At 41.3% G+C, this 69,962-nt stretch overlaps 7 protein-coding genes, 1 non-coding gene and 2 pseudogenes across 10 annotated transcripts; 9 read left to right on the top strand and 1 right to left on the bottom strand.

The window, feature by feature from the left end:
- Nucleotides 1-4,166: 4,166 nt before the first annotated feature.
- LOC147925584 (LEAF RUST 10 DISEASE-RESISTANCE LOCUS RECEPTOR-LIKE PROTEIN KINASE-like 2.4 pseudogene) lies at nt 4,167-4,582 on the top strand (annotated as a pseudogene).
- A 12,542-nt stretch (nt 4,583-17,124) lies between these two features.
- LOC147925583 (uncharacterized) lies at nt 17,125-17,565 on the top strand. The gene has a single exon (XM_087492681.1). It carries the CDS (start codon nt 17,125-17,127, stop codon nt 17,563-17,565), a length of 441 nt encoding a protein of 146 aa, XP_087348807.1.
- Nucleotides 17,566-28,969: 11,404 nt separating this feature from the next.
- Nucleotides 28,970-29,076, top strand: LOC147925582 (small nucleolar RNA R71). The gene has a single exon (XR_015585552.1). It is a non-coding gene; the product is annotated as a small nucleolar RNA R71 (small nucleolar RNA).
- Nucleotides 29,077-31,088: 2,012 nt separating this feature from the next.
- LOC147925581 (uncharacterized) lies at nt 31,089-31,988 on the top strand. Its single transcript, XM_087492680.1, has one exon. It carries the CDS (start codon nt 31,089-31,091, stop codon nt 31,986-31,988), a length of 900 nt encoding a protein of 299 aa, XP_087348806.1.
- A 4,197-nt stretch (nt 31,989-36,185) lies between these two features.
- Nucleotides 36,186-37,328, top strand: LOC147925580 (uncharacterized). The gene has a single exon (XM_087492679.1). The coding sequence runs from the start codon at nt 36,186-36,188 to the stop codon at nt 37,326-37,328; it is 1,143 nt and encodes a 380-aa protein (XP_087348805.1).
- A 9,737-nt stretch (nt 37,329-47,065) lies between these two features.
- LOC109129500 (LEAF RUST 10 DISEASE-RESISTANCE LOCUS RECEPTOR-LIKE PROTEIN KINASE-like 2.5 pseudogene) lies at nt 47,066-47,772 on the top strand (annotated as a pseudogene).
- A 662-nt stretch (nt 47,773-48,434) lies between these two features.
- On the top strand, nt 48,435-59,249 carry LOC104750476 (LEAF RUST 10 DISEASE-RESISTANCE LOCUS RECEPTOR-LIKE PROTEIN KINASE-like 2.5). 2 transcript variants are annotated; one of them, XM_010472272.3, is made up of 3 exons: nt 48,435-49,307; nt 57,871-57,894; nt 57,987-59,249. In XM_010472272.3, exons 1-3 carry the CDS (start codon nt 48,554-48,556, stop codon nt 59,105-59,107), a joined length of 1,899 nt encoding a protein of 632 aa, XP_010470574.2. In that variant the 5' UTR covers nt 48,435-48,553; the 3' UTR covers nt 59,108-59,249. The 2 variants fall into 2 exon arrangements, with proteins under 2 accessions (XP_010470574.2, XP_087348518.1); XM_087492392.1 differs by lacking the exon at nt 48,435-49,307 and adding an exon at nt 56,743-57,690.
- A 621-nt stretch (nt 59,250-59,870) lies between these two features.
- On the top strand, nt 59,871-63,752 carry LOC104750475 (LEAF RUST 10 DISEASE-RESISTANCE LOCUS RECEPTOR-LIKE PROTEIN KINASE-like 2.7). The gene is made up of 3 exons (XM_010472271.3): nt 59,871-62,244; nt 62,337-62,369; nt 62,462-63,752. Exons 1-3 carry the CDS (start codon nt 61,443-61,445, stop codon nt 63,607-63,609), a joined length of 1,983 nt encoding a protein of 660 aa, XP_010470573.2. The 5' UTR covers nt 59,871-61,442; the 3' UTR covers nt 63,610-63,752.
- A 1,086-nt stretch (nt 63,753-64,838) lies between these two features.
- Nucleotides 64,839-67,102, top strand: LOC104750474 (LEAF RUST 10 DISEASE-RESISTANCE LOCUS RECEPTOR-LIKE PROTEIN KINASE-like 2.4). Its single transcript, XM_010472269.3, has 2 exons — nt 64,839-65,730; nt 65,838-67,102. The coding sequence occupies exons 1-2, from the start codon at nt 65,052-65,054 to the stop codon at nt 66,944-66,946; spliced, it is 1,788 nt and encodes a 595-aa protein (XP_010470571.1). The 5' UTR covers nt 64,839-65,051; the 3' UTR covers nt 66,947-67,102.
- Nucleotides 67,103-67,771: 669 nt separating this feature from the next.
- Nucleotides 67,772-69,703, bottom strand: LOC104750473 (uncharacterized). 2 transcript variants are annotated; one of them, XM_010472268.3, is made up of 5 exons: nt 69,009-69,703; nt 68,796-68,832; nt 68,425-68,661; nt 68,287-68,334; nt 67,772-68,190 (listed from the first exon to the last, which is right to left on the bottom strand). In XM_010472268.3, the coding sequence occupies exons 1-5, from the start codon at nt 69,311-69,313 to the stop codon at nt 67,996-67,998; spliced, it is 822 nt and encodes a 273-aa protein (XP_010470570.1). In that variant the 5' UTR covers nt 69,314-69,703; the 3' UTR covers nt 67,772-67,995. The 2 variants fall into 2 exon arrangements, with proteins under 2 accessions (XP_010470570.1, XP_087348520.1); XM_087492394.1 differs by having other exon boundaries at nt 68,425-68,551; nt 69,009-69,636.
- Nucleotides 69,704-69,962: the final 259 nt, after the last annotated feature.

Raw genomic sequence — 69,962 nt, 5'->3', positions numbered from 1 at the left:
CTGATTAAAGGTCTGAAGCATATATGTTTCAAGTTACCTGCAAGTGAATCAACAACTTTACACACACAAAAAAAGGAATGATGGGGGTTGCAGATCCTATTGTGTTGTTTGTGTTACTCATCTTGAGACAGAATACTGTTATGAATCATGGTTTGATTAAAGAAGGTGTTTGTGATAGTAACAAGCCTTCTGACGAAGGTTGTATAAAGAGATAAATAGAGACCAATGAGGAAGAGATAGCTGCATCCATGGGGGAGAAGAAAGGGAAGAAGAGATATGAACTGCATCATCAATGTCAAACTATATAATTATCAGATTAGGAAAGAAAGGAGAAAACGTTTTCGAGATGAAACCTAATCTGATTAAGCCGAAACTTGGTGGAAATATTTTTGGTAATGTTGTCTTGAGTTTCAACGGTGGGATTGAGATTTTGACGGTCAGTTTGTGTTTTATCCGAGCTTCTTCAACCTGATCCGGGCACAGTTCATCATAAGTTTCATATTTGACCAGTTCCAGTGGAAACTTCAAACGGAAGTCCAAATGAACTCGGAATGGAATGAAGTTTTGCAGAGGCATTCTACACTCATAGATTTAGGCTATGGTTGAAGGAAATTGAAATCGGAGTTTTAGAATCAAGTTAAATGATGGTGTTTCAGAATAGTTATATGAGTCTTTTTATTAGAGACTATTGTAGAGATTGGATCAGAAATTAACACAGAATCAGATCAAGCTGAATTTTGAGTTGAGTGATGGTTGAAGCGGTTTAGTAATTATCTAAAGGAGAGACTAAAATGCTGGAACTTGTAGGAGATGTCAAGCTTGGGTCATGGTGGAGATAAAGTGTAAGGAAAATGGTTCATCTTGAAGAAAAACCAAGAGTGAAAACCATTGGAAAAGGAAATCCTACGTAATGATTCACTCTATATGAGAGGCTTGAGATCAATCTAAGAAATTGAAACTTGGTTAACATAAGCCTGGAAGAATGAAGGCAAGGAAGATCTGAACTGCAACATCAAAGAAGGGAACTTTAATTTTTCAGATCTAAAAGCAATACGATCGAGCTGAAACTTTATGATGTGCTTCATGCTGTTTTTGTCTGGAAATTTAACGTTCTGGTAGTGACATCAAAAGGAGGATCAATCAAACTCGAGATAAGGTGAGATTTTGCAGAGAAACTTTATATGTGTGAGCAAAATTTTGATAGATGTGCAAAGGATTCATAAGCCAGGAACATAGTTAAAAGAAGCTTTTTCGAGCAGTATTGGTAGTTAAATCATTTGATCAGTTGGTGAGAGATATCTACAAAGAAAGCTAGCAGTTTGAGTTGTTCAGAAACTGGGAATTCTAAACAAGAAGCATGTATGATTCAAGTTATCTGCAAGTAATTTAGGAAGAAGATTCTTCAAAGAGAAGGAGACTACTAAGGAGATTGTCAAGAAAAATCCTTGCAAGTTACTCAAGTTAAGTTACAGTTTTTCAACAGGATGTGCTGGTACTCTTGTGTCAAATTGAGATGTTGATATCAAAGTTTTGAAGAGTATTCAAGGTTGCGCATGAGAAAGGGATTTATCTTAAACTACTCAATGTCTCATGAATAAGTTATCGGATGGTTCATGCACATAAGTAGACTTAAGGCTGAGAAGTGATGGGCAATGAAGAAGAGTCTTAAGCAAATCTTGGTTTTGGTTAGAGGATTTTCTGGAAGTATTAACCATGGGTTTAAGAATGTTAAGCACTCAAGCTGGGGGAGAAGAGATTGTCAAGGCTGTCAAGTCTGGTGTGAGCTAAGAGCAAAAATTATGAGGGCATTCTACTATGTAAAGAATGCTTGAGTATCAAACTAAGTTAAAAAGGGGGAGAATAAAGATGTTCGATCTTTTGAGTCTAATATATGATGCAACATGAAGTGCTTAGGATTTAAAACGCAGCCATCAAGGGAGAGATTGAAGATGTTGTGCTGACTGGTTTTAAAAGATGCATGAATTATAGAACACAATCACCAAGGGAGACAGAGATTGAAGGTGTTGTGTTGACTGGTTTTAGTAGGTGCATGGATTATAAAACTCAATCACCAAGGGAGAGATTGAAGATGAATGTGTTGACTGAGTTTTATAAGCTGTCCGGAACATGTCATAGGATTGCTAATGAAACCAAGATCTCATACAACCAGGTGTATGTGAAGACAATGAGCAGAACTAACAAAGATGTTGAGGCACTACTTGACAATACTGGGTAAGAACATATGTGAAGTTCCGAAGTAGTATAGGAGGTAGTACGTCAAGTAGTACAGGAAGCCAAGTTGTGAGAATACTTTGAAGAGTTGGAGAACAAATGTTTGAGACAACTTGGACAAGCCAAGAAGGTTAGATATATCAGAGGATGTATCAAACGTCTGAAACCAGTTCTTGTATTCGTCCGACGTTAATACAGGAAGTAGTACAAGAAGCTGAATTAAAGAGTTTGAGTACATAAGCTTAAGACCGACTTGGACAAGCCAAGTGGCAGCTGCTGAGCTGGATGAACATCTTGAATGAAAGATTCAAGATGAGATCATGGAGATAAACTTTCCTTATCCAAAAAGAAAAAGGAAAGTTCTCAATTTCCTATTTGTTGTATAATAGGAAAGTTGTCAACTCTAGGGGTTTGACGATTGATATAAATACCAAGAGGGCGCTTCATGAAGACTTGCGCGCTTCAAGGTAGTTTTGAGAGATGCACACAAGATGTGTGGTGTCGCCCCATCAATAAGATAGAGAGATCTTTTGATGGTTTATTCATCTAGAAAAGAATTATAGGCATTGTAGTGCTTGTATCATATGCAGTTGTAATTGCTATCTTGTTCTAGTGAATTTGTTCTGGACTAGGTCCCGGGGATGTAGGAAAAACCGAACCCCGTTAACAAAGCTTGTGCGTTATTTACTTTATGCTCAAACAAACGTAAAGTCAATCATAACTACACTTAGCCACAAATATGCGTTTACAGTTTTGCCTTCTAGGGAGGAAATCGTTCTCAAGTTTGTGGTCATCCATTGCTGGAGCTTCGATTCCTAGACAATAAAAACATTACCTCTTTAACCATCTCAGACCATTTGTACCATGTTCTTAGTATAAAGTATAAACTATACATACAACACTCTTAAAATTGACAAAACATACTTTTTACAGTCGATTTGCCTCTCTCCATTCCCATTCGCCAACGCAACTTTGCCTTCCCAAATAATCGAGATTTTGCCAACCTACAAGAGCATTCTACCGTTGCTACCCTGTTCTTCCTGACCTTCCGAGGGATGGATGTCGTGCTACAGTTTTGGTCTCAGTGTCTGACAACCTTGAAAATCCTGTTAGTTGCGAAGCCCATTTTGCCGTGAACGTTCCCACGAGTTTCATTAAAAAGGAGAAAACGTTAAATATAACAAAGTGATGTAAGAAATGGATTTGATGTGAAGTTGAAAATCGATGAGTATTCTTGTCATAGATATTGTGGCTTTACCAAAACCTTTCCATAAGAAGTTAAATGTCGGCCACTTCATCCACCAACCGGTAAGTTTCTTAAGCATCACTAATTCGCTATCATCTAATCAATTTTTCTTTAATAACTTATACTGAAGTAAAACTGAAAAACCATTGTTACAGGCTTTTCTTCTGAAGCAAATATAGGTGTTCTACATTCTCCTATTCTTTTAAATTACTTAACTTGGTTATGAGTACTGTTTTTGATCTATTAACAAACCAAATTTGTGGTTTCAGGTATAATAGCAGGTGTTTCTCTGCTTCCATTCTTGGTCTTCATATTGGTTGTTCAACTTTTCCGAAAGAGAAAAATTTCACATGATTAGGAAGAAAAGGATCTCAAGGAACATATTCCACAACCAAGACTCAAGGCACTTATTCCACTTAAGCAGTATAGCTACGAACAAGTGAAGAGACATCAATCCCATATGGAAAATGGGTCTCTTGCTAAGTTCATCTCAAGCAAGACATCAAATATATGGGATTGTGCTAGGCGTTGCTAGTGGTCTAGAGTACTTACACCATGGATGTAGAACAAAGATTGTATATTTCAATATAAAACCGCAAAATGTACTCTTAGATGACAATCTTTCTCCGAAAGGGTTAGACTTTGCCTTGCAAAGCTCTTTGAGAGGATAGAAAGCATATTGTCACTTATGGACACAAGAGGAACGATAGGGTACATTGCACCTGAAATATTTTCAAGAGTGCACGGTAGAGTCTCCCATAAGTCAGATGTGTATAGCTATGGAATGTTGGTTCTTGAGATAATTGGAGCAAGGAATAGAACATCAAATGAAGACACTTCATCTAATGCCAGCTCAATGTACTTTACTGAATGGGTATATAAGGATCTTGAGAAGGGAGATGATTGAAGGTTTATCAAAGCAAGGAAGATGAGATAGCAAATAAGATGAGGTTGGTGGCTTTGTGGTGCATTCAGTCTTGGCCATCAGACCGCCCAACAATGAACAGAGTTGTAGAGATGATGGGAGGAAACTTGGATGCCCTTGAAGTTCTTCCTATACCTGTTTTGCAATGTTCAGTAGTGTATGATCTGGAATCTTTTTGAATATCAGAGGAAAATTCAAGGGAATTTAATTAGAAATGTCAATTTCAAAACAAAAGTTATGGGAAGTGCTATTTTCTAATTTTTCGAAACAGCCAATTTTCAATTATATGCTATATATATAAAAAACGAAAATACTCTTGATTTTTTTTTTTAAGAAACATGGCTAAATCAAAGCCATTTACTGGTCTAATTTGCTTACGTTTCTCTTTGTTTTCCATTTTGATAAAAAAAATTCAAAGTTATACTTTTGCTGGAAAAAATGGTTTCATGTCATCGATGGAAAACTATCAGACTACTTCACTGATTCAGTTGGGTGCTTGACTACTTCTACTGGATCCTTCATCTGAGCTTCATTTTGAACAAAATCCTCCTCATCTAATTTCTTACTGCCCTCAATGACATCTGGAACTCCTTACCTGGGAGGCAATGTTTTTCCACTTCTCCTTGCCTGGGAGACAAACGTGGTCCTGAACTGGGAGAAGTGTCACTTCATGGTTGAAGAAGAGATTGTCCTGAACACAAGATATCAGAGAAAGGAATCAAGGTTGACAAAGCCAAGATTGAAGTCATGGTTCAGCTTCAATCGCCTAAGACAGTGAAGTACATCAGAACTTTCCTAGGACATGCTAGGTTTTACAGAAGATTAATCAAAGGTTTCTCAAAAATTACAAGACCATTAACAAGGTTTTTGTGCAATGAGGTGGAGTTCGAATTTGATGCAGCATGTCTAGAAGCCTTCAGTAAGATCAAGGAGGCCTTGGTTTCAGCACCCATAGTACAAGCTCTGAATTGGGATCACCCATTTGAGATTCTGTGTGATGCTTCAGACTTTGCAGTTAGAGCAGTTCTGAGACAGCAAATTGACAAGAACCTTCATGTCATCTACTACGCAAGTCGCACGTTGGATGAGACTCAAGGAAGGTATGAACCTACAGATAAGGAACTTCTAGCAGTTGTCTTTGTGTTTGAGAATTTTTGGAGTTACCTTATGAGTTCCAAGGTTATAGTGTATACCGACCATGCTGCTCTGAGACACATCTACTCGAAGAAAGCCAAGACTGTTGAGATGGATTCTGCTACTTCAAGAGTTTGAAATGGAGATAGTTGACAAGAAGGGTATAGAAAACGGAGTTGCAGATCACTTATCAAGAATGAGGATTGAAGATGTTGTTCTAATAGATGATTCAATGCCTGAGGAACAACTTCTGCTCGCCCAGGTTTGTGAGAAGATGCATGACACAGAGGTTGACAACCTCAGACTGAAATGTATGGTGATCACTTCAGATACTGCACCATGGTATGCGGATTTTGTAAATTAAAAGATTTGTGGTGAGGTTCTTGAGGATATGGATCCTTACAGAATAAATAAGTTTTTCAGAGAAGTCAATCATTACTTCTGGGATGAGCCATACCTGTCCAGAAGAGGTTTTGATGATCTATTTAGAAGATGCATAGCAGGAGGGGAAGTGCAGGGAGTGTTTGAGCACTGCCATGGCTCAGAAGGTTATTCAAGCAGGTCTTTTGTGGCCAACTTTGTTCAACGACGCTCACAGTTTCATCACCAAATGTGATGCTTGTCAAAGGATGGGCAACATCACAAAGAGGAACGAGATGCCCCAGAATCCGATCTGGGAATTAGAAATATTTGATGTTTGGGGTATAGACTTCATGGGACCTTTCAACCCTCTATCAAATGGTAATGTCTATATTTTGGTAGTAGTTGATTACGTTTCCAAGTGGGTCAAGGCCATTGCCATACAACCGATCACAAGGTCGTTCTAAAATTGTTCAAGAGTATAATTTTTCCAAGGTATGGGATACCCAGAGCAATGATCAATGATGGTGGAAGTCATTTCATCAAGAAAGTTTTCAAGAGCACAAGGTGTCTACTGCATATCACCCTCAGAACAGCGGGCATGTTGAAGTCTCGAATAAGCATGTCAAGGGTATCTTGTCAAGGATAGTTGGAGTTTCGAAGAAAGATTGTTCTTCCAAGTTGGACGAAACTCTCTGGGCGTACAGAACAGCATTCAAGACGTCAATAGGAAGAACACCATTACAGTTGGTTTATGGTAAAGCATGTCACCTTCCTGTGGAGGTTGAGTACAAAGCACTGTGGGATATCAAACTTCTGAATTTGGATATTGATGCAGCTCAGGCTAAGATGAATCTTGACATCCATGAGTTGGAAGAGATAAGACTTGATCCCTATGAAAGCTCTAAAATTTTACAATGAAAGGACCAAGAATTTTCATTATAAGAAGATAGTTGTCAAAAAACTCAAGGCTGGAGATCAAATTTTGCTTTTCAACTCCAAACTTAAGTTATTTCCTGGAAATCTTAAGTCGAGGTGGTGCAGACCTTTTAAAGTCAAGGAAGTTATGTCATTCGGAGCTATTACTCTTATGAACAAGGATGGTAGCGAATTCACTGTAAATGGTTAGAGACTTTAAAAAAACTCACTTGGGAGGAAGTCCCAAAGGTATCACTGTAAATATTTTTTAGCATCCTTTTATTTTTGATTTTTGTTTTTAGTTTTCTGGTGTTCAGGAATCTACAGAAGGGAGTATGAGCAACAGAAAAAGAAAAGTGAAAGTAGCAGTCAAAAGAGTGAGTTCAGAGTCAAGCTGAGTATGATGGGTTCAATAGAAGAAATAGAGGATATAGAGAAAATAAAGGAAAAGTAGAGTCAGACAGAGTGTGTTGGTTTTATGCGGGAACAGAGTGAAACCTTACAAAATGGATAGTGAAGAGGAGTAAAATATAGAGAAGGAATCTTCACTGTTTGCGACCCCACTCCCTTTATTTTTCCCCCACCCATGAAATTACCCCCTCTCCTCTTACCCACGTGAAATCTCCCATCATTTCAACTCCCATCCTCTCTTGTTCCTTCTCACCAAACATATCACCTTCCCTTTTGTGTCCCATCATCCCACTACCACTCACCTACCACACTCTCTCTTTCTCCCCCATACTCGACACTTTTCACCCTTTCTTTATTTAATAAACTCCTTCACTCTCTACTCCCACCAACCAAACAAACTCATCATCTCACCTCACACTCTCTCTGCTCGACATCACCATCTCGCTCACTCTTTATTTTTTTTTCGTTTTTCTCCCTGTAACTTGAGTGATGCAGTTTGTCTTCGACCCGTTCAGTCCGACAAAGTCACCCGCTCGAGTCACGCTGACGCCACTCGACCGGAGAGCCCACCTAGCTGCAAGTCGAACCGCAGTTAGTTGAATCGACCGAATTCATCCACTCGTTCCCCAGAGACGCGCATCTCGACCGACACGTTCTCATTCACGTGACACCGCTTTCGACCGGAAAAGCTAAGCCTCGCTCGAGTCGAGATCCTTTGACTCAACCGGCGGATCCGATTCATCCGAGTCACCGACATTCCACTCGACCAGTTCCGACTCGACCGATGGAGTTGCATTTTGCTTGATTCATTTAAGTTACATCCAGCTCACTCAACCATCTCTCCCTCGATCAGAGAGCTCAACACAAGTCCCATCATTACTGCTGTTCGCCAACACTCGAGTCGGCACCGTGCGACTCGACCCATCTGGCGATCCCAACTCTGCTAACACTCAACCGGTGACTCGACCCTTCTGAAATATCCCACTCGGGTAACCTCTGCTTCCACTCGACCTCTGGCGCTGTGCTCACTCGACCGTTGTCACTTGAACCAACGTCCATCGACTTGACCTAGCCGACTCGATCCGCCGTCTCCCTCCCCACCGTTCCCCGCACTGCCCGACTTGACCGACGCTCCCTAACTTTTCCACAGTATCGTCGTGTCGTTACGGTTTGACTAACATCATATGATTCATCTCTTAGCACTCTAAATTTCAAATTTGATTATTGCTCTTGTCATTTATTCACTAACCTATTAAGTCTTAGCTTTGAGTTAAACATGTCTCAGAGAAGTAGAAAGAGCAATGAGTATTTAGGTGAGATGAGAGAGGCATATGGATGTGTGGGTGGAGAATGCTCATCGCCTAAGTCCATGGCAAAGTGTTTTTTGGAAATGAAGAATTTGGTAGAAGAAGTTGTTGAGGGTTCATGGCAGACAGCGGGTTCAAGCGGACCAGTCAAGCCGCTAACCTAGAGTAAGAGCCGTGGGAAGAGACCGAAGCAAGTTTATGAATCAAGAGATGAGGGCAGTGATTACGAGTTGGAGGAACCTCAGTTGCGTTCAGGACAAGTGCCCAGGAAATCAGTAAGAAGAAAAGCGGTTGAGGCAAGATTGACTCTCAAGGAGTACTATGAGGATTCTCAGCAGCTGGAGTTCATGGGAACGAGATATTCCCATGCTGAGACAATGGTGTAACTCGAGATAACTGAGGATGTGCAGTATCTGTTTAGGTGGTGCCACCTGGAGAGAATCATGAACTCAAACAACCGTTCCCTTTTTTTATTTATAATAATATTAATTCACTAGTGGTCCCATACCCACTAACAACCTAGCAACAATCTACAACAGTGGATAACAAAACAATTCTATTAAACCAATAATGCAATAACCAAGTTCCAACATCCTACAATGTTCTATCAACTCAACACTAGCAACCTAACAATAGCTAGACCACAACCATTCAAGCCTCTAGAACATCCTCCTCCTCATCGCCCTGATTCCATGATCACACTTTGCCTTTACCTGCACCACAAACACATATTGAGATGCATGAGTATTATTATAAACACTCAGTGAGGTCATCCTCCCATCTACTAGGTTATACACACAAGCAACTGAGATTCCAATGTTTAACAAACAACAAGAAAACACAACAAACCAGGAATCAAGAATCACACAAGTTGGTGTCGACCGACACCGACCCCGTAGACACGTTCTGCTCAAAGCCGATCGTCGAATCTCCGTTCCTAATCATCTCCAATCCATCCCAAACTCCCCCAAATGCTTTAGGAACCTAAGGAAACATGAAACCAACCAAACCACGCAAGCAAAACACCACAAATATACAAAGAACAGCCAAACAAAAGAGATCTCAGGCTTAGATCATCCATGGTCAAGCACTCACCTCTTTTACAGGAAGATTTGAATGAGAAACGGTGGAACCAACACCTTAGGAAGCTTCTCCTTCGTTCCCAACAACAACTCTCTCTTCTACAGCTACAGATCTCGCCAAAAACCACCAAGAACAAGCCAAAATCTCTCAATAACACTCTCAAACGTTTTCTCTCTTCTTTCTCTCTTTTCTCACTCAACGGCGACAAACAACTTCTAAAACCCTTAATTTGTCGCTTCTCCTCTTACATACTCGGTTTAGGTAACTAAACCAAACCAAACCAACCAAAATCGCGAATTAAAAACAAAGCTGACGAACCCAGGGTTAATGGTGTCGATTGACACACCCCTGGTGTTGGTCGACACTCACTCTAAAAATACAGAAACTGGTTCGCGGATGTTACATGAACACTCCCAAGCATCGATACAGGGTGGAAACCATCCATTTCCTCTCTACTCTGAATATCCACTTGTATGCAGATGAGTCGGGCACAATGTCGGATGGAGGTATAAGTTACATCACATCCGCATTCACGGCCAGTATTACACTCTCACCAGCAAGACCATCGAGGAAGTACTCGGCTTTCCAAGCGGAACTGGGAGTGCACCACAGATCGATCAGAATGAAGTAGCAGCACTCTGGGCGACGATTGGAAGCACAACTACGTTCTGTCTCGTCGAAAAGAAAGGCGACACACTTGTGAAGCCCTATGTTGTGATACTTCCAAAAGGCAGTAGCCGTTGCGTTTTACGCAAAGGAGATCAAGGGCTATATCACGAATGGTGAGCTTGAGAAGATTGATCTAGCGTTTAAGGGAGTCTCGTTCACTGCAATGGATGGAACGGAACTGCAAGGTGACACGACCAACATTTCTCCCTCGTTCTACCTTCTGAACTACATGATGATCTACAAGACTTGGGTTTAGCGATTCAACAGTAACCAAACTCCAGGAGTGATGTGCATGGACGGCGTGGTTACATGGTTTGTTAAGGCTGCTGGTGTTCCACTAGTCTTCGAGTCATCCCCACCATGCTAGATAGACGTGAACAACTTGCGAAAACTTAACACTTTGGATTGGGGTTTGAGGCATGGGCGACTGATCTACAAGTTTGTGCATCCTGAGGCTGTTCCCTCGAGAGTACTCCTTCCTTGTGTCGAGTTGACAACGATCTTAAGCGGTGAGAATATCGAGTTCATTCCTCCCACGGACACTATGTACGGTTTTGAGGTTGAGGAGCAACATGTAAAGGTTGCAGAAGCAATAACCGACCTGATGGAGAAAGACATAGATGAGTACCACCCATAGCAGTTTCACTTCGAGGAGTACTCATAACCTAGAATGGCCAAGGGAGTCAAGGCAGCTCAGGACCGTCTCAACAAGCTTCAGAGATGGGGCAAGGCAAGGGATAAGGCGTTCAACAGTTTCACGAACTTCATGCATAAGTTTAGATGTTCGACATCCACTAGCGTTATTCCTATGTCTATTCCCGAGGACACCAGACCAAAGAAGGGTCGCGCCTCCGCGAGCCTTGAGCCAACTCTCCAAAGAACACTCTCTTTGGTCCCTTCTCCAGCACGTCAATCCTCCTATGTGTCAAGAGAGCGTTAGCCTTCACCCGCTCCTTCACGACAATCATCTCATGAGTCTAGGGAGAGAAGGAGAAGAGGTTCGCGAGGTTCCATGGATAGAGCCTCCTCAAGTCATCGGTCGGCCCATCGTTCAGCAGCTCAAGGTGAGCAAGAGATTGAGCAGCAGAATGAAGCTCAGGGTGATTATCATGGCATGCACGCGGTTGAGTAGCAGATTGAGCATCAAGGTGATATCAGCCTACAAAGGTTATTGTGTTAGTATCGGACCATAGTGAGTCCAGAGTCGACAACATGCAGTGCGACGAGCAGCCGAACGTTTATCAGAAAACGCAAGCAGTTGAGCAACAAGTCGACCAAGCAGTTGAGGTCCCTCCTTCGGATCCTAAACAAGGTGAGGGACAAAGTCAGTATCACACTCCTCCTTGGACGAGCACCGACTCCTTTTTCTACTACTGAGGTACTCCTACCTTCCTTTTGTATATACCATTTCATTCATGCATTGTTTTTGTTGTGATTCTCAAATCCTTCTGCAAATTTTTCTTACACGAGAGACTGTGTAATTTAAGTTTGGAGGAGGGTTTGAGATGATGTATCTGATGTTATTTTTTGTGATTCTTATTTTTGCATCATATCATGTTTGAGTCTCCATTCATTTATTTGCATAGAAAAGCCAAACAAATTTGAAAAAAAAAATTGAAAATTTCCACAAAAACAGAGTGTTCATGTAGTTTGCACTTGCATATTAGGATTGAGTCTAGTGTCATTAATATAGGGCTGTTGCATTTAGGATAGGGGTTGATGATGATTGTAACCTTGTTAGCATGCTGAGTTAAATAGGATAGGATCAAGGCCATTGTTATTAGTTCTTTGATGCATGTTGATTAAACTTGAAATGTAAGACTGAACCAGGTTTTGAATTCTCGAAATTGCATTCTAGTCTTGATTGAAGCATGTTTTGAATTGACATCATTTCCTATCTATGTGAACCTAATCATGACTTTCAATTATCTTGTTATGCATTGAATTTGAACTCATGGATACCATATACATATTTGGATTATCGTTCTCCTTTTTACCACCCTTGTTAATCCAAGTAGCTGATTCCCATCTTTGGAACAGTTTCCTGCACCCTTAACCAACCGTTCTTTCAAGGCAATTGTATTCTTGAGTGTCATGCCTTTTCCGAGTTGAGTTTGTTAGAAAGTGGTAGGTTCTAGCCGACAAGAGTAGGATCTTGTGTAGTTCTAGTTTGCGTTTTCCGGACTAGTAGGACTAGATGAGAACTCGATTTGGGATATTGGGATTGGATTTGTGCAGAAAAGTGAAGAGTAAAACGGAAAGCAAAAAGGTAAAGAGTCTTTAGGAGGGGAATGTGTTTTCAAGGTTTATAAGTCTAGTAAAGGATTTGGGTTGAGAAAAATAAAAAGAGTTAATAGTTCTGGGTATAAAATGAAAAGATTAGATAAAGAGAAAGCAAAACGCTTAAGGTGACTAGAGTCTTAAGAAGAAAAGAAAGAAAACCATAGTGATAAAAAAGATTTCTCAATCCGCTAGAATGATAATAAATGACATCCTCCTAAGACTAAGTACAAAGAATAAGAGAATGGGTTTGAGATTATGTATTGGATGAAGGGTAGAGATAGGACCAACCTCTAGGTTAGAACGTTAGGGCTTAGTTTTCTTGGGGACCTTTGGGTAGAAGGGGTATTGCTCCTGTATGTATCAGTTGGTTTCAATCTTTAGTCTTCTCTTAAGATCAACTCCTTTTTAACGAGAGAATAAAACCACTTGAGAAGGAGACCATCTTTGTCTCTAACCTTTTACCCTAGCCAAATGAGTTTGATGACATTGCATAGCTTGATTAACGGTTCTCCGTTAATGAATGTTAAAGGGATTGATTGATAGGATCGCATGTGTAGATTAAAGATTGGAATCGGTTTAGGTTGTGAAGAACTTGTCTAAAGTTTTTAAATTAAGTTCTCTCACCATGCATCATAGAATTAAAAATAAGGACCTTCATTCTAACTACTTTATTCAACATGTTTTAGGTTCTGAGACCCCATCTTCACACCTCTCTGGCACACTTTGTTCTTGATTGTTTGTTTGGGGTAAGCAAAGAATAAGTTTGGGAGAATTGATATGTCTATATTTTATCTTTGCTTAACATATATTTATCATGCATTTAGCTAGGATAACTCATTGTTTTGCATCATTTTCTAGTCTCTTTTATACACTTTGCATGTTTAGGTATCATCTTTGCATGTTTAGGTATCATCTTTGCATGCATCATGGTCAAGAGAACCTCAAGACCCTAATTCCACAACCAAAACTCAAAGCACTTATTCCACTAAAGCAGTATAGTTACGCACAAGTGAATAAAATTACAAAGTCATTCGCGGAACAAGTTGGTCGAGGTGGATTTGGAACTGTATATAGAGGAACACATTCAGATGGCCGCGTGGTTGCAGTGAAGGTTTTGAAAGACTCAAAGGATAATGATGGTGCAGACTTCATCAATGAAGTTGCAAGCATGAGTCGAACTTCTCATGTCAACATTGTTACCCTCCTAGGATTCTGCTCTGAAGGTTCCAAGAGAGCAATTATTTACGAATTTCTGGAAAATGGGTCTCTTGATTAGTTCATCTCAGACAAGACCTCGATTGATATAGATTGGCCGGTACTTTCTAGAATTGCGCTTGGAGTTGCTCGTGGTTTAGAGTACTTGCACCATGGCTGCAAAACAAAGATGGTACATTTTGACATAAAACCTCAAAAAGCGACTCTATTCTTTTTTTTTTCTCTATTCTCTCTCTAAAAGAGACTCTTCAAAAACCACTTTTTGCCATTGTTACCAGCCGGCGCCGGCTTCTCTGGCGTCGATCGGATCTTTTCCCTTGTTCTTAAGTCTTTGCATAGATAACACTGGCCAATGGTTTCCCAAATCTTTTGGTTGATTCCTTACATCCGGTTTTTTGTCCTTCTCTCCATTTGCGAGAGTTTTATTCCGACCACAATCCGACGAGATCTTCGGAGTAGTGTCGGCGCCTTTCCGCTGAAGATCATTTCTGGCGGCTTCCTTAGGTTCACGATTGGAATCGTTCCTCATCAACATCGTCAATTAGCCAACTCCGTCGCGAGTTTTATCAAACTGAGAAACTGGGATTTCCAATCCCAGATCTGGGATCCAGGCATATCAAGTTTTGGATTAGAAGATTGGATGATAAAATTTCAGTCTGATTGCATCACTAAACTTTGGCATTATTTCTTCTTGGCGGGTTTGTCTAGCAGCGGAGGACATGGTGATCTGGATATGACGATGGCTGGGTTTGTCTCTGTGTTGGGTCTCCCCAGCGTTAGAGATTTATTTTCTCTCCACAAAGGCATACAACGTTTGTGAGATGATGTTGTGGTTCATTCACGGTGTTGGTATACACGGCCTTCTCGATATGACGCTTATAGTTATTGTGACGATCTCCAACGTTTTTTGGTCTCAGATGTATAATAAGATGGAGTTATATAGCAAGTCAATTTTTCTAATACGCACAAGGACACCGATACAGATTAATTGATATTGGATTGTCAGGATTTCAAAACTTTTTCCAGAAGCAACGGGCTTTGTTTATGTTGTGTGGAGTTTCAAACTAAGAATGCCAATAAGGCATACATATCACATTGAAGTAAGATGGCTTATGAAGAAGGAACATGATAGCGATTAAGGCTTACCGGAAGGAAGCATCCGTCAATTTCACTTCGTCATGTTTGATATCTTCGTTACATGGCACATATTTCTGCTTATGTAACAAATTGATTTATGAAGTTTTGTATTGATCTTATTTGGTGTAATATTCCATTGATTAATAAAAGATATTGAAAGGAAAAAAAAAATTTCGGTGGGAAACTCCTTGCTTTCAAAACTTTTAACGTCGGTTTACATTATGACGTTATTAAACCGACGTGTCCCATCGTTTTTCTTGTAATGAATAATGTGCTTCTAAACAAATGTAAATACACCAATATTATTGAATAGTACCAGATTTCAGATTTACAAACCAGGAATTATCATCAGTGATAACTATGTGAGTATTTTCAGGATCTAGAGCAATGGCATCTTCAACCTACGACATGCAAAATAAATAAATAAAAATCTTATGAGATTAAATAAATAAAACAAATCTGAAGACATAATTGCTAAACTCGAATGACAAATACACAAACTTGGATGACATAATTGCTAAACGCGAATGACAAATACACACATAAAAAGATGAAGAAGAAAAAGAGAGACTGTAAAAATGGAATGAGAAACCGAAATATGAATCGTAGAATTCTAAGAAAATAAACGATGGAGAGGAAGAGTGACTGAGTGAAAGAGGGATAAATTAGAGTAGATTTGAGTTAATTGGATGTTAAATAGGAGATGAAATTGTTTGAGACGGTGACATGGTTAATTTTAAATAGGTGGTGTTAGTGTGAGTAATTTTAGGGGTTAGAGTCGATGCAGTTTTAAAATATGGATTTTTTTTTTAGAAACTTCTTTTTTTTTTTTTTTTAAATCTCGTTAGAAAAATATAAATTGCCGGATTCTGATCTTTATTTTCTTTATTGTAATTTTTTTTTCTTTTGTTAAATCAATTTTGTTAGAATATTAAAGGTGGAAGATGACTGTGTATAGATCAGGATAAAACAAAATTTCCCTTTCTTCCACCTTCGTGGTAGGTTTTTTTTTTTCTTTTTTTTTTAAAACTAATTTTATTAATCATTAATATTCGTTTTTTATTTGTTTAAATTAAAAGAGAAAGAAAAAAAATCTCATGTGGCTTAATATTATTGGACAATGTGACTTGTACTTTATATGATAAGAATATATATTAGAACTTTATAAGAAGCCCTAATTCATAAGTTTCAACAATGAAGTTTTACTGTACAAAGAAAAAGAAAGTCTCCACAACAAAGAAACCAACAAAACAAAACAAAAAATCTGATGTGGCCGAAGAGAAAAGATACCCTTGTTTAACGACAATGTTGTGGGAACATTTGGAGAAAGAGAGATTCAAGGGTTTACGTGTATTCACTCGTGGGATTTGGCATACGTTGTTAACTCTCTCGATTTTTGGCTTGTTGAGATCCGGAAGTGAGGTTTTGTTTTCTCCGATAAGATTTGGCGTCATGATCTTGTTCGTAGTGATGTTTTTCAAGTGTTTACTCTTCGACGACTATCCGGATCCAACAGTAACGCCGGTACTAAAATATCTTAGATTTTTAATATCATTGATCATATTACCTGTCATGTTTTATATCCCTTTCTATTACCCTACCATGGATGTATTTGTTTCGACCTTTTCTTTGCTCGCCGGAGGAATCTCATCCTATCAACTCTATAGCACGATGGACATTGGACATGGTCTACTCTTTCTTTTCCTTGCCTTTACTAAATGGACTTTTAGCCATCGAATTTGCTGCTCAAGAATATTAATCTGTCTCTGGACTTTTATCGACTTATTTCTTCGAATACATTCTCTACGTTTATAATTTCGAATTTCTAGCTAATGTAGTTTAATTTTTTTTAATATTATATTTTATTGAATCATAACAATAAAACTAATTGATTTGTTCTATATAATGTGTTTTTTATATGTAGTTATTTATTTCTCTCCGTTTTTAATATATAACTTTTTAATTTGCATGCACATAAATTAAAAAATCATTTAATTCCTTCTCGTTTGATAATTGGAGCTCTTTAGGCTGTTTACATGAAAAACTTGGTGACAGGGGTTTTATTGATCTGGGTATCTCGAAGACAAGCACTATGGCCGACGTCATGACTATGCAGAGGAGGCAGAGACATCGGCTCCCTTTACTTAATACTGTGGAGGAGGAGATACAGAAGCAACAGCTTAATCGTTCTCGTGAGGCACAGGATGTACCTCTGTGGAGGGAAAAATGACTGCTACCGGAACAGTTTCTCAACCAAGGAAACATGGCACCATATTCACGTTGTTCGCCCGCAACTGGATGACTATAACGCGATCTGGTTCTCACAAGCCACTCTGAAATATGCCTTTCTCACCTGGTTGGTTGCTAAGAACAAAGTGGCAACAGGGGAAAAAATGCAGCAATGGAATCCTCAGGCTAACACAAGTTGTATCCTCTGCAATCACCCGCTGGAGACGAGAGAGCATCTCTTTTTTCATTGTCCCTATTCTAAGTTGGTGTGGGAAGGGTTAGTGGAAAAACTACTCGAAGACAAGTATACAAGTCACATGAAAGATATCCTCACTCTTTTTGCCGGGAATGTTCTTGACAAAACGCTAAAGTTAATCCTGGGTTATGCTTTCCAAACCACCATCTACTCACTTTGAAGAGAATGAAACGGGAGACGGCACGACGAACACTCTTCGACAGCGGAGTAACTGATTAAGCAGATAAGAACGTTCACAATCGTCTCAGTACAATAAAAAGATGCCAAACCACAACCATTCAAATTTGGTTTGCAGCTAGATTCTACTGATTTTATTTCAACCTGTTTAAAGTTTTTTTTCAACATAAACTTTGTAAAACGTTTATTTTTCTTTTGAATATAATTTAACATTAAATTCAAAAAAAAAAGAATCATTTCATTTTTGTTAAGTTTTAAACTAAAACATAATTAAATATCTACCTAAACATAATCTAATCAATAAGAAACAATCTCTATAATATTTCTTTTTTTTGCATTGAACTTTAGAAAAATCAGGAATTTCAAAACATTTTTTTCTCCTAAAAATCAAATAAGAAGAAACGGAGAGAATCCCGATTGTTTGTATAAAAAAAAAAGAAGAAGAAACGGAGAGAATAATAAGTATAACAGGTTTCTTAATATGGGATGAGTTATGACGTTCATAGTATGTCTCAATTTAAATTCATTTATATATGAATAAGATTATACAAATTTCTAATATAAGAGAATAAAAACGAAATAAAGATATTTTGACTGGCGTTTCGTGTTATAGGCCCAATGATTTATCTACAAATATTGAAATTGTGAAAAGAAAAAAAATTATACCGTGCGGTGGATGATGAAGTCTTCTTCTTGTTTCACGGAAAAAGCATTAAATTTGTTGATTTATGCGTACCATAAACAAAAATCAAAAATCAACTAGAATGACCCAACATTTAAGTATAAAAACCAAAAATCATTTTTGTACTATTTTAATTAAATATTAAATTTAAATAAACAGAAATAATTTTATTTAGTTTTTAGTTTTGATTTTTCAAAAAGATTATGAATTTGGCATTAGCAAGTGTGGTGAACGTGGCACCATAACACGTAAAGATACGGAAAAAAGTAATACAGTAAAAAGTAAAAAAGTTAGATTTATTCATGTGCCAAATCCCAAATGGACACCGTAGAGGCGAAGACTTTGTCAAAGGTAATATTGATGAAGTCAATATTTCATTTATTTATTTATGAGAATCCTACTTCTATGTGCCATGTCATCATCTCAAGTCTTCTCGATAAAAAAAAAAAAAAAAAATCTCGACTAACAAACAAGCACACCCAAAAAAAAGAAAAAAATCTCGCACACCAAAAAAAAAATGTCGCGCCCCACGGTAATGAGATGAGAGAGTTACATGCTCGATCCACGGCGATTACAACTGGAAGCCTATGGCTGGCGGGTTATGTTCATCTTCATCATCTCTTTTCTATCCTCCTAAGTAGCACTGAAACGGGTACGGAGACTAGAAACTCGGACGGCATGAGTACTTATAAGTTAATATATATAAAATCCTACCACCTAAAGTTTGCTTTTTTATTTTATGTATCAAATGTTTTTGTTAGTCAAAATAACACTTTTAACATTAGAAACTTCCATTTAGGACTTAAGTTAGTAATCATGTGTATAAAAAAAACAATTAACAAGACACGTCATCATCTTCTACATTTAGATTAGTATTTGTGTTGAGAAACGTTTCGATGGAGTTTCGTAGCCGTTTCCGTCCCTGAAACGTTTCCGAGACGGGGATGGTGTACCTTTGGGCGTCTCCGTGCTCTTTCTTTTGTGCTTTGATTCCTCCTCGGGTCGTTCCCAATGTTTGGCACTTTCCATACTTCGTGGGTACAACATCAACAAATTTGCTCATGATCAAGTGTTCTCGTATCAACAGGCGGCGGCAAAGGCTGAAGAACAGGCGGCGCGAAGGCTGATTGGTTATGGTAGGAGCAACAACGGGAAGATGGAGATTGAGAAGTTTCTCAAGACTATGAAACTGGATGTTTCTGAGGCCACTCAAAATAACAGTTGGTATAATGAGAAGGATACACAGCCGCCAAAAAGAGCAGCCCATAAGAAGCCGCCAAAAAGCCATCGGAAATGCCATAGTCCTCTGTCCTTCGTAAAACAGCTGACAGAACCAGAACATGAAATTAACTGCAGACGCATATCGATGGAACGTAGAAGCTCTTAATGGACTTGAGAGGATCGTCCACAGCGGTGAAGAACCCCAAAGCACTCACCGGATAGCCTGAAAACGACGATGTTTGGAATTTGTGACGGCGTCTGCGGCTGTACCTATTGTTGTGGCTGTGGTGGCGGTGGATTTGGCTGTTGATTCCTACGATACCTGACTATGAACCGATAAATTCCGACGTGGTACACGCCAAAGATTAAGCAACAATTATTTTCCACCGAAGGTATCTTCAGATCCATGAAGAACTTAACTTCGGCTGATCCAGTTAACACGGCGAGAAGAACCTGTTGGAACCTTGGTTGTGAAGTAACTTGGTCAACGTATCAATCCCGTGATATGAGCACAGTTAATGGTGGTTTCCATATATGTAAAGATTGTGATTTGTTAGGATCGTTTCTATGATGTATATATGTTTGTAAATCAAGGTTTAATAGATGCATCAAAAACTTCAGAACCTCTATTTCTTCATGGTATCAAAGCCTGAATCATTTCTGCAAAATTAAAAGTTTTTTTTTCCAATTGATCGATGGCTGCTGCGAACCCGACGAACTCAATGAACCCCACGAACCCGACAAACCCAACGAAACCGATGACTCCGACAAACCCGACAACCGAAGTGAGATGCACAATCTCACCCTATGATCTGACTACTGCTGATAATCCTGGTGCAGTGATCTCTCATTGATACACAGAGTTTTAAACCCTATTTTCCTACTGCAAGTGCACAACAAAGAAGTAGTACTTAGGGGTCGAATCCCACGAAGACCAAGTTTTACTCTATGGTTCTATTGGTTCAATTTCAAGCTAAGACAATTCAAAGTTGGGTTTGTTTGGTAACAGTAACGCGATTAAAACGGTATAAAAAGGCAATAAGCAAAACACTAGATCAGGGGTAATTCTCGGGAATTTCAGAGATAGCAACTAAACAACTATTCAGGGCATAGATTAAGTACCAGTCTAGAACTCAAACATAAATATAAACTGATCCACTGTCGTGGAATCAATAACTCTATCTGATCGATTATGTGCGGAAACGCGGAGCACATGCTCAGACATCCGGAGCACATGCTCGGCGGTCCATAAACCCTAAACTGTCGTTTGAGCCCAGAATCGCAGACAAGCATTAAAGAACAGGAATGATAAGTTCACAAATCACCTACACATCAACTTTCGCAGGTCTAGGATAATTTGCCCACTAATGTCTTTTCTAGCAACCTATTACACTTTTGATGAATATATAAACCTAGAATCATAGATTGGGTGATCAAATCAACCTAAGCATTAAGTCTAACAATAGTGAAGACAATCGATTATATAAAGCCCTATTTGTGTTCTGTTGCTAACCCATGAAACCCCTTTTGAAACCCCTAATCTAGCAAAGAAAACTACTCAGACATAAAGAAATGAATCATAGCAAAAGATGAGAAATTCAATGACATAAAAATAAAAAGGGTTCAGAGAATGCTTCACAAGGTAGCCGCTCTTCTTCCTCTCACAAAAACGTCGCTCAAAAACCAAAAAGAAAAAGTATAATCTCTCTTTCCTAAAACCCTAGGTTAAATAGCATACAAGTAGAGAAAAATAAGGAAAGAATCCAAATTCAAATCTCCCTGTTAAAAAGCGATCTCAGCCCTCTTTCTCTCACAAAGGATCGCCTAAAATAAGGGGAATTAGGCAGGAAATCGGCGCCTAGATGCTTGCCACGTGTCGTCATGAAACCGTAGAGTTGGGAGCATGTGCTCGGAAATCGGGAGCATGTGCTCCTGGGTCTAAAATCAGCTTTTCTGCTCCAATTCAACTCCTTTCTGCTCTGATTGCTCCTGCTGTTCCAATCCTTGCTTTTAGCTTCCTAGCCTCTTATTATAACCTGAAAAGGACTCAAACAACTACAAAACTATCAAATAAACGGGGTCAAAGTGAGTCAAAACCGTAACATATCAACTCCCCCGGACTTTGATCTTTGTTTGTCCTCAAACAAACTCAAACCAAGCGCCAAGAGAGCCAGGGTGGGAACTCGCAAAAATCTCAGAAACCGTGAGTAGACCATGACCTGCAGACCACATGTGTTAGCACAAGCTATACCAAAAACTTCTCCAGCAAACATCTCCAAAACCAGAACCATAATTGGCAATCAAACCCAGAAAAAGATCACTTTCCAGACAAAGACTCTTTACATTCAATTAAAATTGGCGTGAGCTTCTCATTAAGGGCATTAAGCTAGTGAAATCGAGGCTTGGTAGATAAAAGGCTGTTTTAATGGTGGAGCTATAGAGTGTTTAGGGGTTACCATTACTTCGAAAGAGATGCAGGATATCGCACAAAATGGTAAGGGAGAGTGGACTCATTGATGTCCACAACCTCTAATCACTCTTCTCTTCTTATCTTCTCAAACTCAGCCTCTCTTTTCTCCTCAGGGTACAACGCATGCTCGGGGGTGTGTAATACTAGCTCTGGTCCCTTTCCATCATCCTTAAACGTTTTTTTTTTTTTTTTTTTTTTTTTTTTGATGAGACATATGAAGGATGATGGGGGATCTTCTTCTGATATTGCCCCAGGGGCATGCGGACCGTATCCTAGGCTCTCTCTCTACTCAAAACAACTTGTGGACTCGGATTTATATAATTTCGGAGCAGGTGCTCGCTGGGTTGGAGCACGTGCTCTGTCCGTCCGGCTTTTTCCTCTTTGGTTCTCCAGCAAGAGCGAGTTAGAGATTGTGTCAGTCCTGCTCTCCCCGACCGTTTTGCACATAGCTGCACAGAATAAGAAAACAAAAATACAAGTGCAAGTGGTTTGAAAGGAGGTTAGGCTCGGGGTGGTACTAACTTAAAATGAGCTAGCTATTCAAGATCAGCAAGATTGGCAAAATGAATAAGAAGTCCTGAATATGTGACACGTTCCTTATCCTAATGCCCAAAACGAGAAGAATTTAAATCCGGTTAGGTTCCAATAAAGTAGAGTCTAAGTCTTTCCGGTGAAACCTTAATGGGATGAAGCTTTTCTGGCCAGGAGAAGTGTCCGAATGTGAAGAGGTATTAGCTCGTCTTTGTACTCTTAGTTCTGCAACAATGGTCACTAGGAAAAACGGTCAAACTCACAAATGGTTTAAAACATCACAGATTTCGGTCCTAATTCCCACAAGTTTTGGTTCGACTCACATGACAAACTGACTCAATAAAAAGAAAGATAAAGAAAACTAATGTCATAGGTGACCCTCCCCTGGACTTACTTCACACCGTCTCCGGTGGGAAAATAAGCCAAAGAGAGACCTAGACAAGAAGATAAATAAAGATAACAACAAAAATGAAAAGAAAATAAGGCGGATAGGACAATGATGGTGTGTGTAACCGCGATCAGGCGTCGGAATCGTCTGGGCTCTCGCTCTCCGAACGGGCAAGGCGGCGCCTCCGACGTGGTGGTCTCACTGGTGGGCTTGGGTCGGCGGCGGTGGTGGTGAGGTGGCAGCAACCGCGAGATAGTGTCGTCAGGATCCTTCGCATCAAGCTGTTGTTCTTCTGCTGCGACTCGACCATCCATCTCCTGTACTCAGCGGTATCGGGCTCATCAGAGATCGGTGGGAGATCAAACTCACCCTGAGGATCGGATGATGTGAATGGTGGAACGCTGTCCTCGCGGTGGTGGGATGACCTAGCAAAGTCTGCTGGTGGTGGATCAAACTGGGTAGGTGGAGGCGGAACATCTCCCAGAAGCAGTGGGGCACGGGAGAAACGCAGATCATCCACCGTGGCTAGCTGCGTAAGCTCAGGAGCTGGGAGGCGAATGCTCCCCTGATTACCGTCAGGGCCACCGTACCGGTATGTGTAGAAGGGGTTGGCTAACTGGATGACTCGGGAGTGGACCAGATGTTGTATGTCAATGCGCTCCCATAGACGGAATGAGAGCTTCGACGGCGACGAGGAGAAGAAGAGAAGAAAGAAGAAAGAAGAAAAGAGAGAAGGGTTTGTGATTTGGTGGGTTACCTGGGCCTGGGCCTGGTGGGCCTGGGCCTGAAATTCATTAAACTTACCTGGCCCAATCGCTCTTCTCTTTTTCTTCTTTTGTTCTCAGTTCGCCGAGCATGTGCATCGGGTTGTTCGCGTCCTGCGAGCATGTGCTCTGCATCTTCTTCCAACATTCCTGAAACCGAAAAGAGAAGAAACAAATCCTAAAAAGAAAAAGAAAAACTCAGCAATATATACCTGGTGGGTTGCCTCCCACCCAGCGCTTGTTTTAAGTCATTAGCTTGACTCGAAAGCTCCTTAGGCAATAGGAGGGTTGCCTAGGGCGAAGGTTTCACCCCTTTCGTGCTCAGAGGCGGCAAGATATGGCTTCAGCCTCTGTCCATTCACCACAAATTCTCCTCCTTTTGTGTCCAGCAACACAACAGCCCCATATGGTCTAATCTCCTTGATGGTGAAGGGTCCGGACCATCGTGATCTTAGCTTTCCGGGAAACAGTTTCAGCCTAGAGTTGAACAACAAGACTTGATCATTAGGAGCAAAGGTCCTAGTGAGGATCCGCTTGTCATGGTAGGCTTTGGTACGCTCCTTGTAGAGTTTTGAGTTTTCATAGGCGAGGTGCCTAATCTCCTCTAGCTCATGCAATTGCATCTTCCTCCTTTCATGGGCGCTCTTAGTGTCAAAGTTCAGCATTTTCACTGCCCAAGCAGCCTTGAACTCTAGCTCAATAAGAAGGTGACACGCCTTACCATACACCAAGTGAAACGGTGTAGTCCCCAGGGGTGTTTTGTAGGCGGTTCTATAAGCCCATAGAGCCTCATCTAGCTTCAGAGACCAATCCTTCCTTGTTGTGTTCACTGTTTTTTGCAAAATGCTCTTGATCTCCCGGTTAGAGATCTCAACTTGGCCGCTTGTTTGTGGGTGGTAGGGGGTGGCGACCTTGTGCCTCACTCCATTCTTCTTGAGAAGACTCTCAAAGACCTTGTTAATGAAATGCGATCCACCATCGCTAATGACTACCCGTGGGACACCAAACCGTGGGAAAATAACCGACTTGAACATCTTGAGCACGGTCTTTGCATCATTATTGGGGCTGGCCAAAGCTTCTACCCACTTGGACACGTAATCGACAGGCACCAATATGTACTCATTGTCGAATGAGTTCGGGAAAGGTCCCATGAAGTCAATTCCCCAAACATCAAATACCTCAACCTCCAAGATGAAATTCTGAGGCATTTCATTCCTCCTGCTGATGTTCCCTTGTCTCTGACATGTGTCGCAAGTAGACACGAACCGCTGCGCATCTCTGAACATGGTAGGCCACCAATAACCCGCTTGAAGAGCTTTGGACACGGTTTTGAAAGTAGCAAAGTGTCTAGCATAGGGTGAGCTATGGCAATGAAACAAGACTCCAGGAACCTCCTCCTCAGTCACACACCTCCTGAAAACACCATCCGAGCAATGCCTATAGAGGTAAGGCTCATCCCAAAAATTCCGCCTTATGTCTTTTAGGAACTTTTTCTTCTTGTTCCCCACAAACTCAATAGGTTCTTTTTCTGCTGCTAGGTAGTTTGCATACTCTCCAAACCAAGGAAAACTCGGCTGTTTGTTGGTATCGATTGCCTTGCACGGGGTTTTTGGAGCATGTGCTCCCAGGCGGAGCATGTGCTCGGCGGGATCAAAGATGCCAATCGAGTAAACATGTTCTTCAGGAAGGCTATCATCCAAGGGTAGCTCTTCTTCTATTCTCATTCTTGACAAGTGATCTGCAACTCCGTTCCCAATACCCTTCTTGTCTTTAATCTCCAAGTCAAACTCTTGAAGCAACAAAATCCAACGGAGTAGCCTTGGTTTTGCATCCTTCTTGGTCATTAGATACCTCAATGCTGCATGATCAGTGTGAACAACCACTTTGGAACCAACAAGGTATGATCGGAACTTCTCAAAAGCAAACACAACCGCTAAAAGTTCTTTCTCGGTTGTAGCGTACGTGCACTGAGCCTCATCCAAGGTGCGGCTGGCATAGTATATCACGTGCAGCTTCTTGTCTTTTCTCTGTCCCAGAACTGCTCCCACGGCATAATCACTCGCATCAGTCATGACCTCAAAGGGAAGGTCCCAATCTGGCGGTTGTACAATCGGAGCGCTAACCAAGGCTCCCTTGATCGTGTGAAACGCTTCCAAGCAAGCAGAATCGAAATCAAACTTTACTTCCTTACACAACAGCTGGGTAAGTGGTCTTGCTATCTTGGAGAAATCCTTAATGAACCGTCTGTAGAAACCGGCGTGGCCAAGGAAACTGCGGATCCCTTTTACCGAATTAGGCGGTTGTAAACTCATCATCACCTCAACCTTGGCTTTGTCAACCTCAATCCCCTTTTCAGAAATCTTGTGTCCTAGCACTATCCCATCTCTGACCATGAAGTGGCATTTCTCCGAATTCAGCACCAGATGTTTGTCTTCACACCGCTGCAACACCCTGCACAAATTAGACAAACAAACGGAAAAGGAGCTCCCATAGACGGAGAAATCGTCCATGAAAACTTCCATTATATCCTCAATCAGGTCAGTGAAAATGGACATCATGCATCGTTGGAAGGTCGCTAGTGCATTGCACAAGCCAAACGGCATTCTGCGGTAAGCAAAGGTGCCGTAAGGACATGTGAATGTGGTCTTCTCTTGATCGTCGGGATGGATTGGGATTTGAAAGAAACCTGAATAGCCATCTAAGAAACAGTAGTAAGGATGGTTAGCCAATCTCTCAAGCATTTGATCAATAAACAGCAAAGGAAAATGATCCTTACGGGTCGCAACATTAAGTTTTCTATAGTCTATGCACATGCGATGTCCCGTAACTGTCCTAGTAGGAATCAACTCATCCTTATCATTCTTAACCACTGTAATTCCACCTTTCTTAGAGACTACATGAACTGGACTAATCCAGGAACTATCAGAAATAGCATAAATTACACCCGCATCTAGAAGTTTCATTATCTCTTTCTTAACAACATCCTTTAGATTCGGGTTCAACCTCCTCTGATGTTCTACCGAAGTCATTGATTCATCTTCTAGATGTATCCTATGCATGCAAAGATCTGGTGAGATTCCTGGGATGTCATCTAGTGAATACCCTAGAGCATTTCTATACTTCCTAAGTTCACAAAGGAGCAAAGCGGTCTCTACATTGTTTAGTTCAGAGTTCACTATCATGGGGTATGTAGAGTTAGGACCTAGGAACGCGTACCTTAGTCTGGCTGGAAGTGGTTTTAGCTCTACCTTTGGAGCTCTTAACTCGCTCCAAGGACCGTCCGCTGACTTTACCGGAGCATGGGCTCCGGAATCCGGAGCAGGTGCTCCCTCGGCGGATTCCTCCCCTGATTGGTTCTCATCGTCTAGGCTGGCGTAAGCTACCAGTTGCTGGAACCGTGTACCTGCATCCAAAATGCGTGTAAAACCATCAGCTTCCTCATTCAAGAATCCATACTTACCCTCTGCCTTTGTCAAGGCAACCTCCAACGGGTCGAGAGTGAGAACTTCATCGGTAACCTCATGTGCAACCTCTGAACCATCATCAACCACAAAAGTCTGACCATCTATCATAGGTTTCTTGAGCAGCTTGTTCATCTTAAACCTTGCAATCATATCCCCCAGCTGGAGATCGATCGCTCCCCCTTGCACATCTATAATCGCACCAGCTGTGCATAAGAATGATCTACCTAAGATCAGGGGGTCACGTGGTTCTTCTTCAAGTTCCAGAACCACAAAGTCTGCTGGTATAAGCGTGTCCCCTATCTGGACATGTAAATCCTCCAACACTCCTATGGGGCGCTTGGTGGATCTATCCGCGAATACTAACGAAATTCGTGTAGACTTGAACTTCGTGTATCCCAGCCTTTTAGCCACTGAATATGGCATAAGGTTCACACTGGAACCTAGATCACAGAGGGAGTTCGCAAAAACCGTTTTACCGATTCTCACGGATAAGACAAATCGCTCTGGATCATCTCTCTTCTTTAGAACTTTGTTTTGCAGCACAGCACTGCACTCTCTTGAAACCATCATCACGTTCTCTTCCTCTGACACTCTCCCAGAAACTAACCCTTTCACATATCTCTTCAAAGCAGGTATCATCTGAACAGCATCAGCTAGGGGTAGTTTTACCGTCAATTCTCTCAACATCTCCTTGCACTTTGCATCCTCCAAATCCTTGTGAGATTTTTTAGGAGGAACAGGGTAAGGAACCCTAGGGGTGTACACGCGTGCAGGAGGTACCTCAGTAGGAATGGTCTGATCGGGAGTCGGGAGCACGTGCTCGCTGGATGGGAGCACATGCTCGCCGGATGCTTCGGCTTCTTTTTGACTCAACGGTGGAGTCTCAGCAGCATGTTGAGGAAGGTATTCTTCAGCAATACCCTTGCCCTTGTCAATCCTAGCGGATGGTGCTTCTCTAGGGGGTAACTTCTTTCCTCCCCTTAGCTCAATCACATTGACATACTCGTTCCGCGGGTTTGCTTCCCCTTTTCCGGGCAGAGTCCCAGGAGTTCTTTTCACGACTTCAGCAGTCTGTGCAACCTGAACATCAAGCTTCTTCACATGTGACATTACTGCCTCATACTTCCCATTAAGGCCATTGTACATGGTATCGACCTTAGCGTTGATTTCCAATGAAGCTTTTTGTTGATTCACCAAGAGTTGTTGCATCATGTTTTTCAGCTCATCCTGAGAGCTGCTAGCAGATGAAGGTCCCAACTGCTGGTTGGTGAAAGGCAGTGCTTGTTGAACGCTTGTATATGCCTGCTGGTTCCCCCCTTGGTAGCGGTTTTGAGTGGGTACAAACTGTTTGCCTTGGAAGTTGTTTGAGAAGGTTTTCTGATAACCCATCTGATTCTGAGCTCCTTGCTGCGGATACACCTGATCCTGAGGGTTCTCCACATTGGTGCTTTTATAGGACAAATTCGGATGGCTTCTGTAGTTCGGGTTGAAACCCCTGTTCTGCACAAAACCTTGCCCACTCACATAATTAACCTCCATCGTTTCATCCTCTCCATCACAAATCTCCTAAGCTAGCGGCATGTCTCCGGTCTCATCGACAAAATGGACAGTTTTCTGGCTCCCCTTCAGAAGAAGGTTCACCTTGGCTGTCAACTCGTCAATCTTTTGCGTATCGACACTGTTGACCTTCACGGACCTGTCATACTCAGGAGCCTTGTTGCTGGAGCTTGCAGCTAGGTTCTCAATCAACTGATATGCTCCTTCCTTAGACTTTGTCATAAAATCCCCATTGCTGGCCGAGTTGAGAACGTTTCTGTAGTCCCAGTTAACTCCATCATAGAAAATGCCCAGAATCTGTTCATCACTGAATCCATGGTGCGGACACTCTCTACGGTACTCTTTGTACCTCTCCCAAGCCTCGCAGAAGGCTTCTCCAGTGTGCTGTTGGAACGATGAAATCTTGTTCCTCAGGGCAGCGGTCTTAGCCTTGGTGTAGAAATGGTCCAGAAACGCAGACCTTTATTCTTCCCATGATGTCAGAGACCCAGGTGGCAATGACTTCAGCCAATGTGAAGCTCTATCCGCAAGAGAGAAGGGGAAGAGCTTGCACTTCAGAAAGTCTGGCGGTATCCCATTTGAACCAGTGGTGCTACATATCTCCTCAAAATTCTCGATGTGGTCCATCGGAATCTCAGCTGGGAGACCGTGAAATAGGTGCTGCTTCACTAGAGAGATCATCTGTGGCTTGATCTCAAAATCTTGGCTTGGGATGGTGGGAGGAACAATCGCCGCTCGGTTGGTGTAGGACACATGCGGGTTGTCCTTGTCCCCAATGGACGGTTCCGGCGGCGCGGCTCTTTCGTGTTGAGCACGGAGCAACTGCCCCAACTATTGTCGAAGTTGCTGCAACTCGGCAGCCATATCCTCATTGTTTCTGTTGTCACCCATGTTGACGGATTGAAACTTTATGTTCTTGCGGTTTGTTCTTTCTGCCAAAGAGAGCTCTGCGGCTGACAAAGTGACTAGTTCTTCGGTGTTGTTTCTTCTTGTAGATCTTCTTGACATGCACCTGAAACACACGCAAAGAAGAAGCAGAAAGACAAATCAGTAAGGTCTTAGTCTAGTAATTTCGCCGAAAACCAAAGGTAAAAATTTGGTCCCCGGCAACGGCGCCAAAAACTTGATACACAGAGTTTTAAACCCTATTTTCCTACTGCAAGTGCACAGCAAAGAAGTAGTACTTAGGGGTCGAATCCCACGAAGACCAAGTTTTACTCTATTGTTCTATTGGTTCAATTTCAAGTTAAGACAATTCAAAGTTGGGTTTGTTTGGTAACAATAACGCGAGTAAAACGATATAAAAAGGCAATAAGCAAAACACTAGATCAAGGGTAATTCTCGGGAATTTCAGAGATAGCAACTAAACAACTATTCAGGGCATAGATTAAGTACCAGTCTAGAACTCAAACATAAATATAAACTGATCCACTGTCGTGGTATCAATAACTCTATCTGATCGATTATGTGCGGAAACGCGGAGCACATGCTCAGACATCCGGAGCACATGCTCGGCGGTCCATAAACCCTAAACTGTCGTTTGAGCCCAGAATCGCAGACAAGCATTAAAGAACATGAATGATAAGTTTACAAATCACCTACACATCAACTTTCGCAGGTCTAGGATAATTTGCCCACTAATGTCTTTTCTAGCAACCTATTACACTTTTGATGAATAGATAAACCTAGAATCATAGATTGGGTGATCAAATCAACCTAAGCATTAAGTCTAACAATAGTGAAGACAATCGATTATATAAAGCCCTATTTGTGTTTTGTTGCTAACCCATGAAACCCCTTTTGAAACCCCTAATCTATCAAAGAAAACTACTCAGACATAGAGAAATGAATCATAGCAAAAGATGAGAAATTCAATGACATAAAAATAAAAAGGGTTCAGAGAATGCTTCACAAGGTAGCCGCTCTTCTTCCACTCACAAAAACGTCGCTCAAAAACCAAAAAGAAAAAGTATATTCTCTCTTTCCTAAAACCCTAGGTTAAATAGCATACAAGTAGAGAAAAATAAGGAAAGAATCCAAATTCAAATCTCCCTATTAAAAAGCAATCTCAGCCCTCTTTCTCTCACAAAGGATCGTCTAAAATAAGGGGAATTAGGCAGGGAATCGGCGCCTAGATGCTTGCCACGTGTTGTCATGAAACCGTAGAGTTGGGAGCATGTGCTCGGAAATCGGGAGCATGTGCTCCTGGGTCTAAAATCAGCTTTTCTGCTCCAATTCAACTCCTTTCTGCTCTGATTGCTCCTGCTGTTCCAATCCTTGCTTTTAGCTTCCTAGCCTCTTATTATAACCTGAAAAGGACTCAAACAACTACAAAACTATCAAATAAACGGGGTCAAAGTGAGTCAAAACCGTAACATATCACTCATCCTCTATTAAAGGGTGATAATTATGATAAGTGGGCTTGTGGAATGAAGACTGCTCTCTGTTCTCGTAAGAAGTTTGGGTTTCTCAATGGATCCATTCCCCGACCTGACAAAGGATCTCCAGATCTCGAAGACTGGTGGACAATCCAAGCGCTTCTTGTGTCCTGGATTAAGATGACGATTGATCTTGTTCTCCGCTCGAATGTCTCGCATCGCGATGTGGATAAAGATCTTTGGGATCATTTGAAGAAACGTTTTTTGGTGATGAACGGACCAAAATTGATGCAAATCAAGTATAATCTTGCTGGTTGCAAACAACGGGGGCTATCCATTGAGACTTACTATGGTAAGTTGATGAAGATTTGGGATAGCATGGCTGCGTTTCGTCCATTGCGTACCTGCAAGTGTGGCTGGTGCATGTGTGATCTTGAAAGTCTTCAGGACCGAGATCGTGAGGAAGACAAAGTTCAGCAATTCTTGTTCGGACTTGATGATGCTTTATATCGAACGGTGCGTTCAAACCTTGTTTCTCGCACTCCGGTGCCTTCGCTGGAAGAAGTCTATAACATCGTTCGGCAAGAGGAGGACTTGATAAAGCATGGCACCATGACCTTGGATAATCGCATTGATGTAAGTGCCTTTGCGGTTCACACGCGATCTCGCTCTACATATCCTCAAATACATAGTGATGACAAGGAAAAAGGCATCTTGTGTACTCATTGCAACCGCAGTGGACATGCTTTAGCAAGTTGTTATGTTGTCATTGGTTATCCCGAGTGGTGGGGAGATAGACCTCGTAGTCGCTCGGTTCACAGTCAAGGTCGTGGGGGAGCTAGCTCTAGTGGCGGTCATGGCCGTGGAGGCAAACCGGCGTATGCTAATCATGTCACTGTTTCGCCATTTGATACAAATCATGTGATTACTGATTCCGACCATGATTACTGATTCTGACCGTGAAGGTGTCACCCTCATTGATGACCAGTGGCGTACTATCAAACGGGTCCTCAATGCTGGCAAGGATGCAACTCAGGAAAAATTAAATGGTAAGTCTACCTCTCCTTAATGGATTATGGATACTGGAGCTTCTCATCATTTGACCGGAAAGTTTGATATTTAACAAATGTGAGAGATATAGATCCAGTATTGGTTATTTTGGCTGATGGTAGAGAACGTGTTTCGGTGAAAGAAGGGACAGTTCGTCTTGGTTCAGATTTGGTCCTGCATTCTATATTCTATGTAGAGGAGTTTCTATCTGATTTGATCTCTCTTAGTCAACTGATGGATGAAAACAAATGTGTTTTGCAAATGACTGATCACTTTCTTGTGGTCCAGGACCACACTTTGAAGACGTTGATTGGGACGGGTACTAGAGTTGGTGGAACGTTTTATTTTCGTTGTATGAAGGTTGCAGCAGCAGTCATTGCAACAGAGGAAAAAGACTATGAGTTGTGGCACAAACGGTTGGGTCATCCATCTGCGAGAGTTGTTTGTTCACTTTCACCGATTTCTGTATTTGTTTCTTCTTCTCTGAATAAAGCGTGTGATATCTGTCTCCGCGCAAAGCAAACTCGCAACACATTTCCTTTGAGTATGAATAAGACATCGACAATCTTTGAGTTAATCCACTGTGATTTATGGGGACCATAACCAACAACTGCTCATTCTGGGGCTAGGTATTTTTTAACGATCGTTGATGACTATTCAAGAGGGGTGTGGTTGTATTTGTTAGCTGATAAGAGTGAGGCACCAGGGCACTTAAAAAATTTTCTAGCATTGACAGAACGTCAATTTGGGGTCCAAGTCCGTACTATCTGCAGTGATAATGGTTTGGAGTTTATGTGTTTAACCAATTTCTTTCAAAGCCATGGTATTGTTCATGAACGATCTTGCGTTTCAACTCCTGAACAAAATGGGAGAGTTGAACGCATACACAGTTTGAATTTTGGGGAGAGTGTGTCTTAACAGCAGCGTATCTGATCAATCGGACTCCAAGTGTTATTCTTAACAACGAGACACCCTATGAACGGCTTCATAAGAAACCACCCCAGTATGGACATTTGCGAGTATTTGGCAGCCTGTGTTACGCTCACAATCACAAACGTCATGGTGACAAATTTACATCTCGGAGTCGCCGATGTGTATTTGCTGGTTATCCTCTTGGTCAAAAAGGTTGGAGGTTATTTGATCTTGAAAAGCAAGAGTTTTTTTTGTCTCCCGTGATGTGGTCTTCTCCGAAGGTGAGTTTCCTTTTGCTCCAATCTCATCCATTGCGAACGTGACGGAGAAAAAGATTGAAGACGATCAACGTGCACTTTGGGCTTCACTGTCTCCTGGCCCAGTTCAAGATGATTTGCTTGATGGATCAGCAGGCCAATTATCTCAATCAAGCCCAAGTGATACAAGTTCTGGTCCACGTGATATTGGGTCTTCATTTTCGACTTCGACTCCACCTGTGCCTCCGCTGGTTCTGGTGCCGACACCGAATTCGTCCACCACTCTGTCATCTTCGACATCGGCCGAAGCTGCACCCACATCGTTGCCTAGTCACCCTCCACGCACAAAATCACCGGCTCCCGTTCCGATCAATCCTCCTCTCCGTCAAAGTACACGACAACGAGAAACCCCAGCTCATTTAAAGGATTATATTGTCAATTTCGCTACCTGTGAACCAGTGGCTTCAATATCCAATTTCTCACCAAGATTCTTAGAAGCGTTTTAGTGCCTCTCATGTTGCGTATATGTCTACGGTTGCAAAGGCTGTTGAACCCAAATCATATAGAGAGGATGTTGCTGATAAACGGTGGAATAAGGCCATGACATATGAAATTGATGCTCAGGAAGCAAACGACACTTGGACTATAAAGACTATTTGGCTTCGTGTTTTCACATGAAAGACGTAGGTCTTCTTAAGTATTTTCTGGGAATAGAGGTGGCACGCAGCTCAAACGGCATATACAGGTATGTTTGGTGCCAAACCGGCGTCTTTTCCGTTAGAACAAAGTCATGACCTCATGTTGTCTACTTCACCTCTTCTTCCAGACCCACATCGCTATCGTTGCTTAATTGGTCGTTTGATTTACTTTGTTGTGACAAGACCCGATCTTGCCTTTTCTGTTCACATGTTGGCGCGTTTTATGCAACAACCTCGAGATGATCTTTGGCAGGCAGCACTACGACTTGTGAGGTATCTCAAATCCGATCCTGGCCAGGGCATTCTCTTACGCAGCAAAGGTGACTTTCAGATAACCGGCTGGTGTGACTCTGACTATGCGACATTGATGTGACCATGGAAGGGGCTAATAAGGAGCAGCTTGTAGCTGAGTTTGAACTTGAGAAACTAGTAGTTGAGCTTGAACCCGAGGAGCATGTAGCGGAGGAACCATTGCTTGTACCTGAAGGACCAATGATAGAGCAAAAGCTAAGAGGCTAGGAAATGCACTAAATGGGCTTATTCAAGAGCTTATGGCCAAAGAGAGCATGGGAAGAACTATTGGGGATGATACCTATCAAGTCCAGCCCACGTTGAGCCTAATTCAAGTCCAAGAAAGCCCAAAATAATCACTTTGTTTTGTGGTCAAAGAGGAGTGACGAAAATAGAGTTCAACTCACCTTGGGAAGACAAATTTCAAAGAGTTGAATCTTCATTCAACTATCTATCTTTATTGTGTTTTAGTTTCAAGAATAATACTTGGCTTTGTGACCAAGTTTTCTATCTCTATATAAACTCATGCAATCTCATTTGAGAATCATCAACCAATTTTCCTTTTCATTTTAGAGTCTATCTCTTTGTTCTTTGTCTAGAACATTTCTTTGTTTTTTGGTGTGTAATATCCAAGCAACAGCCTCCTTTTGCTGGACTAGTGTGTCATATCTAGCAGTGATTGGAGTTGGGAATATCATCAGACTTCCGCAACTGTTGTGCGACCCCTCAATCCATCAAATCTCCCTTGTTGCACCTTGCACCTTGGCGAGTTTCTATCCTTTTTAGTCCGGCTGAGTGATCCTCGAATTTTGGGCGTATCAAGTGGTATCAGAGCCACTTAACCGGTATTTGTCTGTTCATCTTCTCATCTTCCATTTCTAAATATTTCTTCTTCTTTCTATCTTAAATCTGGGTCACCTCCTTTCCTAGGCCATTTCTATTTTCAAAACAAAAGAAAAATCAAAAAATAAATAAAAATAAAAAGATTTGCATTTGGCTAAGTGGTGGAAGAGAAATCCTGCTGGCTGATGAGAAATCCAGCCTTGGAGTGATTAAAACATATTTCACAAAAATCCTCTTGTCTTTCTATCTTCCTTCTTCCCTTGTTGCTTGGGAATTCCATTGGGTTGCTTGGATTTGTTTTCTTAGAAATTAGGGAGAAAGCTCTTGAGTGACCTACCAAAAAAATTGAGAGAAACACTTTTTTGTGAGGATTTTTTATCTGCTAACTTTTGGTGTTTAAGTTTTCAGGAAACCATGGAAAGTGATGGAGAACGAGATCGGCCAGGGAATTCTGTCGCCGGGCTATCTAAATTGCAAAGGAGAGCATTGAATGACACTATTACTAACCTTATGAATACAAGTCTAGAAGAACTACACCAGAGGCTCGACGAGACTCAGAACAGCCAACAAACTCGTTCTAGACCAGCAGCCAGGAGAGAACGTTCAAGGAGGACTTACCAGCCCGAATAGGAAATTGAAGAAGAGGAGTTCCATGAAGAAGATGATCGATCAATCAACTGACCTAGACAAAGTCATAGAAACCATGATCAAGGTGAATCCTTTTGGTACAAGAAATGACAATTTAGGTGGTTTAAAACTTAAAATTCCAACCTTTGAAGGTTAGGTTAGCAACAACTGAGTTTATAGGCTATGCTATTAACTGGTATGATCAAGTTTTGACTCACAGGAGAAGGACATGTGGAAGACCAATAGCTTCATGGGATGAGCTCACTACCTTGATGAGGAAACGGTTTGTGCCGGCTCATTACCACAGAGATCTCCACCAAAAACTCGAACGCTTGCTTCAAGGAACCAAATCTGTGGAGGACTATTTCCAGGAAATGGAAAGCTTAATGATCAAGACGGACGTAGATGAAACCTTAGAAGCTACCATGGCCAGATTCCTTGCAGGCCTCAATTGGGACATTCAGGACAGAATGGAGCTTCAAGAATATAAAAGCTTTGAGGGAATGTTGCACAAGGCAATTCTAATCGAACAACAAACCAAGAGGAAGAGTTTCTCTAAACCTTCTTTTGCTCCAAAACAAAGTTATCAAGATAAAGGTAAGTCTTCAACTTCATCAAATTCAGTTTTTAAGACTAATGCTCCTACTCGTCTTGATAAAGGAAAGGCAGTCGAGACCAACAATTGGGCAAGGGATATTCGGTGTTTCAAATGTCAAGGACTTGGACATTATTCCAACAAATGTCCGAATCAAAAGGTAATGATCCTCCTAGACAACGGTGAAGTGGAGTCCGAGGACGATAAAGAAAAAGAGGAAGATCTCGGACCAATCTTTGACAAAGAGGAAGAACAGTTTGAATATCCAACTCAAGGGACACTTCTGGTCACTAGGAGATCATTGAGCGTTCAACCTAAGTCCAATGACCGAGAACAAAGGGATAATCTCTTTCACTCTACATGTTCAGTTAAAGATAAATTTTGTTCTTTGATCATTGACGGTGGAAGCTGTACTAACGTTGCTAGTGAAACTCTTGTTAGGAAGCTTGGACTTGAGACAAGACCTCATCCGCGACCTTTTAAACTGGAATGGTTGAATGAAACGGGCGAACAGTACGTCAGGGAGCAAGTCACGGTTCCTCTTACCATCGGCCGATATGAAGACGAGATTCTGTGCAATGTCCTTCCCATTGATGCAAGCCATATTCTTCTAGGACGACCTTGGCAGTTTGACATGAGGGCGATACATGATGGCTACACCAATCGGCATTCCTTTGAGCATAAAGGAAAGAAGATCACTCTGGTTCCTTTAACTCCGTTGGAGGTCCATCAAGACCAGGTCCAATTGAAAGAAAGTCGAGACAAAGAAATTAAACCAGCAAAACCTGAGGTATCTCCTAAGAACTTTAACTTCTTTGTCAAAGAGAGTCAAGTAAGGAAATCTTTGTACTCTCAACAGCCATTGCTTTTGCTTGTGTATAAAGAAACACTAATAGCATTTTCTGACCTTGCACTGGAGCTCCCGAGTGATTTGATAGATGTTTTGCAGGAATTCACAGATATTTTTCTAGAAGAGAACCCTAATGTTTTTCCGCCAATAAGAGGTATAGAACACTAGATTGATTTTGTCCGAGGTACATCACTTCCAAACCGACCAGCTTACAAGACTAATCCCGTGGAGACATTAGAGATTCAAAGGCAAGTTAATGAACTCATGGAAAAGGGACATCTAAGAGAGAGTGTGAGCCCATGTGAGGTTCTAATCATACTTGTGCCCAAAAAGGATGGAAGTTGGCGCATTTGTGTTTATTGTAGAGCCATTAACAACATCACGGTAAATTATCGACATCCTTTTCCTACTCAGCCTGGGCATGATATTTCTATAGATTTTGTGCTTGGTTTGCCTAGAACTAGGACTAGTAAAGATTCAGTTTTTGTGGTCATTGATCGATTTTCAAAAATGGCGCATTTCAAACTTTGTCACAAAACTGATAATGCTTTGCATGTTGCTGAGTTGTTTTTTAAGGAAATTGTTCGTTTTCATGGAGTGCCAAAGCTAATTGTTTTTAATAGGGGTACAAAGTTTTTAAGTAACTTCTGGAAAACGCTTTGGTCTAAACTAAGAACTAAGTTTTGTCTGTTCCAAATCGTTTATGGCTTTAATCCTTTATGTCCATTGGATCTAACCCCTCTACCTTTGAGTGAAAGAGCTAGTTTGGGTGGGAAAAAGAAATCTGACCTTGCCAAACAGATCCATGAGAAAGCAAGAATAAACATCAAGGAGAAGACCAAGCAGTACACAAAACAAGGTAACAAAGAAAGGCACAAGATGGTATTTAAACCCGGAGACCAAGTGATGGAACCCGGGACGATGGCCAGCATACGGACACGGACGAGGACCGGAGCGCGCAAGAAACCAAGGACGCGACTGCGTCTGGAATTAGACGGCCCTCAGCCCAAGCACCGAACCTGATGCCCGGAGCTACAACAAGGAGCCGGACCGCAGCTATGACCGCAAGAAAGAAGTGCCTCATCTTTGTCCAAGCTTTCGTCCAGGAACAAGCAGAACTCGACCGCGGCCCCAACCGACCCGACGAGCAGCCAACCGAGGCTCTTCTAACGGTCTTCACCATCTCACAAGGGTGAAGACCTCCAAGTCATTAGGGAAAGTAGTACTCTTTTTCCCACCTTGGGTTTGTCCCTACGTGGTTTACCAATCACTATCCTTAGTTTTATTTCTCTTTTAAGACTATGTCCTGAACGCTGCGTTTTATCTCCACCCACGTGTTTAGGGTTTTGAGAGTTCCTTTATGTAAGCAGCCCTATATAAAGGGCCTAGACCCTATCATGTAAGGTAGACTATTAAGAATAAAGAACAAGAAGTTATCCTTCTCTCTCGTTTTCAGTGATTGAAACGAAACCCTAGAAGCTGCACGAACCGGGTTCGTTAGCTACTAGTTTGGCTGTATCGCAAGGAGATCCATCCCTTGTGTGTCGCTACCTCATTCCACGTCTATCCCCATCTATCCGAGAGACGAACGAGTCGAGCATCTCCTCGCGAGTCTCTCTCCATCCGTTCCTGTCGTTCCTTTGTGCCGTTTCCTTCCGTACATCGCTCCAACCGCCGATTCCATTCGTTCACGGCCCAACCGAGTCGTACTTTCGAATCGTTCTGCTGGGTTTGCTCCGTCCGTACGTCCGTGGTTCACGTCCGTAGTCCGGGGTCACATCAGTTGGTATCAGAGCCGAAAGTTCCTCACAAGGTCGTATCTTTCCTTCCCTTACATCCTTGTACGGTCAAGTTTGAGTCTTGTTTAGGGTCTAGTCCGTTTGTATAAGGTTTTGTTCTTGCTAGGTCTTTAGTGTTCTTGAGCTGTTCTTCGCTTTGGTAGTTTAGATCCATAAAGTTGTGTTCTTTTGCTTGGTCGTTGTTAGTGGTGGCCTAAAGGCCACGTGTAGCAAGTAGAGTCCCAGCGCGTGAGGTCCGTTTTTGTTTTAGTCTTAGGTTGTCGTGTAGTGCTTTTACTTTTGCTTTTTACTTTACCTTTTTCCAATCATTAGCTGTCCAAGGTTTGTCCGATTTGTTAAACCTATCAAACAGAGAACCCACGAGTTCATTCTTTGTGTAGGATCTTTTCTAAACGGACACGCGTCACGGATCGACCGACAGTACCGATTGCCACCGTCCGACACGACCGTACGCCGGAGGACTTATCAACCGTCGCAGTACCCACTACTGACCGCCGGTGGTATCACTTCTCCAACCAGCCACTGCGTAGACCACCATCCGAACAGTACCTGGCCGCCGTCCGTACCGCGGCCACCGTCCGTACAATAACCGCCATCCGTACAGCTGATATGGCCGCACATCCTGGAGAGCCGCTTCCACCCCCGGAAATCGGGGCAGTCTTAGCCGAGATCTGGACTCAACTAGCCCAGCTAGGGAACCGGCTACAATGGATAGAGGATGGACAACGGCAACCCGCGGCTTGTGGACCGCCTGTCCATGATCGCCAACGACGCTATGACCCGGATCTAGGAGGGACATACGAAGAAGACGATGGCCCACCCTACCAAGGGAGACGCCCTCGACATAGGGACGAGCATGAGGACGATCAACCCTACCGTCCGGTCGAACCGGGTCACAAACTCACGGCCCCGACGTTTGCCGGAAAAGTTGATCCGGAGGCATATCTCGACTTGGAGGGAAGGATGGATCATATATTCGCCTGCTACAACTACCCCGAACCTAAGAAGATCGCCTATGCAGCCGCCCAGTTCACGGACCACGCCCTTACGTGGTGGGATCGTTCCGAAGCTGACCGAAGGAGGAACGGGGAACGCGCCTTACCGCATTGGGAGGCCATGAAGAACGAGATGAGACGCCGGTACGTGCCACCGCTGTACCACCGCGAGCTCCAGCGAAGGTTCCGCAAGCTGTCCCAAGGAGCCAAGAGCGTTGAGGACTACTATGAAGAGTTCGAGCATCTTCGCAACCGGCTGGAGGTCGAAGATAGCGAAGAAGGATTGATGGCCCAGTTCTTGGACGGACTACAAGACCGCATTGCACGGAAGGTAGAACGTTTAACGTACAACTCGTTCGATGAACTCTTGCACCTAGCAATGCAAGTCGAACAGCAGATCAAGAGAAAGGCCAACACCATCCACCGCTCTCGCGCTCAAGGAACGCCTAGTTGGTCGCCCAATTCGTCCCCAGGACCGGGAGGGCACCGCGGGCAAGAGAAGTCCAAGGCCGTCACCATTGATTCACGGTTCAAACCAAGGGACCAGAACAAGGACTCTCGTACCGACCCCAGGTCGCAACTGACCGAAGGACGTAGCCGAGACATAATATGCGTCAAGTGCCAAGGTCGAGGCCACTACGCCCGAGATTGTCCCAATCCGCGTACCCTGACCATTACCGCGTCGCGGGAACTTGAATCCAAGGACGACAACGACCCTGACGAACCAAACGATGCTAAGGAGGTCAAGGAAGTCGTCGCCGAGCCTGACGAGAGAGAGCTGCTTATGATCCGACGGGTCCTTAATACTAGCCAGTGTCCGGACGATACGCACCAGCGGGACAACATATTCCACACGCGATGCACTGTAAGTGGGAAGGTTTGTGGCTTGATCATTGATGGTGGATCTTGCACCAATGTGGCAAGTTCCTACATGGTCAAGAAACTTTCTCTTCGTACCACAAACCATCCTAAACCCTACAAACTCAAATGGTTGAATGACAAGGCCGTGGTCCCAGTCACCGAACAGGTCACGGTCCCGTTTAGTGTAGGCCCCTGTAAAGACCAAGTCTTGTGTGACGTGGTTCCGATGCAAGCTAGCCACCTCCTTTTCTGGCGTCCTTGGCAGTTTGATAAGCGGACCTCTCACTGTGGCCACACCAACCAATACTCCTTTGTGCATGATAACAAGCGTATTTGCCTAAAACCATTGAGTCCCACACAAGTTTGTGAGCTGCAATCAAAAATGTCTAAGGAACCGAGCACTAAAATGAACTTCTTGATTAATGCTAGTACGGTTAGGAGATCACTTAGTGACTCCACTTGTCAAGTCTTATTGATGGCCTTTAAGGATGTTGTGAGGATAGGTATGGAGCAGGACGCCGTCCCGGCCATGATCAGACCGCTCCTACGACGGTACCAGGACGTGTTTCCGGATGAATTACTGCACGGTCTACCACCACTTCGCGGCATTAAGCATCAGATCGACCTCGTACCTGGAGCCCAGCTCCCGAACCGTCCTGCCTACCGCGTGAATCCCGAAGAGGCCAAGGAGCTTGAACGCCAAGTATCCGAACTCATGGAGCAAGGATACGTCCGAGAGAGCCTTAGTCCGTGCGCGGTGCCAGTCTTGCTGGTACCTAAGAAGGACGGGACATGGCGTATGTGCGTGGATTGTCGGGCAGTAAACAACATCACCATCAAGTACCGCCATCCCATTCCACGCCTAGACGACATGCTTGATGAACTCAGCGGTTCCACCATCTTCTCCAAGATAGACCTTAAAAGTGGCTATCATCAAGTGAGGATGAAAGAAGGAGATGAGTGGAAAACCGCGTTCAAAACCAAGCAAGGTTTGTACGAATGGTTGGTAATGCCATTCGGTCTATCTAATGCTCCCTCCACCTTTATGAGAGTGATGAACCATGTCCTTAGGGTCTATATCAACAAGTTTGTGGTTGTTTACTTTGATGACATCCTTGTTTATAGTAAATGCCTTGAGGAACATTTAGAACATCTATCCTTGGTCTTGGACACTCTTAGGGAGAACAAACTGTACGCTAACATTAAGAAATGCGTGTTTGGAGCTAACGAGCTAGTTTTCCTAGGCTTTGTTGTAAGTGCGCAGGGGCTTAAGGTGGACAATGACAAGATCAAGGCCATTGAGGAATGGCCGACCCCGACCAATATCAGTCAAGTCCAGAGCTTTCACGGCCTGGCCAGTTTCTATAGGCGGTTCGTGCGGGATTTCAGTTCGGTAGCTGCACCACTTACCGCCACCATAAAGAAGAGTGTTGAGTTCAAGTGGGGACCGGCCCAAGATGCAGCCTTCCGCGAGCTCAAGCACCAGCTGACACACGCGCCTCTATTGGCCTTACCGGATCTCAGCAAAACCTTTGAAGTGGAGTGCGACGCGTCCGGGGTGGGCATTGGAGCCGTGTTGACGCAAGGAGGCAAGCCTATTTCCTACTTCAGTGAGAAGCTCAGCGGACCGACGCTCAATTACCCAACCTACGACAAGGAGCTGTACGCCTTAGTCCGCGCGATGGAGACTTGGCAACATTATCTGTTGGCCAAGGAGTGTGTCATTCATACCGACCATGAGACGTTGAAGCACTTGCGCGGCCAGACCAACCTGAAGAGGAGGCACGCCAAGTGGCTGGAGTTTATCGAAACCTTTCCTTACGTCATCAAGTACAAGAAGGGCAAGGAGAATGTTGTGGCCGACGCACTTTCACGGCGCCATACACTGATCACCACCATGGATGCACGGATCCTCGGGTTTGAGCACATCAAGGACGCGTATGGTTTGGACCCGGATTTCGCTGAGTGCTACCATGAACATGGTAAAGGAAGCTATACCAAGTTCTTCGTACATGATGGGTTCCTATTCAAGGAGAGGCGCCTGTGCGTCCCAACCGGATCGATGCGGGAGTTATTAATGAGGGAAGCACATGGAGGAGGGCTTACGGGACACTTTGGCGTAGCCAAAACAATGGCCATCCTGAAGGAGCATTTCTATTGGCCTAAGATGAAGCGCATGGTGGAGAAATTATGTGGTAGCTGCATTATGTGCCGGACGGCCAAGTCCACCACGCGTCCCTATGGCCTATATACGCCCCTTCCAATTGCATCAAGTCCGTGGGTTGACCTATCTATGGATTTTGTCCTTGGTCTACCACCGTGCGACAAGAAGGACGCTATTTTCGTGGTCGTGGACCGTTTCTCCAAAATGGCCCATTTTATACCATGCAACAAGACCAACGATGCCATGCACATCGCCAACCTGTTCTTCCGAGAAGTAGTGCGATTACACGGCCTCCCCCGCACCATTGTGTCCGACCGCGAGCCCAAGTTCTTCGGCCATTTCTGGAGGACGATATGGAGAAAGCTCGGTACGAGGCTGTTGTACTCGACCGCGTGTCACCCGCAGACGGACGGCCAAACCGAGGTGGTTAACCGCACCCTCGGAGCACTACTACGGACCACCATCGGTAGTAACAGGAAGACTTGGGTCGAATGCTTTCCATTTGTGGAGTTCGCCTACAACCTTGCCACGCACTCGGCCACCCAGAAAATGCCGTTCGAGATCGCTTATGGGTTTAAACCGCTGACTCCTATGGACGCGTTACCCTTTCCGCCCGGAGAACTAGTGAACCAAGATGGCGCGAGCAAGGCCGAGCTTATCAAACAGTTACATGCGGAAGTGAAGGCCAACATAGAGCGGCGTACCGAACACTATGTGCGGACAGCCAACAAGGGCCGGAAGACCATGGTTTGCAAGGAAAGCGACTGGGTTTGGTTGCACCTACGGCCAGAACGGTTTCTGCAAAAGAGGAAGGACAAGCTGAGCCCCCGCGGAGATGGACCGTTCCGAGTCGTCGAGAGGATCAACGACAATTCCTACCGCCTTGAACTACCTGGTGAGTATTTGACTTCGACCTCATTCAATGTTTCTGACTTGGCCCCGTTTGATGTAGGTACCGAGGAAGATGTTTTCAGGGCAAAACCTTTCCAAGGGGGAGGGAATGATGGAACCCGGGACGATGGCCAGCATACGGACACGGACGAGGACCGGAGCGCGCAAGGAACCAAGGACGCGACTGCGTCTGGAATTAGACGGCCCTCAGCCCAAGCACCAAACCTGATGCCCGGAGCTACAACAAGGAGCCGGACCGCAGCTAGGACCGCAAGAAAGAAGTGCCTCATCTTTGTCCAAGCTTTCATCTAGGAACAAGCGGAACTCGACCGCGGCCCCAACCGACCCGACGAGCAGCCAACCGAGGCTCTTCTAACGGTCTTCACCATCTCACAAGGGTGAAGACCTCCAAGTCATTAGGGAAAGTAGTACTCTTTTTCCCACCTTGGGTTTGTCCCTACGTGGTTTACCAAGGGGGTTTTAACGAGGCTATGGACCCTAGTGCATGGCCATGGACCACTTCGGCCGCGTGGCCATTCTATCCTTAGTTTTATTTCTCTTTTAAGACTATGTCCTGAACGCTGCGTTTTATCTCCACCCACGTGTTTAGGGTTTTGAGAGTTCCTTTATGTAATCAGCCCTATATAAAGGGCCTAGACCCTATCATGTAAGGTAGACTATTAAGAATAAAGAACAAGAAGTTATCCTTCTCTCTCGTTTACAGTGATTGAAACGAAACCCTAGAAGTTGCACGAACCGGGTTCGTTAGCTACTAGTTTGGCCGTATCGCAAGGAGATCCATCCCTTGTGTGTTGCTACCTCATTCCACGTCTATCCCCATCTATCCGAGAGACAAACGAGTCGAGCATCTCCTCGCGTGTCTCTCTCCGTCCGTTCCTGTCGTTCCTTTGTGCCGTTTCCTTCCGTACATCGCTCCAACCACCGAGTCGTACTTTCGAATCGTTTCGCTGGGTTTGCTCCGTCCGTACGTCCGTGGTTCACGTCCGTAGTCCGGGGTCACATCACCAAGTGTGGGTTCGCTTGAAGAAAAAAAAAGTTTCCAGCTGAAAGGAAGTCAAAACTCATGCCTAGAATTGGTGGACCCTTTGAGATAAAAAGAAAGATCAATGACAATGCCTACCAACTAGATCTTCAAGGTAAGTATAATGTGAGTTCAAGCTTTAATGATTCTAATTTAGTTCCTTTTGTGGCAGATGATCCAGATTTGAGGGCAAATCCTTTTTAAGAGGAGGGGATGATGTGACCATGGATGGGGCTTATAAGGAGCAGCTTGTAGCTGAGCTTGAACCTGAGGAACTAGTAGCTGAGCTTGAACCCGAGGAGCATGTAGCGTAGGAACCATTGTTTGTACCTGAAGGACCAATGGCTAGAGCAAAAGCTAAGAGGCTAAGAAATGCACTAAATGGGCTTATTCAAGAGCTTATGTCCAAAGAGAGCATGGGAAGAACTATTGGGGATGATACCTATCAAGGCCAGCCCACTTTGAGCCTAATTCAAGTCCAAGAAAGCCCAAAATAATCACTTTGTTTTGTGGTCAAAGAGGAGTGACGAAAATAGAGTTCAACTCACCTTGGGAAGACAAACTTCAAAGAGTTGAATCTTCATTCAACTATCTATCTTTATTGTGTTTTAGTTTCAAGAATAATATTTGGCTTTGTGACCAAGTTTTCTATCTCTATATAAACTCATGCAATCGCATTTGAGAATCATCAACCAATTTTCTTTTTCATTTTAGAGTTTATCTCTTTATTCTTTGTCTAGAACATTTCTTTGTTTCTTGGTGTGTAATATCCAAGCAACAGCCTCCTTTTGCTGGACTAGTGTGTCATATCTAGCAGTGATTGGAGTTGGGAATATCATCAGACTTCCGCAACTGCTGTGCGACCCCTCAATCCATCAAATCTCCCTTGTTGCACCTTGCACCTTGGCGAGTTTCTATCCTTTTTAGTCCGGCTGAGTGATCCTCGAATTTTGGGTGTATCAGACATGCCCTCTCACTCGACGATCGGTTACAGGTTATATTATTCAGCTTGGTGACTCTCCTATTTCCTGGAAGACTCGCAAACAAGACACCGTTAGCAAGTCTTCTACTGAAGCTGAGTACCGTGCCTTGTCTTTTCTGACTTCTGAACTTTTATGGTTGAAACGGTTGCTGCATACTTTGGGGGTTCACCATGATCAACCGATGCCAGTGTTTTGTGACAGCAAATCGGCCATACACAATGCAACCAATCCTGTCTTCCATGAACGCAAGAAACACATCGAGATGGACTGTCATTTTGTTCGAGACGAGCTTCTTCGTGGTGTCATTGCTCTCAATCATGTTGATACTACTGAACAGCTCGCAAATATTTTTACCAAACCTTTGGGCCGAGATAGTTTTGCGTCATTTCGGATCAAGTTAGGCATACAAAACCTGTATGCTCCAACTTGAGGGGGAGTGTTGGAGCCTTGGTTGTGAAGTAACTTGGTCAACGTATTAATCTCGTGATATGAGCACAGTTAATGGTGATTTCCATATATGTAAAGATTGTGATTTGTTAGGATCGTTTCTATGATGTATATATGTTTGTATATCAAGGTTTAAAAGATGCATCGAATACTTCAGAACCTATGTTTCTTCAGAACCAAAGAAGAAACACTATGGTTAGCAACGGAGCTCCCATAGGCGGCAAGCCATCCATCGATGCGTTCGGGCAGAGTAGGCATCGAAGAATCAGAATTAAGAAGAAAAAAAAGTTGAAGAATGGAGTAGTGTGGTTATCTTCGTCGCAGATTCTGTAGGGTTTATAGCAGAGTCTTGACCGAGTTCGGTTAGTTACGCGAGCGACGGTTGCAGAAATGGTTTGTTAGTTACAGGAGCGACGGTTCAGTTTTGTTTGTTCTGATGATCATAAGTTAGTGAGAATTAGATATTTACATCTTCGATCCTTCTCTGGTGTATTTTTAAGTAAGCATGTGTAGGACATTCTCCTTTACATGATTACTTATCCACATTTGGTTTTGAATATCAAGCGGTATGTGTTCAGGCACAAAAATTATTTGTTTATGGAAATGATTGGGTAGTTAACAGGTAAAGCGAAGTGGTCAGGAGTCAAGGAAGCTGGTCGAAGATGTTCACCTTGACCAGTGAGCTTGGAGATTTTAGTTATTCTTATGGCACAAGTCATGTAGTCAAGGAAGTCATCACATATGGACTGGGGAGAACTATATAGAATTGCGTTAGGCATTGCTCATGGTCTAGAGTACTTGCACCATGGCTGCAGAACCAGGATTGTGCATTTCGACATTAAACCACAAAATATACTCTTAGATGACAATCTTTGCTCCAAAGTATCAGACTTTGGCCTTGCGAAGCTCTGCGAGAAGAAAGAGAGTATTTTGTCATTGTTAGACACAAGAGGTACAATTAATAGGGTACATTGCACCTGAACTGTTTTCAAGAATGTACCGTTGAGTTTCCCACAAGTCGGATGTGTATAGCTATGGAATGTTGGTTCTTGAGATGATTGGAGCAAGGAAGGAAACATCAAGTGAAGACTCTGCATCGAACCCAAGCTCAATATACTTTCCTGAATGGGTAGGATCTTGAGAATCAAGACAATAGCATCAACAATGAAGAAGAGGAGATAGCAAAGAAGATGACATTGGTTGGTTTGTGGTGCATTCAGTCTTCTCAATCAGATCGTCCATCGATGGACAGAGTAATAGAGACGATGGAAGGGAACCTCAATGCTCTTGAAGTTCCTCCAAGGCCTGTTTTTCAAATTCCTTCAGAACCTCTTCAAGAATCTTCTACAATATCAGAGGATGTCTCGGCTTATACAGAGGTATCTTCGATAAATGTCACAAAAAGAAAAGAGACCCTTGGAAGCTATTAAAGAAAAAATTAATGTGGCAAGAAAACTGGTTACGCCATTACACTTAAAGATGATAATAAAAATTGAGTTTCATCTACAAACAACCTGTTTTGTTAAAGGTCACCAGATTATAAAACGCTCATCACTTCTCAGTCTCAGGCCTTTTCATGGCAACAATTTCCTACTTCATTCTTAGTTCTCTTTCAAACAACAAACAAAAGGCTTATGTGATTTGTATTTAAAAATTCGAAGCTCAATGTTCTTGTCCAAAAATGCTTTTCTAAGGAACACAGCCGATCCAACGGAAGGGCAGTGCTTGAACTTGAAAAGTACTTAACTGATCATTGATCAAATACAACAATCTCGCCGATACGTCCAGAATACATTACAATGTAACAACAACAAGAAAAAAGAGAATGTCTTAGTACCCAAATGAAAAAGCATGAAACTTACATCCTAAATTTATTCCCCTATCATCTAGAATTAATCTCTCAATTCTCAAATTTTCTTGTTCAAACATTCATATTTCTAAACTCTAAATTTCTAAACATCCATAAGTCTTTGACTATCAAATTATTGACTTTCTCTCCTAAATCATCTTTATAGAAAATTAGAGAAACAGATTTAAGAGGCAGGGGATAGTATTGTATAAAAGTAGCTTTCAGTCTGTGCAATAAAAAAACAAACAAGTCAAATAATCAAAGATCTATACGAATTTTCTGACTGTTCTTACTTCATATACATAAAATAAATATATTTAGCAAACCAAAACAAAAAAGGCTTAGTTGTCAACAAAAACCCAATGTCCATCTTTCTTCTCTTCATCAGCTTCGTCGTCTTCTCCGTTGTTAACCTCCCGTCGTGCTTCTCCGCCGATCAACAGTATGAAGAGTGTAGCTTACCTCTGATATGTGGATCTGGACAGCAGGTGTTCGAGTCAAGCACCACGTACCCGTTCTGGGGATCCGATAAACCCAAATTCTGCGGCCAATCATCCTTCCAACTCTCCTGCGAGAATAATCAAACCCTATCCCTAGATATCGGGGATCTCAATCTTCGCGTAAGATCTGTGAATCTTACGGATCAAGTAATTACCGTTGTTGATGAGAGCTGGTTAGATGGGAACTGCCCACAGATTTGGAACTTCACTGGAGAGAAGGAGTTTACAGTAAACCTTTCCACCGATAAGATTGATTTGTTTGATTGCCACGAAAACATAACCTCGCTATCAAATATTTCTTGCCAAACAAGCAGCGACAGTCGGATAACATACCACGTCTTTGGACCAGCGTATGATCAATTCCATAATTGTACAAAGGTTGGAGAAATTCCGATGCTTCGGTCGGCTAAGAATTATCTTCATCAGTCAAATGACTCGAACCGAGCATTGAAGCTGGCTTTGGATCAAGGGTTCGATTTGAAGTACAACATAGAGGATCAAGTTTGCCAGACGTGTACCACTTCTAATGGGATTTGTGGTTCGGAGTCGGGGTCGGAAAATTTCCAATGTCTGTGTGAAGACAAGCCTCACAAATCCTCCTGTCACGATAACCAAGGTTAGTCCTTCATCATTTACTTCTCTCAGTCCTAATTTTCATTTCTACTATTATAATTACATCTAATATTAGTTCCATAGGATCGATTCTGAACATAGGTATACTTTGACCAATTGCTAGAATTCAGAATTTTTATCGTTATTGACCCAATCGTTAAGTATGTGATTAAGCAGTGAATATAAAAGTCTTTTAAAGTAAACTAATAATGAGTCTTGCTTCGGTCACTATCCTCACAGGCCCTTTACAATTTCCACCTCAGCTTTTTTTTTTTTTTTCACCTCAGCTTTACGCTTATGCGTATCTGATCTCTAATTGCTTAACTCAACAAAAACCCAGAAGACACACAGTAAAAAGATCTCAAGAGAATCATGTACTATCACCATCTACTCCTTAATTCTTAATTCTTCATCTACTCCTTAATTCACCATCTTCCTTGTGCTTCAAGTAAACAAGAACTTGGATTATGTGAGGCTCTGTTTCAGTGTGGGAACATCACCGCTGATTTCATTTTCTAGGTAGGGTTCATCACAAACATTCTGGTCATTTATTGCGACAAAAACGACAGCGTCAATAATCTTTCACTTATAGTTCCATTCCTATTCTGTTCATTTTCACAAGTTTTGACATATCTAACTAGTGCGGCTTAGAAAAAAAGGTACTACAAGATACTGTAAACCTCTTCAATCATCTTTAGACCATCTACCAAGTTCTCCATATAGATCAATTATCATATAAGCTTATAATTAAACTTGCAAAAGCAGAGCTTTTGGGTTCTTTTACCTTAACAGCCACAAGTTTGTCTCCCAAAATCGTTGAGGACCTACAAGAGCCTCACTTTCTGAGTCTCAGAAGTAATTAGAGAGCTGAATTTGACACATCTGGGAAGTGTAAAAAAGTAAAGGATTTGAGGTGAAGGTGAAAGATAGATGAGAAAGCGTGTCAAGATTGTTCAACGAATATGTGTTTGCTGCAACGAAGCCTCATCAGGATGCAAAGATTCAACGAACTCCGTCCACTTAACAGTAATTGTCTTATACATAAAACAGCTATACAGTGGAGTTGCAGTTATGGTAAGAAAAAAAAACCATTGACATATTCCTTCATCTCTCCACCATTTTTCCTATTATTTCCAACACAATGATCAATCTGTTTCTATCCCCAACAAGTTCTGTGTTCCATAGAATCTTATGGATGCTCTCTTTACCAATCATGTGTTCACTCAGCTGATGAGCTTCATAAACACTGCAGTAGCTCGTTTAGTTGCGGTAACCAGAAAAATCTCTCATACCCTTTTTGGATATCTGGCAGAGAAGACTGTGGCCACCCTGACTTCAAGCTCGACTGTGGCGGAGGTTTCGCAGAGCTTAACATCTCCACTGTTAAATTTAGAATCCTAGAGGCAAATTATACTACTGGTTTCATAAGACTTGGCAGCGTGGATTATATCAACAATCTTTGTCCTCAAGACCCACCAAATATGCAGTTTAACGAACACGTTCTTCCATTCGCTCCTGACACCGAGATGCTGACGCTTTATTACGACTGCGTCGGAGACTTTTTCACCGTATGTTTCTACTTATGTTGGATTCTTTGATTGTGAGGGTGATGACACAAGAAATTTCTATATAACGAGAAACCTCTCAGCCCCTCTACTTGAAGGGATTAGTGCACTTTTAAACGACTTCAGGGGATCATGCAGAAGAGGCGTCAGTATTCCAGCTTCTAGACAAGCTTTGGATACACTGGAGAAAACTCCGGGTACAGATAATCTAAAAAAGGCTCTTTAATACGAACTCCCTAGGATGAAACTCTGATGGAGGCTGATGACAGGTAAGAGGCGACGTGGATTGAAGGTGATGATGCACAAGTGGATTGCGAGTGACGGCAGGTGATGTTCGAGAGAGAAGAGCAATGATTCGATGGTGAGAAGTGTTAGATGGTTAGATGGATTCGAAAATAAAGTTAAGAGTTTCTTAATCACAAAGTGTTTAGAAACTCGGAATCATGAACGCATTCACGAGTTCGGATTGAGAGAAGAAAGATTCAACAATACTTGTTACATAAAACTTCCTCGCTACCAAACAAGGAGGTGTCGCTTTTGGGTTTTATAATCAACCCTAAGGCTCGACACTCCAAACAACAGGAAGTTCAAAATAAAACAACAAGGCGTGTAAAGGAAATTAGAAAACAACGAAGCGTCTAGGTGATATGTAGTAGTACAAAAGTCACTTGTATTAGTACAGAAGTCATGGTGACTTGTACATGATTCCCCATTGGTAATGACTTCTAGATAACTCGACGTAGTGATCCATTTGCCTCATTAAAAACCATACCGAGAAAACCCATTGGGACAAAACTCAGCTATGGGAAAAAGAGTACAAACTTCACACCTAAGTTATCTAATTATCATTACCGGGTGAAGTCTTCAGGGTGGATATGTTGAAGACTTGGATCCTCGGTAGATTGAATGACCCGTCAGCTATGAGTGAATGAGCTTCCTTGGCCATCTCCTCAGCTCTTGAACGAGTGATCCTTCCCACAATCTCCGGTTTCTCTGCAGCTTCTGTCTCCTTGCTCTCTGGTTTCTCTGCAGCTTCTGTCTCCTTGCTGGCCACGATCATATCATCCTCCCCCTCTTCAAAAGGATTTGTCCTCAAATCGGGATCTGCATAATAAGGAAGCAAGTCAGAAACATTGAATGTTGAAGATATATTATACTTACCTTGAAGATCAATCTGGTAGGCGTTGTCGTTGATCTTCTTGATGACTTCAAATGGACCATCAGCTCGTGGTAGAAGCTTGCTTTTCTTCTCTTCTGGAAACCTATCCTTGCGTAGATGAATCCACACCAAGTCTCCTTCTTCGAAAACGATCTCCTTTCTGCCCTTGTTCGCATGTTTCTCGTACTGCTTGGTTCTTTTCTCTATGTTCTCCTTAGCTTTAGCATGTATCCTCCTGACCTATTCAGCCTTTTCTTTGCCATCAAAGCTACACTTCACACTTAAAGGTAAAGGAATCAAGTCTAGAGGTGATTGTGGATTAAAACCATAAACAATTTCAAAAGGAGAGAATAGAGTAGCAGAATGCTTAGCGTGATTATATGCGAACTCTACGTGTGGTAAACATTCTTCCCATGACTTGAGATTGCTTTTCACTAAGGTCCTGAGGAGTGTAGATAGCGTCATGTTCACCACTTCGGTTTGTCCATCTTTTTGCGGATGACATGTGATTGAGAATGATAGCTTGGTTCCGAGTTTAGCCCATAGCGTTCTCCAGAAGTATCCTAGAAACTTAGTATCTCGGTCTGAAACGATTACTTGAGGTATTCCATGCAGACGTACTACTTCCCTGAAAAACAAGTTAGCTACAATAACAACATCATCCGTCTTGTGACTGGCAATGAAGTGAGCCATTTTGCTAAACCTGTCAACCACAACGAAAATCGAATCTCTACCATTTCTGGTTCCAGGTAAGCCAAGAACAAAATCCATAGAAATATGAGTCCAAGGTTGAGAAGGGATAGGGAGAGGAGTGTACAAGCCGTTGGGCTGTACTTTACCCTTGGCCATTTTGCATATATGGCACCTAGAACAGACTTTCTCAACGTCTTTCTTCATTTGAGGCCAATAGAAGTGTTCTTGCAGTCCAAGTAGAGTCTTCGACACTCCGAAATGTCCAGCTAGTTCACCTCCGTGAGCTTCTCTAATCAACAGTTCCCTTATGGATCCTCTTGGTATGCACAATCGATCCTTATAAAATAGATATCCATCCTGCCTATAGTAGTTTTCAAAAGCAAACTTATGGCATTTGCCATAGCTCTCAGCAAAATCGATGTCAGTCTCATAAAGTTCTACTATTTTATCAAAACCTTCAAGCTTAGAAGACAAGGTAGAAACGAGAGTGTACCTCCTGGATAATGCATCTGCGACTACATTATCCTTACCTTTCTTGTATTTAACCGTGTAGGGAAAAGTCTCTATGAACTCCATCCATCTGGCCTGTCTCTTGTTGAGCTTCTGTTATCCTTTGAGATGCTTCAAGGACTCATGATCAGTATTAATAACGAACTCCTTTGGCCACAGGTAATGCTGCCACGTTTGAAGAGCCCGAACCAAGGCGTACAGCTCCTTGTCATATGTAGGATAGTTTAGCGTCGATCCTCCTAGCTTCTCACTGAAGTAAGCTACTGGCTTCCTATCCTGCATCAAAACAGCACCTATACCCACTCCAGAGGCATCACATTCAATCTCAAAAGTTTTCATAAAATCAGGAAGTAAGAGAATAGGGGCAGTGATAAGCTTCTCTTTTAAGGCTGAAAACGCCTTCTCTTATGCTTCCTCCCATCTGAATCCTACATCCTTCTTGATAACTTCTGTAAGTGGTGCTGCAATAGTACTGAAGTCTTGGAAAAATCGCCTGTAGAACCCTGTTGGTCCATGAAAGCTCCTGACTTCTGCCACGTTTTTGGGTGTTGGCCACTCCTTAATAGCCTTAACCTTCTCATCGTCCACTCTAACTCCTTCTGCACTGACAACAAAGCCTTTGCTGTAGATGAGGATGTCGTCGAAGTACACAACCACGAAGACGCCAATGAAAGGTTTGAGAGCATGATTCATTAAACGCATGAAGGTGCTAGGAGCATTGGTGAGACCAAACGGCATGACTAGCCATTCGTAGAGCCCTTGCTTGGTCTTGAAAGCTGTTTTCCATTCATCTCCTTCCTTCATTATGATCTGATGATACCCACTCTTCAAATCGATTTTTGAGAAGACTGTTGACCCACATAGCTCGTCCAGCATGTCATCTAATCTCGGGATCGGATGTCTGTACTTCACTGTGATATTGTTAATAGCTCTACAGTCAACACACATCCTCCATGAACCATCTTTCTTTGGTACGAGCAAGACTGGTACTGCGCATGGACTGAGGCTCTCTCTGATGTGTCCCTTGTTCATCAACTCTTCTACTTGTTTTTGCAGCTCTTTAGTCTCCACATGATTGGTTCTGTAAGCTGGTCTGTTCGGTAGAGCTGAACCTGGTACCAAATCGATCTGATGCTCTATCCCACGTATTGGAGGCAAGCCTGGAGGTATCTCTTCTGGAAATACATCCTTGTACTCCTCTATAATCTTTTTCATCTCGCGTGGAAGCTCTTCTGCTGGCTTGGTACTAGCGAGTGTCTCTTTGTAGACAAACATGAATGTGGTCATCTCTGGGTCAAATAGCTTATTGAACTCGCTGTGATTGATGTACAGGCTGTGAGACACTTTTTCTGTATCCTTGCGGTTCATGTGAAGCTGATCCTTGTAGATCTCGCTAGGTGTAAGTGGTAGAAGAGTGACCTTGCGTCCTTTGAACTCAAATGACTGCATGTTGGTGCAGCCATCATGAAACACTCTTCTGTCAAACTGCCATGGTCTTCCCAAAAGAATATGACTGGACTTCATCGGAATCACATCAGAAAGCAGCTCATCTTCATACTTCCCAATTGTGAGTTTCACTACCACTTGCTGCGAAACTGTTAAAGCTCCTTTGTTATTCAACCACTGTAGCTGATAAGATCTTGGATGTGAAGTGGTCTTGAGATTAAGCTTCCGTACCATCTCTTCACTAGCAGCATTAGTACAGCTACCACCATCAACGATCAAGGTGCAGACCTTGTCTTGAACCATACACCGGGTGTGGAAGAGATTTTCACGCTTCCCTCGATCATCTGGATGAGTCTGAACACTTAAAGCTCTGCGTGCTACTAACATCTCTCCCATGACTGTTGGTTCACCTTCTTCACCTAAATCAGACTCTGGTTCACTCTCTGAACTGTCTACAGGTACAATATCTCCTCCTTCTTGAAGAAGAAACATCTTCTTGTTAGGACAATCTCTGGAATAATGCCCCATCCCTTGGCATTTGAAACACCTGATATGACTTGTAGAGGTGCTACTCTTGGGCTTGAAAGCGATCTTAACTTCCTCTTTGACTGTGGCTGTTGCGGGTTTGCTGTCCTTGGTGAAGGCGGGTTTACTGAACTCTCTTGGCTTGGGAATGTTAGGCGTAAACGTTGACCTCACTCCCTTTCTCTTGATCTGTGATTCAATTAGCTCTGCCTTATGTACCATTTCTTGCACATCTTCATAGTTCTGCAGCTCTATCTTGTCTTGAATCTCTCTGTTCAAACTTCCAAGAAACCTAGACATAACCATGTCTTCACTTTCTCTCAGATCAGCCCTGATCATAAGCATTTCCAGCTCCTGATAGTAGTCTCTTACAGACTTAGTGCCTTGAGTGAGACGCCTCAGCTTGTTAAGAATCTCTCTCTGGTAGTGTGTAAGCACAAACTTCTTTCTCATCTGCGTGACTAACTGTTCCCATGTAGTGATAGCAGGCTCTCTCTGTCGATGTCTATTGAGTCCCAACTGCTCCCATCATAACAATGCATAGCCATTGAATTCAGATATGGCTATCTTCACCTTGTTCAACTCATAGGTACCTTGAACTTGAAAGTTCGACTCCATCTTCCTTTCCCAGTCTAGATAAGTCTCTGGATCATTGGTACCATGGAACGAAGGATACTGAATCTTGAGATGATTCAGCTGCTGCCTCAAAGGATCATAATCCCTGCCGTGATCTCTGTCTCTGTTTCTCCTCATTGTCTCTTGGCTATGATCTGAGGCTTCCTCTTCTTCTGAATACTCCCTATCTGTATCAAAGTATATTCGATGCCCAGCTACTTGTTCAGCTCGTCGTGGGCGTGTAGGATCTCTACCAGTTCTTCGATGCTCTCTTTCTGTGCTTTGAGTGTTTCTTCTCTGATTGAAACAAGTCTCTCTTCCCCCAGTAGGTGACTTAGCTGTTCTGATCCGTGTATGTTTGGAAGAAGCTCCCACGTGTGCCTTTCCTTTAGCTAAGCGGGGAGCCTCATTAGGACTAGGCGGTTCTGAAGAACTCTGATCTGAAGCGCTAGTTGCTTGAGCTATATCTTTGATCTGCTTCTCAAACTTGTTACTGAGCTGCTCCATCTGTTGCTGGAACTGAGTAGACATTGTCTTGTTTGCTTCTGTTATTTGCTTAGCCATGGCTTGGTTCAAAGCTTCCATAGCTTCTGGAGAAAGCTCCATTGTACCTGCAAAATAAAGAAGAAAACTCGAAGTAAAACGTTCCTTGAGTGAAAGAACAAAATAAACTCTAAGACTCGTAATCTAGACACAAACGAACAACAAAAAAAACAAAAAAAACAAATCCTAAAACTAAACAAGACTTACAACGAAAGCTAAAACAACAAAGACTAACACAACAAAGAATTAAACAAAAGAACAAAATCAAAACAACACAAAACGAGATTAGGGTTTAGAATCGCTCAGCCTTTGGCACAGAGTTGGCTCTGATACCACATAATATTAACTCCCTAAGATGAAACTCTGATGGAGGCTGATGACAGGTAAGAGGCGACGTGGATTGATCGTGATGATGCACAAGTGGATTGCGAGTGACGGCAGGTGATGTTCGAGAGAGAAGAGCAATGATTCGATGGTGAGAAGTGTTAGATGGTTATATGGATTCGAAAATAAAGTGAAGAGTTTCTTAATCACAAAGTGTTTAGAAACTCGGAATCATGAACGCATTCACGAGTTCGGATTGAGAGAAGAAAGATTCAACAATACTTGTTACATAAAACTTCCTCGCTACCAAACAAGGAGGTGTCGCTTTTGGGTTTTATAATCAACCCTAAGGCTCGACACTCCAAACAACAGGAAGTTCAAAATAAAACAACAAGGCGTGTAAAGGAAATAAGAAAACAATGAAGCGTCTAGGTGATCTGTAGTAGTACAAAAGTCACTTGTATTAGTACAGAAGTCATGGTGACTTGTACATGATTCCCCATTGGTAATGACTTTTAGATAACTCGACGTAGTGATCCATTTGCCTCATTAAAAACCATACCGAGAAAACCCATTGGGACAAAACTCAGCTATGGGAAAAAGAGTACAAACTTCACACCTAAGTTATCTAGTTATCATTACCGGGTGAAGTCTTCAGGGTGGATATGTTGAAGACTTGGATCCTCGGTAGATTGAATGACCCGTTAGCTATGAGTTAATGAGCTTCTTTGGCCATCTCCTTAGCTCTTGAACGAGTGATCCTTCCCACGATCTCCGATTTCTCTGCAGCTTCTGTCTCCTTGCTCTCCGGTTTCTCTGCAGCTTATGTCTCCTTGCTGGCCACGATCATATCACTCTTGAAGAGGGTTTCGGGCTTGAAGTTAACTCATATTGTCAGATGTGCATATCCTCAGGAGGTAGTTGTGGATATAACCAAAGGTCAGGTGCATTTACCTGCTATTGTGTAGACGAGGCGCATAGTCGTACTTGCGGTTCTAGAAACAAGGGTAAGATTTCTTGCCCCCACATGTTCTACTTTCCTAATAGGTTCAGAAATAACCACCACTTTTCCCTTCCTCAAATCCCCCACCACCACAAATAATTAGATCATCTATGTGAGTCCCAATAACTCAAGTTTTAATTCAAAGTTCTCTATGTAATTGAAACTGATTTTATTATTTGTGCAGGTCGAAACATCAAGGCAAAAGCAGGTGCTTATTGTTTCCATATTTATAAAGAAACCTGATTTAATTACACCACTATAGTCTTATTATTCCTTGTTTATTTTTGTTTTCGTCTCAAGGCATTGGGGCTGCGTCTGCATTGGTGGGAGTCATTCTTATAGTTGCTGGTTTGTTCTGTGTAATCAGCTGCCAAAGGAAGACATCAGATGATGTGAGAAAACAGAACCTAACGGCCCTTATTCCACTCAAACACTATAGCTATGCGCAAGTACAGAGAATTACAAAGTCATTTGCCGAGGTGGTTGGGAAAGGCGGATTTGGAACTGTCTACAAAGGAACTCTTTCTGACGGTCGTTCTGTTGCGGTGAAGATCTTGAAAGACTCAAAGGGTAATGGGGAAGACTTCATCAATGAAGTTGCAAGCATGAGCAAAACTTCTCATGTCAACATTGTTACCCTCCTAGGGTTCTGCTCCGAAGGTTCCAAGAGAGCAATTCTCTATGAATTTGTAGAAAATGGATCACTCGATAGGTTCATCGCGAGAAAGACCTCAATGGGCATAGACTGGATGGCACTATACAGTATCGCTCTAGGAATTGCTCGTGGGCTGGAGTACTTACACCATGGCTGCAAAACGAGGATTGTGCATTTCGACATTAAACCACAAAATATTCTCTTAGATGACAATTTTTGTCCTAAAGTTTCAGACTTTGGCCTCGCCAAGCTCTGCGAGAAGAAAGAAAGCACCATGTCACTAGCAAACACAAGAGGAACAATAGGTTACATTGCACCTGAATTGTTTTCAAGAATGTATGGTCGAGTCTCCCACAAATCGGATGTGTACAGCTACGGAATGTTACTCCTCGAAATGATAGGAGCAAGGAACAGAGAAAGAGCTGAACAGAGCTCTGCTTCAAACACAAGCTCTATGTACTTTCCTGAATGGATATACAAGGATCTTGAGAAATCAAACACTAGAAGGCTTACTGAGGATGGAAACAGTACCGAAGAAGAAGAGGTGGTAAAGAAGATGATGCTTGTGGGTTTATGGTGTATTCAACCTTCCCCATCCGATCGCCCGGCGATGAACAGAGTTATAGAGATGATGGAAGGAAACCTTGATGCTCTTGAAGTCCCTCCTAGGCCTTTTTTTCAAATTCCCGCTGCGCCACTTCAAGAATCTTCTTCGCTCTCAGAGGATATTTCAATTTACACAGAAGTATGTTCCACAAATGTCTAATATAGAAGAAACCTTTTTGGAACCTATTAAAGCATGCATGAAAGCAGCAAAATATATTTATTCAAGAAATGTTACATATTGTTTATATTCCAGATTGTGTCACCAGTCATCAAGTAAACTGTCAACGCTAAGGCTTATTTCATTTTATCTGTCGAGATTATTTAGAGAAACCCGCGGAAAGTAACTCATTTTCTAACGTTCTGCGATCTCGCCCTCTAGCAGCTTGCTTTGATAGTGTGCTGCCAACAAATTTCGTTAGCTGTTTGATGGAATCCTGATAGATTTCAGGGTCTCAGTGACTACGTCATCTACCGTTACCTAAGGTGCATTGGTGAGAGATCCATTTCTACAACCTCTTCTTTGTGTGTCTATTAGTGAGATATTTTTATTTTTAATATAACTTAATATTTTTAATACAATTTTATTTGAATACTTATTTTGCTATTTTGTTTTGCATTTTATCTTCAATTGTATTAAAAATTGTTAATATTTTAAAAAATATTAAATTACTTATTAAATATATTTAATTTTATTAATTAGTTATATTTTATACCATATATCATAAGTTCAATAATAAAATTATAAATACTAATATAGTTAGTGAAAGCTTCACAATACTATTTTCAACTCTCATAATTTGTTTAATCATACTAATATAATAAATTGAATTTTAAATTTATTCACTTTATCTTAATACATTATAGCTAAAGTATTTTTATATCAAAAATAACATGGAAATAATTTGGTGTTTGATAACAAATTATGCACAATGTTGACTTTTCCAGTCTTATAATTCTTCCATGGTCGATAAGAAAAAGACATATTTTAATGTATGAAGAGAGAAAAAATTTAGGAGAAAGTATGGTTTAAGTTGACCAACAAGTCTCTGTCATTTCCACTCAAGATTTAACTCCATGTGTTTGGATATCTTCCTAAGAAAATTCTTAAGCAAATAATTAATTCACTTCTCTTTGCTATCTATTCAAACAATAATTTGAAATTAATAAAATATTAAATATTACATAAAACATGATTATTAGAAGCAACAAAAAAATATATAATTAGATTAGAAATGGTATATATAATCGTTTTTCTAATTAACTAAATATGTATATTCTTGTATATTGTTAACGAATTTAATAAATATACTATTAAAGCAGCAGTATTCATGTACCAGCTTTTGGACGATGATTTTGTTTTGATAGTTTTTAAATAAAATGGTTAATAATCAATAATTATTAATACATTAATATATTATGGCATTAAAATTTTCTAACCATTCAAATTAAGTTAGATCTCGCACAGGTCATTTAATACCCGATTATTTGATCCGATTTTCTCATCAAACATTATCTGTTGATTCTCAAAATAAAATTACATCTTGGCCACATATTTTTTCAATGGTTTTAATTAAAACCATATATTTTGATTTCCAAATCTTACAAAATTGCTTGATTGTCGAGATTATTTTTAACTACAAATCTAAAACAATCTTTTGGGATAATCTTACACATGGAATATTCATCTTTTAGTTATAACAAAACAAGAAACAAGATATATTTTGCTGAGATTATCAAATATTAACTTGTAAATGATAACCTAAATATATCTAATATCACTATAAATATAATTGTTCTTAACCATTCAAATATCTCACACCAAAACTTAACAAGAAACTTCTCCTCTTTTTTACGACAAACCAAAATAAAATAAAAAACACATCTTCTTACAAAATTACTATTCGATATTGCGGTGTGTTATCGTCTTACAAAACTATTATCCGATATTGCGGAGTGTCTATCCTCTTACAAAACTACTATTTAATATTGTGGTGTATTTGACTGTCTGTTTCTGTGAAAAACTACATTCTGCAAACTATTTACTCTATCAGGATTTTTCAATTTACCGTACAACCTCAAATATTCAAATCAAAACTATATAAACAAAGAAAATAAGTCAAAATAAAAAAAATACATTACAAAAATACAAATTACAAAAAAAATTTATAAAATCTATAATCATGTGCTACTATACAAATTACAAAAAAAAAATTTATAAAATCTATACTCATATGTTGTAGCACGGGCCTCTCCTAATATTATATTATAATCCCACACTAATGACATAAATATACCTTTTCGTGTTTTTGTGTTTGCCACTAAATCACTAAATAGTGTGACTCACTAGCCTTTCTTGACTTGTCCTTCTCCTTCGTGAGCTATATTGTTTCGTTTCCACTTGCTTTTTATCTCTTTCTTTCTTTCTAACAATACATAAGACCTTCACCAAGACTCTTCATTTTGTTTCTTTTTTTTTTTTTTTCACTTGCAACACAATGATCAATCTGTTTTTATCCCCGACAAATTATATGTCCCTCAGAATCATATTGATGCTCTTTGTTATCCCATCTTGTATTTTCTCATCTATTGATCTTTATAGACACTGTAGTCAACCGATTAAATGCGGTAATCAGAACGGTCTCTTGTACCCATTCTGGATTCCTGGTAGAGAAGAGTGCGGCCACCCAGAGTTCAAGCTCGAATGCAGCGCAAGATTTGCAGAGGTTAGCTTCTCCTCTGTAACGTTCAGAATCTTGGACGCTAATTATGTGTCTGGTACCATAAGACTAGCCAGATCCGATCTTATCAAAGATCTTTGTCCCTCTGCTCCTTTAAATGTTCCATTCGTGGAAAACACCCTTTCATTTTCTCCCAACACCGACTTGATTACAATTTTTTACGGCTGCGACGTTTCACGGGTGGTTTATACTTATGGTGGCATGCTTGGTTGTCCGATTGATAAAACTACTCTCAAAAGAAATTACTATGTGACGAGAAACCTCTCGTCTCCTCTACTTCAAGGGATCAGTTCATCTTTAAACGACTTCAGGAGATTTTGCGAAAGAAACGTTAGTGTTCCCGCATCTGGACCTTCCCTCGACACACTACAGACAAGTCCGACTACAGTTAAACTAAAAAACGCTCTTGAAGATGGTTTTGAGCTTGGTCTTAACCAAGAATGTCAGTTGTGCATAGGTTCTGGGGGTGCTTGTGGATATAATAAGAGTTCAAGTGGATTCATCTGCTACTGTGTAGATGATGAACCACGTAACGGTACTTGCGGTTCAAGAAAAAATGGTAACATTTCTTGCTTATAGTTTCCTAATGTTTTTTTTATATGAACCACCACTTAGGTAATGAGTTCATTTGGTGTCGTTCCATTGATGCAGGAATCGCTCATGGAGCTGGGGCAAAAATAATAGGTGCTTAACCTGACCCTATCGCTAAAGTATACCTGATTAAATTCTGAAATTTTTTAATCTTGTAGGATGATTTTTTTTTTTTCTTACAATAGGTTCAGGAGTAGGTGTTATTCTGTTCATGGTCCTGGTTTTAACGTTGGCTCTACTAATTCTCCGAAAGAGAAGAACATCGCATGGTCTTAGTCAACAAAACCTCAAGACACTTCCACAACCAAGACTCAATGCACTGATTCCACTAAAGCAGTATAGCTACGCACAAGTGAAGAGAATTACAAAGTCATTCACGGAACAGATCGGGAGCGGCGGATTTGGGATTGTCTATAAAGGAACCCTTTGTGATGGACGTTTTGTTGCAGTTAAGGTTTTGAAAGACATAAAGGGTGATAATGGTGAAGACTTCATCAATGAAGTTGCAAGCATGAGTCAAACTTCTCATGTCAACATTGTTACCCTGTTAGGATTCTGCTCTGAAGGTTCCAAGAGAGCAATTATTTATGAATTTCTGGAAAATGGGTGTCTTGATAAGTTCCTCTCAGACAAGACCAAAATGGATATAGATTGTACGACACTTTCTAGAATTGCGCTTGGAGTTGCTCGTGGTTTAGAGTACTTGCACCATGGCTGCAAAACAAGGATTGTACATTTTGATATTAAACCACAGAATGTACTACTAGACGACAATCTTTGTCCCAAAGTTTCAGACTTTGGCCTTGCTAAGCTTTGTGAGAAGAAAGAGAGCATCTTGTCATTGCTAGACACAAGAGGTACAGTAGGATACATTGCACCTGAACTGTTTTCAAAAATGTACGGTAGAGTTTCCCACAAGTCAGATGTGTATAGCTACGGAATGCTGGTCCTTGAGATGATAGGAGCAACAAGGAATAAAGAGAGACCTACTCAAAACTCTGCATCGAACACAAGCTCAATGTACTTTCCTGGATGGGTATACAAGGATCTTGAGAAGGGAGACATTGGAAGGTCTATCGAAAATGGAATTAACTGCAAAGATGAGGACATAATCAAGAAGATGACATTGGTGGGTTTGTGGTGTATTCAATGTTCTCCATCAGATCGTCCAGCGATGAACAGAGTTGTAGAGATGATGGAAGGAAACCTTGATGCTCTTGAAGTCCCTCCTAGGCCTGTTTTCCAAATTCCATCAGCGCCTTTTGAAGAATCTTCTACGCTTTCGGAGGATACATCGGGATGTGAAAGCAGCAAAATGCATTCCTCAATTTAAAATACCATCTACATAATTAGAGTGTTTTTAATATGATTTTCAATGTAATATTCTTATATTTAAACCATGTTATTCATTATATATAAACTAGAGAGAGTGTACTAAGATCACCAACTTAATGCACAACATCAAAACAAACAAAATGATAAATCTAAAGTTTTGAGAAAGGCTCCTAATTATTTGATTGAGACAATTGGAAATTTAGTAAGTTTTTCAAACTTAATTGTCAAAACAATACATTCCCTATTTACAATTAGACAAATCCACACAAAACATTGTTGCACAACTTTGACCTTCCTTATTTGTCATTCCAAAAACTACCAAATTACTAATCATGCCATTCTATAGTTATTCATCCGATTCTTCCTTTTATTTTTATTTTTTATTTTTTTTCCTACACTACCCTTCAATTCTTATAACTAAAATATATATCAATGTAAATTTGTTTTTCCAAAAATTTCAGATACATAAAAATCAACATTTGTTTCTTTATAATTTAAGATGCATTTTGTTTGATGATTTTAAATATATTTAATACAAATTTTATATCCGTACATTTTATTAAGGGTACAAATGTCTATACACATTATTAATTGTACAGATGTATGTACATATTATCAAGTGTACATATGTAATTTGGTTAATCTGTACATTTAATAATGTGTACAGACATTTGTATACTTAATAAGGTGTATAAACATCTGTACACTTAAAATAGTGTACGGATAATATAATATATTTGAAATATATTAAACAAAATTTATATCAAATTGTAAAGAAAAAAATATAATCTTTTTTTGTATTTAAGAAATTTTCTAGAAAAAATTATATTAACAATTATTTGATAAATCAAGAAAATGGGAAAAAAGTAAATAAAAAATAAATAAATTTTTCCTCTCACATACTAATATAGCAGCCCTTATGTGTAATTTCAACCAAAGTACTCATGCCCCACGTTACTCCTTTCTCTCACTGTAGAGACATTGTAGCACTGTAGAGACATCTATATTCTCCTGACACATAATACTAATTTTGAATGAGGAAAATTGAGCTAGTAAGTTGTAACTACGGCAATGACTGTATGGAAAAACGAATTAATAAAGGAAATGGGTGCAAAAACAAAACAAAATTGGTCAATAAAATTAAGGATCCACCGGATACGGATACGGAGCTGGATATCCGGCTCTGGCGTCTAATAAAAGGTATCAGCTGCCCGGTTATCAACGAGTAGCTTTCTTATAATCTCTCATTCCAAGAAAAGTCTTTGGAAAAAAGAGCGACACACAATGACCAATATCTCTAATATCTCAGTTTCGTTTCTCTGAGTCAACTAATAAATACAAGTAGTGATAATAAAAGACTCCCAAGTCTCTGTGTATCTTTTCTTGGTGATTCTCTCTCTCTTTGTTTCCTCACAACACAAGGGAGAGATCAAACTGATCATGTACCATCTCCCCAATTCTTCTCTAGTCTTGTTCATCCTCTTCTCCTTATTTTTCCCTTTTCCTTGTGATTCAAGTAAACATGAACATGAGTCATGCGAAACTGTTCAGTTTCAGTGTGGGAACATTACCGCCGGTTTCCCTTTCTGGGGAGGGGATCGTCACAAACATTGCGGTCATCCATTGCTAGAGCTTCACTGCTATTATAACAACACCACTTCTTTTCTCATCTCAGACCATCTGTACCATGTTCTCCATATAAATCAAACATCCTACACTCTTAGACTTATCAATCCAGACCTGCTGCAAGAGCCTTTTTGCTCCTCTATATTTACCAACGAAACCTTGCCTCTAGATATTCTCAACCTTTCGCAAAACTACAAGAGCGTTACATTCTACCGTTCACAACCTCTTTCTCCTCACCGTTCGAGTTATGCATGTCCTGAGATAGGTAAGATATTCGTGTCTGAAAACCCTATCTATGATGAGACCTGCCTTTCCACTTTCACCGTGAAGGTTCCTATGAGTTTCCTTACGAAACAGAAAGAGTTGGATCTGCAAATTTTGGAAAGTGTTTTAAGAGAAGGATTTGAGGTGAAGGTGAATATCGATGAGAAAGCGTGTCAAGAATGTTCATCCTCTTCCATTGATGCAGGAATCTCTTCTAAAGCGAAAATAGGTGATTAATTAACCTCCTCCTATTCTTTATATATTCCTTGTTTTGATCTTCTTTAAAAGAATTTCTTAGCCAAACGATTTATGTTCTGCATAATTTTCTTCCTTCAGGTTCAGGAGTAGGTGTTACTCTGTTTCTGTTCCTGCTCTTAACAACATTGTTTCTCCAAATTCTCCGAAAGAGAAAGAGAAAAACATCACAAGCTCTGGGTCAACAGAACGTCAAGGCACTTATTACACTTAAGCAGTATAGCTACGCACAAGTGAAGAGAATTACAAACTCGTTCGCAGAAGAGGTAGGGAGAGGAGGATTCGGAACTGTGTACCGAGGAACCCTTTCTGATGGTTGTATGGTTGCAGTGAAGGTCTTGAAAGACTCAAAGGGTAATAATGGTGAAGACTTTATAAATGAAGTTGCAAGCATGAGTCAAACTTCTCATGTCAACATAGTTACCCTTTTAGGATTCTGCTCTGAAGGTTACAAGAGAGCAATTATATACGAATTTATGGAGAATGGGTCTCTTGATAATTTCATCTCAAGCAAGAAGTCATCAAATATGGATTGGAGCGAACTGTATGGGATTGCGCTAGGCGTTGCTCGTGGTTTGGAGTACTTACACCATGGCTGCAGAACAAGGATTGTACATTTCGACATTAAACCACAAAATGTACTATTGGATGACAATCTTTCCCCGAAAGTGTCAGACTTTGGCCTTGCTAAGCTCTGCGAGAGGACGGAATCCATATTGTCACTGCTGGAAGCAAGAGGAACGATAGGTTACATTGCACCTGAAGTGTTTTCAAGTGTGTACGGTAGAGTCTCCCACAAGTCAGATGTTTATAGCTATGGAATGTTGGTTCTTGAGATAATTGGAGCAAGGAACAGAACACCAAATGAAGAGCCTTCGTCAAGCACAAGCTCAATGTACTTTCCTGAATGGATATATAAGGATCTTGAGAAGGGAGACAATGGAGGGATTATGGAGAATGGAGTCAGCAGCGAAGAAGACAACGAGATAGCAAAGAAGATGACATTGGTAGGTTTGTGGTGTATTCAGCCTTGGCCATCAGATCGTCCAGCGATGAACAGGGTTGTAGAGATGATGGAAGGAAACTTGGATGCTCTTGAAGTACCTCCTAGACCTGTTTTGCAATGTTCCGTAGTGCCTCATTTCGAATCTTCCTGGATTTCAGAGGAAAACTCAATAATCTCCTCTTAGTCTTAGGTATGGCCGCAAGCTTTTAGTTTATGTGTAAATCTCTGTGGTTGAATCGTAAATGTTATTTGCTTAAAAAACAATATAACACATGTTATTACTGAACTTGAAAGACCTCAGATACATTCTCGGATATTAGATCGATGACATTCGTGTGTATTTGTTTGAGTCCATTGCTAAACACTTGTTTTAGGGAGACATGTGAAAGTCCTAACTCCTAAATCCTCTTTGTTCAGCTTAAGTATCATGACAAACAGATAGCAGACAGTATGGTCCGGTTTTACACGCTAGTCCCTGTTTCCAAGAAATTGTTTTGGTTAAAAAAAGACGGAAACCCGCAGTGATCAATCTCTTTCTATCTCAATTTCCTTTTTCAAGGTCAACTAATAGAGACCATAGTAAAAAGATTCCAAGTCTATATGTACCTGTCACTATCCTTCCATGACTTGGCCCTTCACGAACATGTACTATCTCCCCACTTCTTGTTTGGTCTTGTTTTGCCTTTATTGTAACAACATAAAGAAGAAGAAGAGACGTTCTCAGAAACACAAGCTCTGTGAGAAGAAAGAAAGCACCTTGTCACTGCTGAACACAAAAGGAACGATAGGGTACATGCACCTTAAGTGTTTTCAAGAATGTTAAGTCGACTCTCCCACAAATCAGATGTGTACAGCTACGGAATGTTACTCCTCGAAATGATAGGAGCAAGGAACAAAGAAAGAATTGAAGAAAACTCTGCATCAAACACCAGCTCAATGTACTTTCCTGAATTGATATACAAGGATCTAGAGAAAGGAAAGTATGAATGAAAAACTTCCTTGGAACCTATTAAAGCATGAAAGCAGTAATATACATTTATTCACGAAATGAAATATGCTGTTACATTCCAGATTGTCACCAGACTAGACCTTTTTTTTATCTTTTAACATCTAAACCTATCAACACTCTCATTTTGGATTATCTTACTATTCATCGAACTTCTCCAGCCAACTGTCTAGACTGTGTCTAGAAACCCCTCGAAAGTAAACCCATTTTCAAACATATAAGTAATCTCAACCTATGGTAGCTTGCTCTGCTTGTTTGTTGCCAAGTGATGCAACAAATTTCTTCAGATGTCTAATGAAATCTGGATAGATTTCAAGATCACAGTGTCCACCTCCACTTATCCACAAAGGTTCATACTTTTCTTTGCTGAGTTCCCAGAGCCGTTTTCCATGAGACCAATCAACTACTTCGTCTGCAGTTCCCTAAAAGACCAACAAGATAGTTCAGTGACTTGTATTCATCAGTTTCCCTAGTCTGAAAAATGGAGCAAAATAAAGCCAAATGAAGGTGTAACTTACATGAATTACTAGAGCAGGACAGGTAACTGAGCCGATCTTATCAATATTCTGAAAAGCATGGACTTGCAAAGGTGATTAAACGCTATAAATGTAATCAGAAACAAAAAAAAAAAAAAAAATTGCTGTCTAGTAAATCACCTTGTAAATATCAAACCAATATGTACATTTCACCGGATACAAGACCCTCATCCCAGACAGAATCGGGCACTGTAACACCACGCCTCTCAAGTCAGGTGTGCGCGAAGCTAGATCAACCGTAGGTCCACTACCAACAGATTGACCAAATAATATCAGTTGATCGTCTTGTACACCATACTTTTCCTTAAGGCATTTATAACATGCTTCTATATCAGCATATGTATTACACTCTCTTGCCTGATTCATAAACCAACACTACATCAACAAGAAACAATCCATGGAAGCCTACGCCTAATAATCCAAGTATCAAATGAAAAATTTTCAACTATATATCAATAAGAATCAATCCATAGTTAGCTCGGAAACCATACCTGTCCAGTAGACTGACCATAACCAGAGTAATCATACCTGAGAAAAACAACAATCAACAATGACAAAAGGCAAAATAACAAATCCTCGTTTCTATTAAAAGTATCAACTTTGAGGTTAAAGCACAAATTTTTATTTCCAAAGATTGATTCTTTACTTTGACATATAATTCCAAAAACAAAAACAAATTCAGATTCAACTAAAATTTTGTTTACCCCATAAGATTGACGCGAAGGCGATTGCTAAGCTCAACGAAAAGCTCAAACATTTGTCCCACATCAGCAGCGTTACCATGAGAATACAAAACCGTGCTTTTAGCTTTCGAATGTTTCACATAAACAGCTACGATCTCGTTGCCGAAACGTGTACGAAGCTTCAATATATCAACATCATCGCGACGAGGTATCTCCGGTATGTATAAACGTCCGCCGCAGCTTTCGTCGGCTACAACTTCATACGACGGTGGCGTTGGTGGAAAGAAAGCGAATTTAGCAGCGATCGATGATGTTACACCTCCCATGATGACGATGAGTTCTAATTCATAAAGATTAGAGCTTTTTTATCGAAAGTTTTTGAAACCCTATAAATTTTATTTGGATCTTGTGAGATCTTGATGGAGATGGAGAAGAGGGGGATTGGGAAATTGAGGAGGAAAGGGAGAAGAAGAGAAGGAGGAGGAGGAGATTGATGGAGGATTTTGGAAAATCGTACAGCGGCGCGTGAGATGGTACAGGCGGCGCGTGGTTGGGTGATGGGAGAGATGTGAGAATGTTTTTGAGAATATCTGTTTTTTGTCAAAGTTTTTAAAAAGTCAAAATTGGGAAAAGGATTTTATTGGTGGATGGAGATTCTCCATGCTGCGATATTTTTACTTATTTTTTTTGTTTATTTTAAAAGAAAAAAACATGTCATTTATAAAAAGAAAAATTATTAGCAAAAATAAGTAGGTGATTGAAAAAATTGGAAAAAATATTGAATGTGGGTATTTGTTATGATAAAACAATTAAACGTAGAGAATATGTTTATAATCCTATTATATTAATTGAGAAGTACAAATATAAAACTAACTTTATAAAATTGAAACAATTATATTGTCATGTCACATGTTTAAGACAAATGTTTAATTTTTCAGTAAAGAATAAAATATGATTTTAATATTACACTGATAA

Source organism: Camelina sativa, chromosome 16 (assembly GCF_030686135.1).
Source record: "Camelina sativa cultivar CO46 ecotype springtype chromosome 16, ASM3068613v1".
Classification (NCBI taxonomy): domain Eukaryota; kingdom Viridiplantae; phylum Streptophyta; class Magnoliopsida; order Brassicales; family Brassicaceae; genus Camelina; species Camelina sativa.
The sequence above is the reverse complement of the archived record's forward strand: the minus strand, read 5'-3'. Positions and strand labels throughout refer to the sequence as shown.

Bases quoted from the DNA above. Each gene is read 5' to 3' on its own strand.
- LOC147925583 (XM_087492681.1), top strand. From the start codon at position 17,125: ATGTACCTCTGTGGAGGGAAAAATGACTGCTACCGGAACAGTTTCTCA.
- LOC147925581 (XM_087492680.1), top strand. From the start codon at position 31,089: ATGAAGACTGCTCTCTGTTCTCGTAAGAAGTTTGGGTTTCTCAATGGA.
- LOC147925580 (XM_087492679.1), top strand. From the start codon at position 36,186: ATGGAGCTTCAAGAATATAAAAGCTTTGAGGGAATGTTGCACAAGGCA.
- LOC104750476 (XM_010472272.3), top strand. From the start codon at position 48,554: ATGTCCATCTTTCTTCTCTTCATCAGCTTCGTCGTCTTCTCCGTTGTT. The intron at 49,308-57,870 runs GTTAGTCCTTCA...TTATTTGTGCAG, and splicing joins CTCCTGTCACGATAACCAAG to GTCGAAACATCAAGGCAAAA. The intron at 57,895-57,986 runs GTGCTTATTGTT...TTTCGTCTCAAG, and splicing joins AAACATCAAGGCAAAAGCAG to GCATTGGGGCTGCGTCTGCA.
- LOC104750475 (XM_010472271.3), top strand. From the start codon at position 61,443: ATGATCAATCTGTTTTTATCCCCGACAAATTATATGTCCCTCAGAATC. The intron at 62,245-62,336 runs GTAACATTTCTT...CCATTGATGCAG, and splicing joins TTGCGGTTCAAGAAAAAATG to GAATCGCTCATGGAGCTGGG. The intron at 62,370-62,461 runs GTGCTTAACCTG...TTCTTACAATAG, and splicing joins AGCTGGGGCAAAAATAATAG to GTTCAGGAGTAGGTGTTATT.
- LOC104750474 (XM_010472269.3), top strand. From the start codon at position 65,052: ATGTACCATCTCCCCAATTCTTCTCTAGTCTTGTTCATCCTCTTCTCC. The intron at 65,731-65,837 runs GTGATTAATTAA...TTCTTCCTTCAG, and splicing joins CTCTTCTAAAGCGAAAATAG to GTTCAGGAGTAGGTGTTACT.
- LOC104750473 (XM_010472268.3), bottom strand. From the start codon at position 69,313: ATGGGAGGTGTAACATCATCGATCGCTGCTAAATTCGCTTTCTTTCCA. The intron at 68,833-69,008 runs GTAAACAAAATT...TGTTTTTCTCAG, and splicing joins CTTCGCGTCAATCTTATGGG to GTATGATTACTCTGGTTATG. The intron at 68,191-68,286 runs GTAAGTTACACC...TTGGTCTTTTAG, and splicing joins GTCCTGCTCTAGTAATTCAT to GGAACTGCAGACGAAGTAGT.